Source organism: Salvia hispanica, chromosome 1 (assembly GCF_023119035.1).
Source record: "Salvia hispanica cultivar TCC Black 2014 chromosome 1, UniMelb_Shisp_WGS_1.0, whole genome shotgun sequence".
Classification (NCBI taxonomy): domain Eukaryota; kingdom Viridiplantae; phylum Streptophyta; class Magnoliopsida; order Lamiales; family Lamiaceae; genus Salvia; species Salvia hispanica.
In genome coordinates, this window is record NC_062965.1 from 17,435,737 (window position 1) to 17,502,518 (window position 66,782).

The 66,782-nt window shown below is 35.5% G+C and overlaps 12 protein-coding genes across 15 annotated transcripts; 6 read left to right on the forward strand and 6 right to left on the reverse strand.

The window, feature by feature from the left end:
* The first annotated feature begins 759 nt into the window (after positions 1-759).
* Positions 760-4,547, forward strand: LOC125194247 (pentatricopeptide repeat-containing protein At1g30610, chloroplastic-like). 2 transcript variants are annotated; one of them, XM_048093193.1, is made up of 9 exons: positions 760-1,512; positions 1,914-2,105; positions 2,302-2,383; positions 2,469-2,660; positions 2,770-2,883; positions 3,048-3,138; positions 3,215-3,372; positions 3,457-3,888; positions 4,043-4,547. In XM_048093193.1, the coding sequence occupies exons 1-9, from the start codon at positions 875-877 to the stop codon at positions 4,430-4,432; spliced, it is 2,289 nt and encodes a 762-aa protein (XP_047949150.1). In that variant the 5' UTR covers positions 760-874; the 3' UTR covers positions 4,433-4,547. The 2 variants fall into 2 exon arrangements, with proteins under 2 accessions (XP_047949150.1, XP_047948701.1); XM_048092744.1 differs by having other exon boundaries at positions 3,215-3,888.
* An 8,695-nt stretch (positions 4,548-13,242) lies between these two features.
* On the reverse strand, positions 13,243-14,706 carry LOC125212861 (probable protein phosphatase 2C 18). The gene is made up of 5 exons (XM_048113142.1): positions 14,664-14,706; positions 14,205-14,419; positions 13,797-14,045; positions 13,543-13,673; positions 13,243-13,466 (listed from the first exon to the last, which is right to left on the reverse strand). Exons 2-4 carry the CDS (start codon positions 14,412-14,414, stop codon positions 13,554-13,556), a joined length of 579 nt encoding a protein of 192 aa, XP_047969099.1. The 5' UTR covers positions 14,415-14,419; positions 14,664-14,706; the 3' UTR covers positions 13,243-13,466; positions 13,543-13,553.
* Positions 14,707-16,856: 2,150 nt separating this feature from the next.
* On the forward strand, positions 16,857-20,139 carry LOC125204092 (UDP-arabinose 4-epimerase 1-like). 2 transcript variants are annotated; one of them, XM_048102648.1, is made up of 11 exons: positions 16,857-17,004; positions 17,742-17,899; positions 17,970-18,094; positions 18,189-18,302; positions 18,399-18,506; positions 18,592-18,683; positions 18,819-18,960; positions 19,053-19,147; positions 19,230-19,359; positions 19,435-19,579; positions 19,658-20,139. In XM_048102648.1, the coding sequence occupies exons 2-11, from the start codon at positions 17,839-17,841 to the stop codon at positions 19,888-19,890; spliced, it is 1,245 nt and encodes a 414-aa protein (XP_047958605.1). In that variant the 5' UTR covers positions 16,857-17,004; positions 17,742-17,838; the 3' UTR covers positions 19,891-20,139. The 2 variants fall into 2 exon arrangements, with proteins under 2 accessions (XP_047958605.1, XP_047958612.1); XM_048102655.1 differs by lacking the exon at positions 16,857-17,004 and having other exon boundaries at positions 17,970-18,011.
* A 948-nt stretch (positions 20,140-21,087) lies between these two features.
* LOC125194061 (coatomer subunit epsilon-1-like) lies at positions 21,088-23,690 on the reverse strand. The gene is made up of 7 exons (XM_048092095.1): positions 23,388-23,690; positions 23,136-23,225; positions 22,572-22,723; positions 22,226-22,361; positions 21,991-22,146; positions 21,628-21,707; positions 21,088-21,360 (listed from the first exon to the last, which is right to left on the reverse strand). The coding sequence occupies exons 1-7, from the start codon at positions 23,556-23,558 to the stop codon at positions 21,267-21,269; spliced, it is 879 nt and encodes a 292-aa protein (XP_047948052.1). The 5' UTR covers positions 23,559-23,690; the 3' UTR covers positions 21,088-21,266.
* A 4,119-nt stretch (positions 23,691-27,809) lies between these two features.
* LOC125200669 (subtilisin-like protease SBT2.3) lies at positions 27,810-31,946 on the forward strand. The gene is made up of 10 exons (XM_048098384.1): positions 27,810-28,444; positions 28,835-28,988; positions 29,070-29,467; positions 29,539-29,634; positions 29,715-29,787; positions 29,884-30,166; positions 30,252-30,583; positions 30,660-30,930; positions 31,042-31,323; positions 31,404-31,946. Exons 1-10 carry the CDS (start codon positions 28,215-28,217, stop codon positions 31,823-31,825), a joined length of 2,541 nt encoding a protein of 846 aa, XP_047954341.1. The 5' UTR covers positions 27,810-28,214; the 3' UTR covers positions 31,826-31,946.
* Positions 31,947-32,295: 349 nt separating this feature from the next.
* LOC125200670 (gamma-soluble NSF attachment protein) lies at positions 32,296-34,815 on the reverse strand. Its single transcript, XM_048098385.1, has 9 exons — positions 34,711-34,815; positions 34,527-34,594; positions 34,320-34,404; positions 34,037-34,195; positions 33,637-33,774; positions 33,233-33,311; positions 32,918-32,997; positions 32,711-32,840; positions 32,296-32,560 (listed from the first exon to the last, which is right to left on the reverse strand). Exons 1-9 carry the CDS (start codon positions 34,752-34,754, stop codon positions 32,459-32,461), a joined length of 885 nt encoding a protein of 294 aa, XP_047954342.1. The 5' UTR covers positions 34,755-34,815; the 3' UTR covers positions 32,296-32,458.
* Positions 34,816-35,034: 219 nt separating this feature from the next.
* LOC125211963 (protein LSD1-like) lies at positions 35,035-38,172 on the forward strand. Its single transcript, XM_048111942.1, has 7 exons — positions 35,035-35,236; positions 35,612-35,725; positions 36,494-36,604; positions 36,733-36,875; positions 37,504-37,584; positions 37,664-37,735; positions 37,821-38,172. The coding sequence occupies exons 2-7, from the start codon at positions 35,614-35,616 to the stop codon at positions 37,851-37,853; spliced, it is 552 nt and encodes a 183-aa protein (XP_047967899.1). The 5' UTR covers positions 35,035-35,236; positions 35,612-35,613; the 3' UTR covers positions 37,854-38,172.
* Positions 38,173-39,000: 828 nt separating this feature from the next.
* On the reverse strand, positions 39,001-39,768 carry LOC125188670. Its single transcript, XM_048085669.1, has one exon. It carries the CDS (start codon positions 39,766-39,768, stop codon positions 39,001-39,003), a length of 768 nt encoding a protein of 255 aa, XP_047941626.1.
* A 946-nt stretch (positions 39,769-40,714) lies between these two features.
* On the reverse strand, positions 40,715-43,758 carry LOC125214444 (probable choline kinase 2). Of its 2 annotated transcripts, none has more exons than XM_048115485.1 (7): positions 43,212-43,758; positions 42,610-42,731; positions 42,289-42,481; positions 41,573-41,690; positions 41,430-41,477; positions 41,140-41,240; positions 40,715-41,034 (listed from the first exon to the last, which is right to left on the reverse strand). In XM_048115485.1, exons 1-7 carry the CDS (start codon positions 43,749-43,751, stop codon positions 40,939-40,941), a joined length of 1,218 nt encoding a protein of 405 aa, XP_047971442.1. In that variant the 5' UTR covers positions 43,752-43,758; the 3' UTR covers positions 40,715-40,938. The 2 variants fall into 2 exon arrangements, with proteins under 2 accessions (XP_047971442.1, XP_047971434.1); XM_048115477.1 differs by having other exon boundaries at positions 41,140-41,258.
* A 1,073-nt stretch (positions 43,759-44,831) lies between these two features.
* Positions 44,832-49,409, reverse strand: LOC125202184 (exopolyphosphatase PRUNE1-like). Its single transcript, XM_048100545.1, has 14 exons — positions 49,382-49,409; positions 49,020-49,083; positions 47,712-48,342; positions 47,052-47,236; positions 46,872-46,952; positions 46,749-46,790; positions 46,630-46,671; positions 46,449-46,535; positions 46,100-46,226; positions 45,919-45,999; positions 45,646-45,768; positions 45,431-45,495; positions 45,216-45,321; positions 44,832-45,125 (listed from the first exon to the last, which is right to left on the reverse strand). Exons 2-14 carry the CDS (start codon positions 49,062-49,064, stop codon positions 45,028-45,030), a joined length of 1,713 nt encoding a protein of 570 aa, XP_047956502.1. The 5' UTR covers positions 49,065-49,083; positions 49,382-49,409; the 3' UTR covers positions 44,832-45,027.
* A 7,626-nt stretch (positions 49,410-57,035) lies between these two features.
* Positions 57,036-58,655, forward strand: LOC125202307 (probable WRKY transcription factor 35). The gene is made up of 3 exons (XM_048100685.1): positions 57,036-57,591; positions 57,994-58,134; positions 58,224-58,655. The coding sequence occupies exons 1-3, from the start codon at positions 57,197-57,199 to the stop codon at positions 58,633-58,635; spliced, it is 948 nt and encodes a 315-aa protein (XP_047956642.1). The 5' UTR covers positions 57,036-57,196; the 3' UTR covers positions 58,636-58,655.
* Positions 58,656-61,617: 2,962 nt separating this feature from the next.
* LOC125188680 (leucine-rich repeat receptor-like serine/threonine-protein kinase RGI4) lies at positions 61,618-63,545 on the forward strand. Its single transcript, XM_048085681.1, has 2 exons — positions 61,618-62,914; positions 62,982-63,545. The coding sequence occupies exons 1-2, from the start codon at positions 61,618-61,620 to the stop codon at positions 63,302-63,304; spliced, it is 1,620 nt and encodes a 539-aa protein (XP_047941638.1). The 3' UTR covers positions 63,305-63,545.
* The last annotated feature ends 3,237 nt before the right edge of the window (positions 63,546-66,782 follow it).

Consider the following 66,782-nt stretch of genomic DNA (forward strand, 5'->3'; position numbering starts at 1 on the left):
TTTTTAAAATAAATAAATTTATGACGTCATAATTCCGACGCCCACTCGCGGGCCGGCGAGTGGGAGTCACGCCATCGCTTAGCGCGCGCCACGTGGCCGCAACGCTGTCTCGATGCCGTCTCGTCTCGTCGATACGAGACCGAGACCGCAACGAGGCAGCGTTGCGGATGCTCTCAAGATCTAAGTTCACAATGCGCGATGCGCGGCTCTCAGCCTTGGTGAGGCGGCGGCGGCGCGCACATGTGGGGTCTACCGTCCATCTTAGTCCACGATAATTATTACACGTAATAATCATCTTATTAAATACCGTTTTAACAAGGTTATCATCCCCAACATGGGATAGTTAACTCAATTAATTAATCATTAGGCTTTCCTCACAGCTTTTTTTAGCTTTATTGTGACCATCATTAATCCATTATTTCTCACTTAACGAGAATCGGATTTGAGAAAAAGAATATACTAATGTCATCTATCCGAACATAGATTGTCGCTATTAATCACATTTATTATTTCTTTTTTCTTTGTTTTATCTCCTCGTATTTCTCTTTGAAAACATGTGTGTTTGTGGTGAGGATTGTTCTTCGCAAAGATAAGTCTTAATCACTAACCTCACTTACTAATCAACGAAACAAGTCAAATCACATGTTTCTCTAAAAACGTCAAAATATAATAGCAACTCTTATTCCAAAGCGCGATTATAACCGATTGAAACTGATTTACCTATTTTTACATAAACCGCGAAAATGTTCATCAAAAACCTCTTCATTTCATCCATTAAAAATCAAAATTATCTTCTCCTCCAAACCAAATTGAACAAAATCAATCGTCTCAATTAGCTCAGAATCTCGATTTTCATGTCGAATTGAAGGCAATCATGATGCTCGGTGGTTTCTCCGCGTCCGAATCTGCCGCGGAATTTCTCTTATTGAGCCGGAATTCGCTTCCCCCTTGTGGATTTCCGATTTTGCGGAGGCATTTTTCTGTTTCCGCGCCGAGGAGGGAGAAGCAGAGAATAGCTGCGGCGAGAAGCGCTTTGAATGACGGCGTTGTTTTTGATAAGGAGTTTGAATTCACGCCGTCGTTCAGTGAGTACTTGAAGGCGATGGAGTTTCTGAAGAATGAGAAGTACCAAACCCTAAAAAGTAGCGACGGTGGAGATGCTAGTAGTAGTAATAGACCGAGGGGAAGGAAGGTTGTGAAGAAAATTGAGGAGAAGAGCGGTGATGAGATGAGTGCAGCTGAAGAGAATTCGAGAAAGGGGAAGAGAGGGGCGTCGTATAGAGGAGTTCCGAGAGAGGGCGATTTTCGCGATTCGGAGATGGCTGGGAGGAGGCAGGGTAGAGATAGAGATTTGGGGATTCGGAATAGAAAGACCACGGATGGCGGTGAGAGTGAGTCCTTAAGTGTGGAACGAGATGCGTTTAAGCCGTTGGAAAACAGTGAGGGTGTTGTTGGAGGGCCAAGGGTGACAAGGGTAGACATGGAGGAGAGAATACAGAAGCTTGCTAAATGGTGAGTAGTGAGTTTGATCAACTGTGTCTGTTGCTTTGGTCGAGCTAGACGAAAATGTAGTGGCATTGCATAATGAGACTCTGTAGAGTGTCACTAGTCTGATAATTTTGTTGTGGTTATTGGTTTTCCTATTTAGAGTGGTGATTTGTTTGAATATCTTAGTTTATTCTAGATATGTAGTGAATGGCACCTTATGGATTAAGCATGTGTGTGATGTATGTTTAGGAAATTAGTGTCGCGTAGTTCATTTTGTGCTTGGCATGCTATGCTGGTTTTGTTTCCCTGTGACTTGCCTTACTGTAAGACATCATTTTGCAATCGGTGTGTGTTCTCTTGGATGTGCCAAATTGTGTAGTGTGCATCTGTTTATCCGCTCATAATAAAGTAGTTTACTTTTACAGTCTGAATGGTGCAGACATTGACATCCCTGAGTGGAAGTTCTCAGAAATTATGCGGAGTGCTCAGATTAGATTCTCAGATCATTCTATTTTGAGGGTAGTTCAGATATTGGGTAAGTTGGGAAACTGGAAGCGGGTGCTCCAACTCATTGAATGGCTCCAGTCCCGCGACCGCTTCAAATGTCACAGGCCAAGGTACGTCATCCATGATCACGATTTATTACACATTAAATCCCATTGTGAATCGTATTCATATAGATTTGACTAGTGTGAGGCTTTGATTAATGGTGTAATATTAATAGGAAATGCAACAGTGAAGAAGAAATTCGTTCTTAGTGTTTTCCTGGATCTGTTGCTGTTTTGATGCTTCTAATTTGTTCTTATATTCTAGATATATTTGTACTGCTGCACTGGATGCTCTTGGAAAAGCTAGGAGACCAGTAGAGGCTCTCAATCTCTTCTATCGGATGCAGGTATAAAAGTTGCACTATGCATGCTCGTATCAGTACCTAATAAGTACGGATCGTCATCTGATTTCTATCTGATCACTTCATGTAGGGACAAATGGCTACCTATCCGGATATAGCAGCATATCATTGTATTGCTGTCACGCTTGGACAAGCAGGGTATATGAAGGAACTATTTGATGTGATTGATACCATGAGGTCCCATCCCAAAAAGAAGTTCAAAACTGAATTGCTTGCAAAGTGGGATCCACGACTGGAACCGGATGTTATTGTCTATAATGCTGTAAGTGGCATCTAAGAACCATGCATCTTTATGTTCTCTCGACATTTTTTTTTTCTTTTATCTACACGATTTTTGTTTAATTTGTAGCAGGTGCTATATTGCTATATAGGTCCTTAATGCTTGTGTTCGGCGTCAGAAATGGGAAGGGGCTTTCTGGGTTCTGCAGCAACTAAGCGAACAGAACCAACAACCTTCAAGCACAACGTATGGACTAGTTATGGAGGTAAGCTGTTCGTGTTTCTGATATTACATGTCAGCAGAATTACCGTTGCCCTCGGATATAGTTCTTTTTTAACATTACACATTCTAAATAACCGTGTAAAAAAGAAATGTGACGTTTCAAATGGGACAGAGAGAGTATAATCTAATAAATATGCATTGGAGTAGGTCATGTTGGTATGCAGCAAGTATAACTTGGTTTATGATTTCTTCAAGAAGGTGCAGAAATCGTACATACCAAATGCTTTAATATATAAAGGTAACTTTTTGAAATATCCTTACAGCCTACTGCATCATCGGTCTCAGCTCGTAAACCGTTTTCTTGTTGTCTGTAGTTCTCATAAATGCTCTTTGGAAGGAAGGCAAAGTCGATGAGGCCATAATGGCGGTTGATGAAATGGAGAGAAGAGGGATAGTTGGTACTGCCGGTCTATATTATGACCTTGCTCGCTGCCTTTGTAGTGCAGGGCGATGCAGTGAAGCACTAAAACAAGTACGTACTTTTCATACATGTCGTAAACTTTGGTTTACAACTATGTTTCTTAGTTTCGTTTCATTTCCATTTCCTATTTTGCAGATTGATAAGATCTGCAGAGTTGCAAATAAACCACTTGTGATAACTTACACTGGTTTGATGCAAGCATGTGTGGATTCTGGCGACGTTGAAAACGCGGCATATATCTTCGATCATATGCAGAAGTTTTGTTCGCCAAATCTCGTCACTTGTAATATAATGCTCAAAGCTTTTCTTGATCATGGGAAGTTCGAAGATGCCAAACAGTTGTTTCTAACTCTGTTGGATAACGGAAATAATATTCGTCGCGAAGAAGATTACAGAGTTAGGGTTATTCCCGATATCTACACGTTCAACACAATGCTAGACGCATGTGCCGCAGAGAAAAGATGGGAAGATCTTGAGTTTGCCTATGCGCAGATGCTGAGATACGGTCACCACTTCAATGCAAAACGCCATCTTCAGCTAATATTGGAAGCACAGCGTGCTGGAAAGGTATTCATCACATCAGTGTTTCATTTAGTGCATCTGTGAGTCGGGCTCGTAGCCTTGCAGTGGCACGTTCTCATGTATATGAACTGCTTAAACTTTCATTACTTATTCGATCATGAGACGTGTCACTAAGACTCGAAGCTGTTTGCTCTTTCAGGAATCGATTCTGGAGATGACGTGGAAGCGCCTGGTGGAGACCAAACGGCCTCCTCCTCCTCTGCTCGTCACGGAAATGTTCTGCACGAGAGTGTCGCAGGGAGACTATTCCGCTGCGCTCTCGTATGTGGTTAACTTCGCCTTCGTCGAATCACATGTTTTCTCCAGAAAGTCCTGGTTGAAAGTCTTGACCGAGAACGCCCACCGGTTCCCGGACCGCGCTCTCGACGAGCTCGTACACGGCGGGAACATCCTTCTTCGCCGTTGCGAAAACGCTGCTCTTGAACATCTGTTAGATTCTTGCAAAGATTATTCAAGGAAGCAAGCATTATTAGATGTGAGGGAAATAGTAAGAACTGGGTTTCAAAATAATGCTGCTTTAGTATGCTAAAATCTGAAATATTATATTATTTGTTAATGTTATTATGTCGAATTTCTTTAATACTATCTAGATCGAACCACTTAAAATCGGCATATATAAAGTGGCATGTAATTATTTTTGTGTATTTAGTTGCATACCAATTTTATAATAAAGTATCGAACTATTAATTATTCTGATTTTATAAATAATCAAGATTTTAGCAGTGCTGACATGACTTGGTGACTTATTTGCGTGCAATATCAAACGCCAACATAAACAACATTTTTCGGTTTCTTGTTCCTCATTTTTTATTTTATCTCTTCTACCTCTTTATTTCTTAATATAAATTATAAATTATAAACCAATAAGTTTGAATTATTTCATTCAGTATAATACGATGTTGTTTCGAAGCTTACGATTTGACGTCGCCTATCTATGTACTTTGGTGATAATTTTTTATTTTGATAATGTAATAAATAAATGTGTTAGGTAACTTAGGTTAGGAGAATGTCCTATTCTTATAAGAAACAATTACAGTGACAATTGCCAATTTATTTACTATATTTGTAGTATAAACTATCGTGTTGGTTTAGCTGACATAATTGAACTTTGCTTGTCATTGTGACTGCAATTTTATTTAATTTATCTATTGTTTTCTATATTAAAAGTTTTCCTTTTTCCTACTGTCTTCTGAATATATATTACACCTTCACATGTTGCAAGCTTGTTTATTTTCAAACATATTTAATAGATAAGTATTTCTTAAAATACGTCAATATCTTCGAAAGCAGGAATAACTCACGATATATATGGAGTCAAACATTAAATTTTAAATTAATTTTTTTTTTTTTGAAGTTTGTATAATTTTGTTTTTCATGGATATATAGGTGAGATGTGGGTCAACAAATTTGAAAAACAAAAGTATATGAAAATAGAGAAAATGTTATTTCTTGACAGTAAGACATTTCGTCCTATCTATATGACTTGTTGCGTTGATATTTGATATTTTTAATATTTTCTTAATTGGCTTCAAAATGTTACACCTAATATTTGGCATATTCTAAGTAGGTGAATAGCATATTTAACGTGAATTATGTCACTCAAATTAATGAAACGAACAATTAAATCCGCGTAGAGACTGCAATAATTAAAAGAAGTAATAACAATATATAATAATATAGTAAAAGATTATCATGGCTGTAATTTAATAAAATTAATTAGTTGTACTGTACCTTGTTTTTTCTATATAAATTCATTATTTTTATTAAAACCATTCAAGAAACTTTTATGTTTCTAAACGATTTCTTTTAAATATTATTAGTAGATATTATTTCGTTTTCAAATAAGTTGTTTGATGATCAAAATCTGTATATTGATTAAGAAAGTGAATGATTATACATTTTTCTCATCCATTATTAATTATAGCGTGAATATTTTGAAAAATAAAGAGTTATCATGATAGTAAATGACACTTATCTATAGCAAAATGAATATTCATTATTACGAACACATTTTTATTGGGATTGAGATAATTCACATCAGTGAGTGAGTAGTTTTCCCAATTTATTTGAATTGAAGTCTAGTCTTTGTAGTAATTAATTTATTATTATTGGGGTGTTACGAAATTGCTTTGTTAATTAATATATGATCATCTCATAACTTGATATGCATATTACTAGTATTTATAATAAAAAGATAACACCATTTAATTAAAGGCTCGTTGGCGAATAAAGGCCCTTAATTCACACTAATATGGCTACAACTTTATTATTCCAAATTATGGCTATTATAAATTTGAGTAAAGATAAATTAACAAAAATAGTATATACAAAATGCCCTCAATGCTTTTACAACTTTTAGTACTAATATTATTTGTGTAGTTGAAATAGAAGATGACTATGTTCATCATCTTTATTTGATTTTAATCTATCCAATTGACGCTTAATCAATGTTATACTCATTTCGATTACTTCTGGTTTGGCTTTACATGCTTTTCCTTTTTGATAATATCATTGTGAATGTGAACAAAGGATTCTTGTTAATTTTTGGTTTTAGGATTCTTTTTTTAATTTTTTTTATTGGATGGAATATATATTGACAATATTCTTTGATTTGGTTTATAGAGGATAATGTATTACTGGAGTTTGGGACTGCAGATTATTTTTTTATATTGTGAAGGGTTTAGGTGGTTTTTTATTCTTTTTTGTGTGTAATGTCGTTTCTTGGTAATTAATATTAATCTCGTCCTGGAATTATTTTGAAATAGGAGAGGTTGGTGATGGTAGAAAACTAAGGAAAAATCTAGATATTTTCTTAAATAATATTATAATTTAGAGAATTCTCCTAAAATGTCTAGATATTTTAATACCTACTAATATCTAGAGAATTATGGATAATATATCTAAATATTTGTATAATATCTAGATATTTCCATTACAAAACCAAGTTTATTATTAATATTCTAACCGATTGAAGGGTTGCGTGGATCTGTAGTTTTTGGCTAAAGTTAGCCCTTCTTGTCATAGTGCTATGGTATTTCTAACCATATAGTGTTTTTGTTTGAATAAGAAGGAAATTGGTGTTCAAATATCATATGAACCATGTTACCATATAGTGTTGTTGTTTGAATAGGAAGGAAATTGTTGTTTGCAAATATCCTTTAAACAATGTTGCCCAGTTTTCTCATGCCAGTTTGTAGATATGGATAGTGTAGAGTTTCTTAAAATGGAACTCAGTAAACATCAAGGCGGTGAGTCCTCTATGACAGCGATGAGAGTCAATCCCGTGGCTAGAAGACCATATCGATTGGCTTGGATCCGGCCAACCCTAATGGTATCACGTTGCAAGCAGAGGCCGACCTCCATGGTGTCATGGGGTTCTTTGGAACCCCACCAATTTGTGTTATCACTATATATAATAAAAATATGCAACGATATATAATATAATTAGCTAGCTCAGTTGGCCAGCGCAGCGACTTGCAATCAGGAGATCTGGGTTCGACTCTCATTATATGTGCCTCTCGCAACTCCGCAATGTGTCAGGTTGTTTCTGGACGCCGACACTAAAAATATGCAATAATCGTTAATTATAATTTGGACCCCCACTATAAAAATCATGCGTCCGCTTGCAAGTGTACGTTCTAAGGCGGCCTTAGGATTGGCTAGGCCAAAAGTGCACGTTGAAGCCATTCAGTTATCGGTTGAGCACTGTGCAAATCTGGATTCTGCCCGACAGTAGATAATGGAGCGACTTGTGCCAATGACTGACTTATGTCTGACTACTGACTTCTTTGAATACGCAGACTCCGTTTGGCGTGTCAACGATATTACCTGGGTGAGAAGTTCAACCTTACTCTTACTCTCCACTAGTTCAAAGATTAAACACCTTATTATTCATATTTGACTCTTCAAAAATTTAGTTTACACATGACTCTCACTTAGGGTTATGAATGGCATTGGTCTAAACCAAGCAGGTTGTTACTTTTGTCGGATCGATGGTACCAATGGCGGACACACGTTTTTTCTTATGAATTCATGATTTTTATAGTAAAGCTCATTCAAGAAAGTTTTATTGATATTCAGTCGAGCAAAAATTCATCACTACCTAATTTTTCCAAAACATAAAACACAACTACGGAGGGAGTACCATTTATTGAATTTTATTTTGATAAAGTGGTAAGTTATTGAATGTGTGTTTATTTGGTATATTAAATTTATTGATATTTAAAAATTTAATTTTATAAAATTAAATCTAATATTGAAATAAAGAAACAAAGTGAATGATGACAAAAGGGAAGAAGAATGATAACTTTAAAATAATATTAGATTTAGTACCTAACAAATAATATCAGATTTAAAAAGTTCAAAGTGTAAAAAAACCAAATTGCCCAGCATCCCATTTTTAAAATCCAGGAACTATGGGCACACGGTGGTCCATAAGTAAAATTATGACAAAAATCAAATAAAATCTCAGCCCTTGGATCCTTAGATGGGATGATTGTGATAATAATATCTGAGCTACATTATTACACTTAAAACGTTATATTATTATCCGAGCTACATTATTAGACTAAAACGGGTTACATTATTAGCCAAGCTACAATATTAGACTACACAATCTACATTATTAAATGACACGTGACATTAATCTAACGGTTACATCACAAGATCCAACGGATGAGATTCACTTGAATTTTTGACAGAATTTCACTTATTGATATGAATACATCCTTAGGTTTGTGTTAAAATGACAACCCCTCTTAAAGTGACACCGTGACACCACTTATGCAGCAATATTATAAACGCTAGACATCAATCTATAGATTGTTGTATAGCGTGTTGGATATTGTTGGCCAAGAAAAATTGTTGTATAGTGTACAAAATATTGTTGGCCGTCTTTTTCAGAAATTTCTTCTTTTTTTGCCACGTGGCAGCTTATTATTCGTCCACCTGTACAAATGATTGGGTAGGAATGGTGGTACGATGTTATTTTAAAAGGTGGTGGTACTCTAACACTCTCCTACATCCTTATATATATATATATATATATAGGGTCTTGTTAGGTTGAGATTTATCAACCTAATTGAGAATTGAGATGCAATCTCAGCCACTCATCCAGAATATTTGTGAAATGTCAACAGCATGTAGTTTATGTCAACAGAGGGGCATAATTGTAATTTTATTAATTTTTTTATTTATTTATTTTTAATTTTTTTTAAAAAAAATTATTTTTTTTTATTTTTTTAAAATTTTTTTTTGTTTTTTTTATTATTTTTAAATTTTTAAATTTTTTTTTTCAACTACATATACAATTCATGTCAACTACACATCAAATGTCAACAACTTTATTCAATAAATACCATTTGACATGAATTGTACATGTAGTTGACATTATATTGTGTAGTTAACATGAATTGTATATATAGTTGACATGGATTGTACACATAGTTGACATTATATGTGTGTAGTTGACATGAATTGTGTGTGTGGTTGACATGGGTTGTACACGTAGTTGACATTATATGTGTGTAGTTGACATGAATTGTATATGTAGTTGAAAAATAAAAATTAAAAAATTAAAAAATTAAAAAAATTAAAAATTAAAAAAAAATTAAAAAAATTAAAAAAATAATAAAAAATAATTTAAATTTTTTTAAAAAAATATTAATAAAAAATTAAAATTAAAAATTAAAAAAATTATTTATTGAATAAAATTTACCATGATATTACTATTCTGCCCTTTCATAATCAATTAATCTAAAGATATTTTCCATGTGGAAAAATCTGGACCACTCATTTAATAAAAATGAGTGGCTGATATTGCATCTCATATATATATATATATATATATATATATATATATATATATATATATATATATTTTGTTTTTTTTTTTTAACCACATATGTACCAAACCCTTTTAATTATACACAATCGGTAACATATTACTCCTATGATTCTAATTGTTTTTATGTAGCATGATTCATGAAGACCCTACAGCATCAAGGTCTAATTATTGTGTCATAGTATCATATTAACTGAATGGTCAACGTTTCTAAATATTTTTTTTTCTTTTAAATATTAGCAGATATTATTTCGCTTTCAAATAAGTTATTCAATTATCAAAATCTGTAAGAAAGTGCATGATTATACATTTATCTCATCCATTATTAATTATAGTGTGAATATTTTGAAAAACAATTAAAGAGTTTATCATGATAGTGAATGACACTTATTCTGTAGCATAATGAATATTCATTATTATTAACACATTTGATTTGGATTAAGACAATGTGTGAGTAGTTTTACCAATTTATTTGAATTGAAGTCTAGTCTTTGTAGTAATTTATTATTATTGGGGTGTTACGGAATTGCTTTGTTAATTAATATATGATCATCTCATAACTTGATATGCATATTAGTATTTATAATAAAAAGATAATACCATATAAATTAGTAGCAAATAATGTTAATTAAAGGCTCGTTGACAAATAAAGGCCCTTAATTCACACTAATATGGCTACAGCTTTATTATAGTACCAAATTATGGTTATTATAAATTTATCGTCATTCAAATCGAAAATCACATTATTCTACATAACATGATAAAAAAAACTTCATAAATTATGCCACTACAACATAGGAAAATAATATTCGCAATAATAGTACGAGGTAATCAAACTCAATAAATAAATTAAAAAATTTTAATACTCCTATACCGTCGGTTACTCTTGGTGTGCATTATTAAAAAAATCATTTTCACAAATAAATAAATGCAGATTTTATAGGTGAATTAGTGGGGACGTGTTTGGCATTGGGGTTTGGAAAAGTTGAAAAATATAGCTGCCAAGTATTTAACCACACGTGGCTCTCTGTGGGTTGTGAATGAATGCTCTACAAATGCATGTGCAGGTTGTACCGTACAACACCTCCATTGAGATACGAATTCAAATTTATATTTCAAGTCGAACGAGACAACCATCGGCGGATCCAGGTGGGGTCGGGCGGGTCGGCCGACCCCACCACAGGCCCCGGAGTGCCGCCGGGAAGCTCCTTTCATCAGCCTCCGATCCTACGGCATTCGCTTCTCCGACCCCACCTCACTCAGTGTGAGATGATGAGACTGAACAGAGAAAAAGGAAGAAAATGAGGGAGGATGCCGTAAAACGGAAGCCGATAGTCGAGAAAGAAGAGGAAGTAAATTCAGAAGAGCCTTTTCTCTTTTCTTCGAAGAGAGAGAAATTGAAATGGGTTAGTGGCGCATTGGGCGAAGAGAGAGAACTAAATTTTATCTTCCCTATATTTACTTGTAAACTAAAATTAAATAAATAAAAAGACATCAAGAAAGATGACACGTGACTGCGTAATTTATCTTAGATTAAATTGAATTATCTAATTGTAGAATGGGCATTGAACTTTTCTTTCTTTCTTAATTTGTATTAATTCTCGAAAATCATTTAAATATATATTCAAATCTAAAAAATCAATTAATTTTAATTACGAGTACTAGTATTTATATATCTAAAAATCAACTTATTTATAACAAACACATAATACTTCAATAAATATAATATAAAATAAATATTTCTTAATTTCATCTAATTTTAGTTTATACTCTCTTCGTCCCACAAGAATATGCGCTCTTTCTTTTAGTCTGTCCCATAATAATATGCACTTTCCAGTTTTGAAATTTTTTTCCTAGACTCATTCTCCACTAATTATACTTTAATTACTTTTTCTCTTTATTCTCTTATTTTAATTTTGCATTAAAACTCATGCCGAACTCAAAGTATATATTCTTTTAGGACGGAAGGAGTAATTAAATTTTCAACCATATTATTCATATTAAAATTAGCTTTGAAATTTCAAATTTGGGGATGTTACGAAAAAAATTATACACGTTAGTCCCATTAACACTTTTGGGATGAAATGAGATTTTTAATGCACATTTAGTAAAATAAAAGAGATATAGAAATAAAAAAGTGATTTATATAGTGTTTGTGGAAAATAAGGTCTACCTCAAAAAAGAGAAAAATAGTTAAAAAAAAAATAGAAGTGTCTATTGAGCAGACTCAGGCAAAATAGTCTATTTTTATGCAATAGGGTGAATATTTAGTTTAGAATACCGATACTAGTATGAGTTATAGTATTTAAATTAAAATATATATATGAATAATTATACTATTAAATATTTATTATATGGTTCGACCCCACGATATTTAGTTCCTGGATCCGCCATTGGAGACAACTATCCAAGGATTTACGATTGTTCAATATCAAAAGATAAGGATTGAATTTTTTTACTACGTATTGAATTAAGAATAGACGAGTTTAATTTTACTCAGCTATAATCTTTTAATTATAAATGTAAATATATTATTTGACAATAGACGGTATTTGAATCTCATTCTATCTTACAATGGCGATATTATAATATTTGTAGTGATTAGTAAAATGTGAATTCAAATTCATATTTTAATGGCATATATTTGTGGTTGCAAGCATAAGCATAACATTTGATGTGATCATGATTCAGAATTTGACTCGTCTCACATATTTTGTGGTTACAAGCATAACATTTGACATGACTATGAATTCAGAATTTGACTCGTCTCATGGTGTGAGGATTGTGCATAAAATTATAAAATTCGTCAGTTATAAGATCGACTCTAATGTTACACACCATAAAATAATTAAAAGTAATTTATAGAGGTACTGCATAGTTTTCACTTAATTGTAATGCTAAAATTATGTCTTTATGTGAATGGAATGGTATATACTACATAAAACTATTTAATTTTAATTAATTTATAATACATAGTTCTCACATTAATTATAGGGCGAAATTGATAAGTTGGTGTGAATGGAAATGGTATATTGTATAGACAACTATTTTGAAGAGAAGTTATTGTGTGAAGGGTTTGAGTTGAGATTTTAGTGAGCTAATAAACTAACATATGATAAGCATATTACCAAAAAAAAAACATATGATAAGCAACCTTAATTTATCCCAAAGATAATACTCCCTCCGTCCACGATTAAGAGTCTCATTTCTAGATGGCGCGGGTTTTAAGAAATATTAAGAAAAGTAGGTGGAAGAAAGTTAGTGGAATATGGGTCCCACTTGTATATATTAGTTTTAAATGATATGTGAGTGGAATGAGTTAGTGGAATGTAGGGTCTCTTTACCATTTATGGTAATTATGAACCGGGACTCTTATTCGTGGACGGACCAAAATGGAAAAACGAGACTCTTATTCGTGGACGGAGGAAGTAGTTTGCAAAGTAGAAAAAACAAAGCGAGCTAGCTAGCTACATCTTTATAGCCACAGTCGCTCGACAAATTGCTCGGGACGAGAACAAACATGAAGTATTCTCTTCCTCTCTCGAGGCTCGTTGAGGAAGAGGCAAACCACTGGACAATCAACAGCATCATCCTTTGATAACCTATACTTACTCATCCATTTACCAACTACTACATTCACTAATGCTCGAGCTGCACACAAGCGTGTAGGGGAATCGGCCACCATAGATACCACTTCCTCATTCGACAGGATGTCCCAAACCTGCAAACAATGTACTCATAAAAAATTATGCTACAATGTAATGAGTATGAATAAAGTCTGAATAAAGTCTACGTACACCGGCTGTTGTTAACAGTACAAACGCGTCTTCACCACACTCAACTGTACTGGAACGAATAAACTATTCGCATATCTCATCCCTAGTACAACTCTCGACTCCCCACTATTTCCGATCGTTAGATCTTTACCCTATAAATAAAAAATTAAGGTTGTTGATATATATATATATATATAGAGAGAGATGTGACCAGATATAACTAGTAGTATCTAACAACTAATTTCAATTTTGTATGTTAAAAATATGTTAGTTACCTTTGTCACTAGGGTGACCGAGGTAGTTCCACATACGCATTTCTGATTCGGCTCAAAATTGCATGTGTTTTTCTTAAGAATCTTGACTTCCCATTGCTCACTCAGCTTCAAAGGGAGAAAATCCCGGACACGCTTAGCGACCATATGGCCTTGAGGGCCTTGGCCGTCAAGGAAGGCCGTGTATTCTGTTCTCGAACCAAACTCGTTCAATTCATTCTTACTACTATTTTCTGTGGTTGAACCAAACTTCTGCAATGCAATTCATTATTACAAAGGTGGTGAAAGAAAGAGCAATTAAGCTAAAAGAAAAAAAAAATTAAAATTAAAAAAAAAAAAAAACAATTAAGCTAAAAGGAGTAATGTATGAGCATGAGCATGAGACATGTAACTATTTAAGTAAGTGGTAACCTCCAAAGCAAGCATGGCTTTCTTGCCTTGCTCTGAAAAGAGGGAGGCGACCTCAGTCGGCCGATTCAAGGAGAAGTGACGGTGGCCGTGGTGCAACCCTTTATCCTCATTATTCTTCTGCTCAAACGATGTGATTGTCGAAAACTTCCACTTCTTAGCCACCGTGGGAGAACTGGTCCACCTACTTTCGCACGATAAGCACAATCCCATCCGATCTATAGAGACTCAAAATTCAGCAAATATCCACAAAACTACAATTAACTCATGCTTTTTTCTAAAATGTAAAATTCCTAAGAGTTGTATGTTGTAACACTAAAATCTATGAACTATATATTATGATTGCTTGCAGATAATCAACAACCCATACAAAACAAATACTATGTAACATATTATATGCATATCAATGTTATAATTTAATTTGCAAAAACAAATATATATTTGTGTGTAGAGTAATCGAACCTTTATTGAAGAATTAAAGAAATTAGAATGATTTTGGTGGAGAATCTTGGTTTGGAAGATGCAATTACACTCCACTCATTACATATATACTCAAAAACAAATCAATTCTGATACGAATTTGTTGTAGTGGTTAATTACGAGTGAAATTAGGATCTAAATCACAACTTATATCCATTTTTTGCGATTCGCTAATCTAACAAATTTAATAGGATTAGTAATTTTACATTATAGTATTATGTTTTATGTAAAGAGTTACTAATGACATTTTTGACGATACTAAATATAGATAAGACAATGTATTAAATTAAAAAACTTTTTATATTATATGCCATGAAACAGTATAGATTAATCATTTTTTTGTACTAATAATATAGTTACTTCCTATTGTGAATCATTGTATTATTTAACCATGATTATTTATTATTATAGATGATTAAAAGAAATTGGTCCTCCTCCTAATGAATGTGATCAACTCTATGTCAGTTGGGACATAGAGTTGAGTTGACAATTAAAGGCCCTTAATTCACACTAATATGGCTACAACTTCATTACCCCAAATTATGGTTATTATAAATTTATAATCATTCAAATCGCAAAATCACATTATTCAACATAACAAACTTCATTAAATTATACCACTACAACATAGGAAATAATATTAGCAATAATAGTACGAGGTAATCAAACTCAATGAATAAATTAAAAAAATTTTATAGTCCTATATCGTCGGTCGGTTACTTTTGTGTGAATTATAAAAAAATCATTTTCACGAATCAATAAATTCAAAGCACAGATTTTATAGGTGAATTAGTGGGGACGTGTTTGGCATTGGGGTTTGGAAAAGTTGAAAAACATTTGCCAAGTATTTATCCACACGTGGCGCTCTGTGGGTTGTAATTGAATGCTCTACACGTACAACACCATTGATATACGAATTCAAATTTATACTCCCCTCTATTTTAAAATATAATAGAAAATAAGTTCGAAAAAATTAATGGAATATGAGTCACACTTTTATACTCCTTCCGCTCCATAAAAATATGTACACTTTTTATTTTCGTCCATCTTATAAAAATATGTGTATATAATGTAGGTCTCACTACCCACTAACAATACTCTATTTTTCACATTTCTCTTACTTTACAATAACATTCTTCTTATCTATCTTACTTTATCAATTTTGTCTTAATTCTCGTGACATATTTTTAGGACGGAGGGAGTATTAGCTCCGTCCACAAGAATATGCACTCTTTCTTTTTTAGTCCGTCCCATAAAAATATGCACTTTCCAAATTTAGAATCTTTTTTTCTCTAATGAGGTGAGACTCATTCTCCGCTAACAATATTTTAATTACTTTCTCTCTACATCTCTTTTACTTTACCAATTTTACATTAAAATTCGTGTTCAACTAAAAGTGTATATTTTCTTAGGACGGAGGAGTAATAAAATATGAGTAAGTATAAATTAGGGGAATATGATCCATCAGTAGTAAAAAGTGAAATGTCATGAGTTTTATGGAACGAGCTAAAATAAAAAAAAAAATATAACAAACTTTCTAAAGTGAAGAGAGTACTACGTGTAATATATTATTATTGATATTTTTCAAACACACGATATTGTCTCCTTTATATGAATAAACAACATTATATGATTTATAATTGATAACGTTTTAAGTGATTTTTCTTCTATCATATCGTACAATCCCATTAAAATATGCAAATAAATCCAAATTTTATGATTTAACTGCTTATTCTAAATTGACTCACATATCAAAATTTGACAAATTTATTTGATTTTTATCGCAATTTGCCCCAAAATGAACAACATACTCCTTTCGACGTCACTGCCACAAATTATAACGTCATTTTTTAAAATTTTACAAAAATATATTCAAAAGAGGTTGATGTTTGGTTAGTAGAAAATGAAACATGAGATAACGAAACTTACTAAATATGATCCCTCACCGGGAAGGTGTTCATGAAAAAAAAAATTACTAAATATAAAAGAAAATTAATTTTTGGGATTAGGTTATTAAGTTGGGATATTTCCTACCTTTTCCGTATCTTCCTATTTTCCCATCAGTACTTAACACAAATCGCGCTTAATCGATCTTGGTTAATGTTTATCTTAATTTGGTGAAATTAATTAATTATTGTTTTACTAATACAAATAGTATAATATGATTCCTTGCTCTGCTGTAACTATTTGCCGCAAATTCAAAACCGCAAAAGCTCAGTGACCAGAACTGGAACATCGCCACCTGCTTTCTCTCTCCTCTACATTCTTTTCAAAAAAAAAAAAATTCTGGGTTTATTCACAATCAGTGATATTCGTCGAGGGTGTGAGTCAAAATTTGATCTTGTTCACGTTTATTGAGGGATTTTTCCAATTTCTCGTGATTGAATGCGTATATGAGTAATGAGTCATCGTTGTTTGTCTTTTTGCTATGTGGGAAGGCGGCCTTCTCTTTTTCTGTTCATCGATTTTGTTGAATTTTTTCAGATCTTGTGATCACTCAGATACATGCATACATGTGTTGTGATTTGTATGGTGAAGTCTTTGCTCTTATCACTGCGGTTTGAATGCCGAATTGGCTCTTCACTTGCGTCCAAAATTAGTTTGGGGATTCATATTTTGAGGTTTTGTTATTTATTTATGTATTGTTTATTCGTTTGTCTGAATTGGGAATTCAAGAATGCCCTGCTTGGTTGATTGGCTGTGAAAAATTGAAGGTTTTTTGAGTGAGTTGAAGTTGGGATTTTGATTGTGAAAAGGGGGATCTTGAGAGATTTGTTTTCAGTTTTTGTGTTTGATTCCAGAATGCATGTTACTTTCATCTTATTTTGTTTTTATGTTTCTGATAATATTTTGCAGTTCTTGTGTTGTATCACTGTCATTAGCTGCTGGAAATTGCCTGATTTAGATAGGTTTACGCAGTTTTTGTTTTCGATTTGTTGGTTGAATTGTCCCTATTTATGATTGTTCATCTCTTTGAATTAGTTTCTGTTCCTACTTTTTTTGTATCAAAACAAGCTCTTTGATCAACACTGAGTATCCATTGTTTGAATTTTGATGCAGGAAATTCGAGGATACGGGTGGATTGTTTGGTGTTGATGTGAATATTTGAATGTACAAAGAATTACTTTATAGTACAAATTAAAGAAAGGATTTTTCAATGTTGAGTTTCAATAGGATCAGAGCTCAGCCGAGGGGCAATCGATCTATGTCTTTAGGAGGTGGATTTCTCTATCTTTGAAGCTTTGTTGTTTGTCTTCGGCTGTGATCTTATCCCTTCGTTTTATGCAGGCATGGAATATGCGGATCCGAAGAAGAAGAACAATTTTTGTGGTAAAATCTTGATGGTTTCCACTCTTACAGCATTCTGCATTCTTATGCTCAGACATTCCCCAAATTTCAACACCCCGACCCAAGTAATATCATTAGATTTTCAGTCCGTCATTGCTTCATTTGCTTGTTTACGAGTCTCGTAGGATTGAATGAGCAAACTTTTTGTGAATCATACAGTTCTCTAGTCATGAACCTGGTGTGACTCATGTATTGGTAACGGGAGGTGCTGGATTCATCGGTTCACATGCTGCGTTACGGCTTCTTAAGGATTTTTATCGTGTGACTATAGTGGTATCTATCTGATGACTGATACTCATGGTATTTTGTAATTCTACGTTGCCTTGATTAGTTTCTAGAATCGACCTGATGTGTGTTTTCAATTGATAGGATAATCTCTCGCGGGGAAACCTTGGTGCCATTCGTGTCCTGCAACAGTTATTCCCTGAGCCGGGGAGGCTTCAGTTTATTTATGCCGATCTTGGGGATGCTAAATCGGTATCCTCGCTGTTCTATTCATTTTCTGATTCTTTGAATGAGTTCATAAAGTTGTTTACCTTTGTTTTTTCTTTTGTTAACACAGGTCCGGAAAATTTTCTCCGAGAATGCATTTGATGCAGTGATGCATTTTGCCGCTGTAGCATATGTCGGAGAGAGTACTCTCGATCCACTCAAGTGAGTCTTTTGATGTAGCTACTCATCGTGTGTTTTGTTCGATTATATGATGTATTAGTGCTCTTTTCGATTAAGAACAACGAAATGTAGCAATGTGTTAGTGAAATTCTTTCCCTAACTGTGTGTGCAAAGCAGGTATTATCACAATATTACATCGAACACTCTCGTTGTATTAGAAGCGATGGCGGCTCACAGAGTGAAGACATTAATTTATTCGAGCACATGTGCAACGTACGGGGAACCTGACAAGATGCCGATTACAGAAGAAACCCCACAGGTGACGAGGGCTTATGAAGTTTACACTCCGAGCCTAGTGCTTTTGCTTTGATAGGCGAGATCTGTCGACTAATTTTCTTCGGTATTTTGCAGGTTCCCATAAATCCATATGGAAAAGCCAAGAAAATGGCAGAGGATATCATTCTTGATTTTCATAAGAATTCTGAGATGGCTGTCATGATTCTTAGGTATAGTGTTTTATTATCTCGATTTTCGATGAAATCCTGCAGCTTAGTCGAACGAGCTACTGAAACTTCGTTAATCTATCAGATACTTCAATGTGATTGGTTCTGATCCTGAGGGAAGGCTCGGTGAAGCTCCCCGGCCAGAACTACGTGAACATGGACGGATATCTGGCGCTTGCTTCGACGCTGCTCGCGGAATCATCCCAGGTCTCAAGGTCCGTGTGCTGCTGCTGCTCGACTTAGCCTAATCGAAACTTCTCCTTAATAAAAATCGAATCTTTCAAGTGCAGGTTCGTGGAACAGATTACAAGACTTCCGATGGCACCTGCATCCGTGACTACATTGACGTGACCGATCTCGTGGACGCTCACGTCAAAGCCCTCGAGAAAGCCAAACCCGGGCACGTAGGCATCTACAACGTTGGTACGGGAAAAGGTAAAAATAAAAGTAAAACCCCGTTTTAACGTTCAAACAGCGTGGGACTGACACTGACATGGTTCCACCACGTCTCAGGAAGTTCAGTGAACGAGTTTGTGGCAGCGTGCAAGAAGGCGACGGGGGTGCCTATAAAGGTCGACTTCCTTCCCCGGAGGCCTGGGGACTACGCAGAGGTGTACAGCGACCCGTCGAAGATCAGGAACGAGCTGAACTGGACAGCAAGGCACACCAACCTCGAAGAGAGCTTGCAGGTCGCGTGGAGATGGCAGAAGGCGCACCAGAACGGGTACGGGTCGATGTCTGCGTAAATAGAGCTCGTATTTCGTAACGGAGGACTAACATGAACGAACCCCCGACCGGACCGGATCGGAGCCTCAATTTTGGGTAGTGTTGGTAGTGTTATAGGGAGGAGAGGAGTTGAGGAGAGGGGTGTGATGTATTCTTTTTACATCTCTATTGAGATACGTTTGTTTGATAGTAGAATGGTAGGGATCGATTCTATAATGATTTATGCGTTTGAATAATAGTTTATGAGAGGCATAGCTTATTCTTATTCATATATATTTCTCAATTATTGTAGCAATTCTTGAGTTGAAAAATCCTCACTTTTACTTTTAAGTCTATGCTGTTTGAAGTATTATTGTTATTTCATTTTTTAATGAAAAAAGCCTTAAAAAGAGAAAAAATGGAGATGCGGGGTATCGATCCCCGTACCTCTCGCATGCTAAGCGAGCGTTCTACCATGTGAGCTACGTCCCCTACACGTTTATGTTTTACCAAATAAAATATAAATTTGAAAACTCTGTTGATGCAATAGCATAGGGCTCTGAATGGAGATATTGCACCCAACTTTCCTCAAGGGCCAACTGCGTCCTATATTCTCCAGAATCTCAGGGTGAGCATTCGGATTACATATACGATTTTTGCCCGATCCTATCCGAAAATCCAAAATTTTTTGAGAAATGAATTCGATTTTATCTCAAATTGTCCAAAAATCCAAAATCCGAGCGATGAATTCTGATTCAATCCAAATTGCATAAAAATATAAAAATTCGAAAATCCAATACCAAAATCCAAAAAATCACATACAAATAAAATTGGAATTGTTCAACACAATGGTTCTATATATTGGTTAGGTTTGTAATTAAAAATCACTACTATATTTTTATTATTTATATAATAAATATATTTCGGATGTCGGATTACTACGGATTTTAAATTATTCGATCTGATTCAAAAAATATGATCCAAGACAAAATTCCAAAAAATCTTAACTGAACTTTAAATTTTAGTTTGGTTCGAATCAGATTTTCGAATTTGAAATATTTTGGTCACCCCTGATCTTGTCCATGTATATGATCAGTGATTTCAAATCTAGAGACAACTTTACGTAAGATAGAGTTTGATTGTTTGTAATAATTCATCATTGTTTGAGAATTCAAGTTCATAACAAGACTTTGCTAACAGATATAGATTCTACAATTGTACTAAGCCGTATGCAACTCTTGAGGCTCAAATATATCAGTCTTGATATCCAATATAGTGTGTACTCTCAGCTGAACATCAAATAGTGTCATTCAACAGAATACAACATCCACACAAATGTGTCTTTGCAAGTCGTTACACCAAAAATATACTTTCATTGACAGACGAGAAGCAATCACGTTGCAGCTACTCCACTGCTTCACCCGACAGTTTGGACTGCTCTGTCAAATGCTTCCTCCGCTGCAGATGCACGTACGACGAGAGTATGTTCCGGGTGAGAAAGTTTCAATTGGCTGCAAATACACAATTATCAGAAATTCCACCATCAGAAGATCTACATAACGAGGCTTTCCCTCTCTCATAAAGGTCGTACGAACTAAATTCAGTAAACAAGCACATTTCGGCAATAGGGGAAAACAAAATCGTTACAAGCCAAGGAAGAGAAAAATGGATATAGAATAGTTTCACGGAAATTCGATGTACCCAGACTATAAAGCAGCTTGCATTCAGTTAAGGAACCCTTATGAAAGTTATAAAACAGATTACGGTATGAATCCTACCTGAGGTAGCGCGATGATGGTTTACCGAGGTGAAGACTACAAACAACCAGATTGGCAAGGGTCTCTGGATCCTTAGCATCCTGTGCAAACCAGAAATTTACATGTTAGTATGCTAAATAGGGAAGCAATTATAGCATTATACTCGAATTTAGCACACAAAAGGAGAGGAAAAGTAAGTATGAAGCAAAAGGAGCTCAAACAGGTCTGGTATGAAGGCAATGCTAGTGGGAAAGCAGCTGTGGATGATTTGGCAGCCAATGGGCGTAGATAAAACTAAAATTGTTCGAAGCTTCAGCATTATCATACAAGAGAAAAGTATTGCGGACATTAGAAAAAAAGAAATGACTAGCAAATGAAACTCACTCTGTTAAGGGCCTCAAGCAGAAGGGTCTCTGCCTCGTCAAATTCCCCCTTGTGCATGCAGCAAACAGCCTTGCCATTCAGGACCAAGCTAGTCATTTGGTACCTCTCTGAGAAATCTTGGAAAATAAGATATGCCTCCTGGATCTTTGAACCACCCTGTTTCAGGTAGCAATATGTGAGTCTCCAGACCCACGATTTGGATATTACTGTATATATCTCGTGAAACAACCCTTACCACAGCCAAGTTGAGCCATGCGTTAGCAAGTTGAGTTAGTGCGTGGTCTTCATCTACTGCTTGCATGACTCTCAATTGTTTCTCGGCATAATCTGAACGGTGCATCTTAAGAAAAATTTGGACATTTAAAGCGTGCCTGCAGAAGCATAATATCATTAAGATTAAAGTAGATGTGTGCACTTTACTACACACACACACACAAAAAGTATGGGAAAACCAGCTTAGTAAAATATGACAGATCAATCAAGTTGCTATCAACACATGGACAAAAAGTGCCATGGAGTCAATTAATGGGATTATCAACAGGAAATGTCTATAGTACTTAGCACAAACTAAGGGGACTTACAACTCCATTGTTCCACCAGCATTTGTATGCTTCAAAGCTTCATTATAGTCCTGTTCATGCATGAATATGGTCCCGGCAATGAGACGTAAGATGGGGTTGCTTCCAACTGCAGGATCCGCCAACCACTCGTGGAGACTTGAAATTACTGTTTCCTACACAAGTAATGAACAGGAATTAGTTTGGACAAGCATTTGGCATAGACAATCATGAAAAGAAATTACAAATACTCCAGCATTGTTCGCAAACGAATTTTTGGCACAAATTTGCTTGCCATCAATCCAATTAACCCCACAGTAAAATTCCTTCAGGTACAAACAACCCTAACTAATACCTTCATTTAAGTTGGGAGAAATGCAGATCCACAACAAGAAACAATATTTTCTCCCTCATGAAACTTAGACACGACCCAACTAATTGAAAAATACCGGTAAAATTACAAACACAATGACACATCGATTGCAATCGAAGGAACAAAATTAAACACTTTGTTCTTAGAGATGCAGATATAAGGAGCCAATTCACATTGTTCTTAGGGCTGGAGATACATGAAGCAAAAAAACTCACCTTGTTGTTAGGGCTGGAGAGATATAGAGCCAATAATTTCACCGCCTGAAGCGGCGTCGCCGCAGATGAATCAATCTCACTTATCACGAGCTACACATCACAAATCAAGCGCAGAAACAGAAATCAATAATCATTCTCAATACAATACAATCACCAACAACAAATTAGAATCCGATCAATTCCTAATTCCAGCTCAACAATTGCTGAAAATTCAAAGCAGATCTCCAACGCGAATGCGCAATCCAACCGTACCTGATAGCTGCCGAGAGCAATGTAAGAGCGGTAGACGAGGCAGTCCCTCTCAACGGCGTCGTCGGGCGAGAGATTAGGGATTTCGCTGCTGTTGATTGCGCCCTGGTACGCCCCCACGTAAAAATTGTTCCTCAATCCGAACAACGGATCGGGTCCTACAACCGCCGCCATTTCTGATTCGCTGAAGCTTAAATCTGGGGTGATGAAGATCGGATCTTGGGAAGGAAGCGAATTTCGAGAGCGATCGAATGAAACGCGCAAGATCAGATGCGAATGATTTTACACAGTTGAGAGGAAAGAGAAGCGGGTGTTTGTTGTCAACGTTTTTAGATGAAGTCGCTATTTCTTAGTATGATCTGAATTATAGTGGGCTCAAATTTGGGGCGGCGCGTATTCCATGAAAAGGCCCTAATGTTTCTGGTTTCGTGGCCCATTTGTTATGATGAAATAGGCCTGATAATTTTTTACGCCACGAAGCACAAAATTAATTAACTTTTGGCAAGTCTTTTGGTTTCGTATCCTTATCAGAATGACCTGCTAGGAACTTGATATTTAAGGTTGGATCCGAGTAATCCTTTAAAAAAATATATTACTGTAATTGTTTTTATTCTTTTGAAAAAAAACTATACGTTAGTTTTATTCTTCAAGTTCATGAAATCAGGTATAAATCGTGTAAATCAAGTTTTTATTATGTAAATTATGCTTTAAATCATATTTAATCGTGCAATATGAAGTCGTAATTGTGTAAACCATGTGAATCGGGTTCAAGTCGTTATCTTATTTTTATAATGTTGTTTCAATCCATATTAGTACTATATTGTATTGTGTGCGGGTTTGAATGTAGCAGGTCGGGTTCGTTGTATGGGTTGAGAATTTTCTTAATAGGTTGGGTTCGGATTAGACCTTTGGGTTAGATTGTTATCAGATTAATCCGATAACGGCCTAACCCATACAATTTACCACCCTTAAGTGCAAACATATACATGGAGATGTTCAAATCAAAACCCTTCTTTGTCGCAAGAAAGTGATACCTCAAATCGTGAAAATCTGCAATGGATTCTTCTTTTTGATGGATGACGAAGAACTATGAAATCATTACACAACGCAAAGTTAAAAGGATAATAGTCATATAAATCACAATTTTTGGTTGATTTTGAGTTATTCTTATAATTATTAAAATTATAACATAAAATTTATTATTTTTAAAATTTTTGCACTTGTATCACTATGGTCAAAAATGAAATTGAGGTGGCAAAAAAACCATGCAGTTTTTGATAAATTAGTGTTGTTTTATCTAACACTGAAAACTAAATGATCATGTTGTCAAAATAACATCATTTTGTTGTCCCATATATTTGATTTTATCGGATTAGTTTTGATTTTGATCATTGTATATAATTGTAAAAAAATTAAAACTAATGAATTTATATTTCCTTTAAGTTACGAGATTAGCATAAGTGAATAAAAATTTATAAATAAATAACAATTATTTCGAATTAAAATCCAAAAAAAGAAACAATGTTTATATAGATAATAGGCTAAGGCCACAAACCCTCATAAATTAGCCCATTCACAAATTGGCCACTAACTACTAATTATATGCAAAATATGAAATAAAACATATGACGTTAGTCCAAAACCAACACAAAAGAAAAAGGGAGCAAGAAAATTATGACTATAAAGAAGCGAATAGAAGCGAAATTGATCATTGTAATAATCGGATTTTCTTTTTTAATCTTGCAACTTTACAAAATCAGCATCTCTCGTAAAATTTGGCTTTTTATACTTTAGATAAATTTCGAAATAATTAATAATCAATATGGGCCTTTTATAGTGGGGAGGCATGGAAGGATGGAATCATTATAATCCACTTACTTTTTGAACAATGATAATATTCATTACTCCAAATGCATGATTTTATTTGTTACCTACTATAATACATGATTAGTTAATGGGTTTTATTTCTTTAATTAAGAGGATCAATAAAGATTTTTCATATAGTCACATGCTGATTCGATTATTCGAATCCTGACCTATTAGTTAAAGAAAAAACATCTTATCTATTACGATGTGCTTAATCGTTCACAATTAATGAGTTATTTGTCTTTAAACACAATTAACCGGTTATTTGTCTCTAAATATGTCAAGTACTAATAGAGTACTTTTTTTTTTAGATCAAGAATTCGTTCATTGATTTAATTATTTTGAATTATACACGTGTTGCGGTATTGTTGAATACCTCCAAAAGTGTAGAATTATTGCTATTATTATTGTTACTTACGTGCATATACAATGGTATCCTACTCATCCATTATAACTTATAGACCTTCTTTTTTTTTCTTTTTTTTTTCTTCTTTCTGATATTCGTATTATATCTTTCCCAATTCGATTGCTTTGTTCGTTTGTTTATTTTTTAATTCTACATGCGTTATTAATTTTATTAGAATGTTAATCACGTAAATGTCTCCTGTTTATCTTATAAATATATGAGTAGTACACCAAAGGGTGTGTTAAAGTGACAACACTCTTAAAATGACAATGTGACACCACGCTAGACTGTAATATTATATATGCTAGACTGCAATATTATAAACGCTAGACTGCAATCTATAGATTGCAGTCTAGCGTATTGGATATTGCAGTCGGGAAAAATTGCAGTCTAGTGTATTGGATATTGCAGTCCGTGAAAATTTACCTTTGAGCAATTTTTATGATTGCCACATGGCATCTTATTATTCGTCCACATGTACAAATGATTTGCTAGAAATGGTGGTATGGTGTTACTTTAAGAGGTGTTGTCATTTTAACACAATCCGTACACCAAATTATTATTTAATAGATAAAATAACTTTTTATTCGCAAAATCAAAAGAAGAGGAACACATGGAAGTGTCATAAATAAAAATAATTCAATTTTTCCATTATTTATGACAAATTCCCTTTGGCCACAAGTAGTAGTTAGGAGAGTTGGATAGGTTGTAATTAACATCCAATGTTTAATGTACCAATTTATGTTAGATAATAATCAACTATATTAGATAAAAATCATGATCGAGCTAAGTTTTTGGATTTTTAATTTTTTTCATATTAATATTATTAATTCAGACGTCAAAGTAACAAAAGTCAATACTCGTAGCAATACAAATTTAAGTACTGTATTTCTTATTTATCTAGCTCGACAACTTATATGTTAAAATTTGTTTGTATATACAATTATGAAGTGAGACATTTATCCGAAGACAAATCTTTACAATTGTAACATTTTATTCGAGAATGGAGAGTAGTCAATTTTTAGTCCCAGAAATTCACATAGATAGAGACGTGTATATATACACATGTATGTATATACAATGTGTCACGGGTCTACACAAATAAAGAGGGAGAACATGTATCACAAGTCACAAGATCCACTTTATACTAAAGTTTCAATCTTTATACCAACAAAAAATAAATTCGAACGTTGGAATTGCCAATGGCCTACCACAATCCAAAAAGGCCAAACTCATCATTTACTTCCTCCACAATTCTTCATGTGATTTAACAACATATCCAACCAATAAATTACAACTACAAGATTTCACCTATTAAGATAGATTGCATTTATGAATAAATGGCATTCATTCATTCAATACATTCTTGATTGAAACTACAAAAATTACATTTAGTCCAAAATTTGAAAAAAAGGAAAATAGTTTTAAAAAACCCACAAAATTTAATCAAATTTTGGTCAATACCATAGCTTTAAAAATGACCGATTAAATCATAATTTTGACAATTTTTTAAATTGTCCTATGAAGTTAAATTTGGGGAGAATTGAGCATATGACGTGGATGTAATACATCAATATTTCAAAATTTCAAAAAGCATGCTCAGTTCCGGCATCCACGTCATTTTCAATTCTTTCCAAAAATTCAACTTCATGGGACAATTCATAAAATTATCAAAAATATGATTTAATTGACTATTTTTTAAAGTAGCAGATATAACCAAAAATTGACCAAACTCTGTAGATTGTTTTGGCTATTTGCCCTTCAAAATATTACAAATATACTATACATATAGCATATTTGTTCACTTAATACTTTAAAGTCAATATTCTTACTAATTTAAGCTGTTGTGTCTTTAAGATAAGAATTTAGGAAAAAAATAATTCTTTCGAAATGATAGGGAAATAATGAAGTAAATATAAAACACCAAACCACAAACAGTTGGAAAAGAAACGAATAACGGCAAAAGAAAAAGATCCAATTTTTATTTCCGTTGATAATTTTGTTTAGTTATAAACAAAACGTTCATCTGCACATTCCCCAAGAAAAGGTTGCCGATTCACTCCTGTCCTTTTCTTGCTTGAATACATATGACCCTCAAATTCTATATTCACATCAAAGAATTGCATTTTTGTCAAAGAAGATAAGCAAGTAGTACAAAATGCTTACATTAGTTTTTTTTTTATTTATGCACAGACAGACTGACAGAGGTCCATAGACACAAGTGCTTATCATATGTGCTTGTCTACTATAATTACAAGTATTATTTTAGTAATAAATGTGGAGAGTTTATTGATTTAGTTTCTTTCTTCTGGATTTGCTCTCTTTACAGGTGAGTGGAGTTAGTGGGAAGAGTTTTTTTTTTTTTCATTTCTTCATAAAAAGGAAGAGGGTTGTCAGTTTGTACATCTTGGAACAAGGGGTGTACCTCTGCATTTCAAGAAAGTGGTAAAGATTGAATCTTGGGGAGATGGGAGGTTGTACTTCTTGAAGAAAGCGTAGTACCTTCTCATTCTTTGTGATTTTGGGTGTTTGTTGAGAAAGGGAAGCTTTTTTTTGCAATGCAAATGGAGGGAAGGTGGGGGGTTGGGTTTTGGGGTGTAATGGTGTGTTTGGGTGTGTTTGTGGGGTGCAGTTTTGCTCAGGGTGATGAAGGTAATGTGACTGCTGTGTATATTGTCACTCTCAAACAAGCCCCAGCTTCTCATTACTATGATGAGCTTAGAGTTGTGAAAGGGCATCATGTTAGAGGCAATGGGTCTGAGGGAATGAGTAGATTTGATAAAGCAAGGTACAATTTTTATTCAATTGGTTGTTTTCATGTGAATTGTTTTCAAGATTGGATTTTTTTTCCTGTTTCATCCTCTAAAAGTTCAGCATTTGATGTTCTGTTTCTTGTTTTGGTTTTTCTTGAATCAAATTTTGGTGTTTTTTAGTGTGGGAGTTTGACTTTTGGAGATTTTATTGTACTTGAAATACATATGATTCTGTTATTTAGGGAAAGGATTAGGTTATTCATGTGTATAAAAGTTATTGAATTAGCCTATTTCTAAGAAAATGAGGTTATGCATTTGGTTTTGAATGTGGAATTGTGATTTACAATATGGATTTCCTCTTTATTGATTGTGTTCTTGATGATGAAATCATGGTAGTTAATGTGTTTGCACTGTGGTGAAATTAGGAATACAGCAAAGACGAATAGACGCCACAAGCCGTACATAGACCGCGTGCACGATTCTCTGTTAAAACGGGCCTTAAAGGGCGAAACGTATCTCAAGCTCTACAGCTACCGTTACTTGATCAACGGATTTGCTGTGCTAGTCACTGAACAGCAGGTTCGTCTTCATGATCCCGACTTTTGTCACTGTCTTGTTGCCTAAGTGTGTGTCTTATGCTCACTGGTAATGTTTTTGAAGGCTTACAAGCTGTCAATCAGGAGGGAGGTGTCGAATGTGGTATTGGATTTCTCGGTCAGGACTGCGACTACTCATACACCCCAGTTTTTAGGTCTTCCCGATGGAGCGTGGGCGCAAGAAGGTGGATTTGATACAGCGGGAGAAGGGATCGTTATTGGATTCATCGACACTGGGATTGATCCCACACACCCTAGCTTCTCTGATGACACGCCCGAGAAGCCATACCCTGTCCCACAGCATTTCTCCGGGATCTGTGAGGTCACACGCGACTTCCCATCTGGATCCTGCAACAGAAAGCTCGTTGGGGCTCGACATTTTGCTGCCTCCGCGATCACTAGAGGGATTTTCAACGCCACACAGGACTATGCTTCACCATTCGATGGCGATGGCCATGGGACGTAAGCATCCTCTCTATTACATAGCTGTATCCATTTTATTCGCACGTATCGTTATACGCAAATTATTGCAGGCACACAGCTGCTATTGCAGCAGGAAACCATGGAATTCCAGTTGTAGTAGCTGGACATACCTTTGGAAATGCCAGTGGAATGGCTCCTCGTTCGCAGTAAGAATCTTGCTTCGACTTTTTACTCGTTGTTCGTATGCTGCGTTATGCATTGACCTGATTCTGATATGTTATAACAGTGTTGCCGTTTATAAGGCCTTGTACAAAAGCTTCGGGGGCTTCGCTGCTGATGTGGTTGCTGCCATAGATCAAGTAAGAATCTCAAATAAATGTAGCCATTCTTCATAAAAACCGACTCTTGGTTTGATATCGTATTCAATTTCTGTTTTTGTGCGTTTGCGTTCGTAGGCTGCACAGGACGGAGTGGACATAATAAGCTTGTCGATAACTCCAAACAGGCGGCCTCCCGGCATTGCCACTTTCTTTAATCCCATCGACATGGCTTTGCTGTCGGCTGTCAAGGCCGGGATTTTCGTCGTGCAGGCAGCAGGAAACACGGGGCCGTCTCCCAAGAGCATCTCCTCCTTTAGCCCTTGGATCTTCAGCGTTGGCGCTGCAACTCATGACCGGAGCTATAGTAACTCTATAGTCCTCGGCAACAACATCACAATCCCGGGAGTTGGACTTGCTCGTAAGCCTCAAATATTCGAATTGTTGATCGACTACTAATCATTGATCAAGTCTAAAAGATTCTGTTTGTATCTGCTTTTCTCCAGCTGGAACGGAAGGAGACACAATGTACACGTTGGTTTCGGCCATCCACGCCTTGAACACGACAACAGCAACCGCGAACGACTTGTATGTTAGCGAATGCCAAGATGCCGGGAACTTCAACCAGAGTGTTGTTGAAGGGAATCTTCTGATCTGCAGCTACTCCATCCGGTTCGTTCTCGGCCTCTCCACCATCAAACAAGCTCTAGAAACCGCGGATAGCCTCAATGCAGCTGGCGTCGTGTTCTACATGGATCCATACGTCATCGGCTTCCAGCTCAACCCGATCCCAATGAAGATCCCCGGCATTATAATCCCATCACCCGACGATTCAAAAGTGAGTGTGCTTACTTACGACTTCCTAGTACGGAAATGTTCGTTCCATAACACGCATACGTTACATATTATCGCAGATCTTGCTACATTATTACAATTCTTCGTTGGAGAGAGATGATAGTTTGAAGAAAATTGTTAAGTTTGGAGGACTAGCAAGTGTTTCTGGTGGAAATAAAGCAAATTTCAGCCACAATGCTCCTAAGGTTATGTATTATTCGGCTAGAGGGCCGGATCCGGAAGACAATTTTCTTGATGACGCCGACGTGCTAAAACCAAACGTCGTTGCTCCCGGGAACTTCATATGGTCCGCTTGGAGCTCGGGTGGCATGGACTCGGTCGAGTTTCTAGGTACATTAAAAATTGTTCAATAGTGGTTTTGGTGTATCCCGTGACTCGAACCTGTGACCTATTAAGTTGTGTTTCGTCGTTGAACTCTCACCATTTTCTTGACTTGTGAAGGTGAAAGCTTTGCAATGATGTCTGGAACAAGCATGGCAGCTCCTCACATTGCTGGACTTGCAGCCTTGATCAAGCAAAGGTTCCCCACTTTCTCGCCGTCCGCGATCGGATCCGCCCTCTCGACAACGGCTTCCCTCAACGACAACAACGGCGGGCCGATCATGGCGCAGCGCGCCTACACCAACCCCGACGTGAACCAGTCCCCGGCCACTCCCTTCGACATGGGGAGCGGATTCGTCAATGCCACCAGAGCGTTGGATCCCGGCCTCATTCTCGACTCCGGTAACGCCCCTCGTCTGCCCTACATCCGTTAAATTACTAAACTACCCTTGTAAACTATAACAAACGTCGGCATCACGCAGGCTACAGCGATTACGTGTCGTTCCTGTGCGGCATCAACGGCTCGTCCCCGGTGGTCCTGAACTACACGGGAGCGAGCTGCGGGGTTCCGACCCTGAATGCCACCGACCTCAACCTGCCCTCGATCACTGTCTCGAAGCTGTACCAGTCCATCACTGTGCAGCGGGTCGTGACCAATGTGGCCGGCAACGAGACGTACAGCGTCGGGTGGAGCGCGCCTTACGGGGCCTCGGTGAAGGTGACGCCGACGCACTTCTCGATCGGCGGAGGAGAGAAGCAGGTGTTGAGTGTGTTGATTAATGCTACCATGAACAGCTCAGTGGCTAGCTTTGGGAGGATAGGGTTGTTTGGGAATCAAGGCCATGTGGTTAATATTCCTCTTTCTGTTATTCTCAAGATTTCATACAATAATACTGCTGGCTGATTTTTTTTTCCACTATGGGTAATGATATTCCATGTAATTTTCAAAACATTTTGATTTTTTGATTGGTTACTATGTAAATTCTTTGAGGTGCATAAATAGTTGAATGTTGTTCGTTTGGGTATAGGCTATGCTACTTAATCTTAGGATAATGTCATCTAGAATTAATCATAACACATTAAGTCTTCACCATCTCCCTATGAAAAAATTAATCTGGAGTCAATTCAATCCCAAGACAAGTTAATCTTGAGAAAACGAACAACCAAGAATGTGGATAGATTCACTCATGTTATCCTCAAGGAACCCGATGGGCTGTTTAGGTCAAAATCAGCCAGAATCGAACCGGATCAACCGATCAAGATGAAACGTTCGATTGAGTTTGAAGCAACCTGTTTCACTATTGTTTTGCCCCACAGTGAAACATTACTAGATTAGAAATATTACAAAACCACAGTAGTAAATTCACACGGAAATAAATGGAAATAAGCTCTGATGTGTTTAAAATGGAAATAAATATATTCACACGGCAAACTCTCCAGCGAAAATCACAATGACATGAAATGGGGGATGTAAACTGTGGGTACATCTATTAGAGATATGAGTAGCAAATTCGTTTTCGTTTCAGTAGCATGATTTTTAAGTGAGATCGTCTTCATCCAACGGATCTTCCGTTTCTATAGCACCCCTCTTGAACCCAGAGACATCTCCGGTGGGCAGTTTCCTTGCAATCTTGATGATCTGCAACAAGATTGTCATCTTGCATCATCTTGGACACAGTATATTTTGGAATGCGGTGTTAAAGGAAGGAAAAGGTGAGAAGAGAATCCGTGATGATATGATGAAGCAACAACATTAGGCTGAGACTTGAGAATGGATCAACAGACTTACTACATTATCAAGGTTGGAAACAATATTTGACTGAGCTGCTTTTTTGATTTCCTCAACATCTCCATCAGTATATGCAGACATAAGTCGAGATGCAGCACGATTCTGATCACTGTTCATGAATGCATCAACTCTGCCAAAGAAGCCATATTTTTCATACAAGCACAAACATGACCAATAAAAGATGGAGGCAAAGGCTATCCAACTTACTGGCAACAATCATTGTAGCATTTCTCTGCTTGCTCGAAGTCATGTGCGTATAGATACACAATAATTGCACTAAGATAAGCCTACAAATCACAACAGGTTATATCAGTACAGAGCATGTAAATTTCAGTTTGGCACTACAGAGAATTAGTTTTCAAACTCATTGTAAAAACCACAACACTGAGGCAGGCAATAGGAGCCACTGACAGAGAATGTCCAATATGTTTCACGCAGTTATAGTAAGTTCTTGTCTCCTGAAGTCCATGTTTCCTTTTTTTACAGAGGGATGAAACAGTAAATGGTGGGAGATTACTGCACCTTGCACTGGCTATGTGTAGCATTGCATTTGTCAGCTGCTAGGGCTAATCTTAGAAGAAAAGTTGCAGCGTCCGTGTACCTATTCACAAGAAAATCAGAAAAATCATTTCATGATCTGTGAAAGGGCAACATCTGGAAAAAGAGTTTCATTTTTCATGGACTAACATACACAATGAACTAAGAATAAACAGAATCATTTTTACTAGATGAAATGATGAATAACCTCATAGTCTCAGACTCTCATACTAATATTTATGATGCATATTTCGAGTAAGCTGGCTGTTAAGACACTAATTCCCAACGAAGCAACTAAAGATTTGATAGAGCACTAGTTTATACATTGCACACTCAAACAACTAATAAGTTCTAAGTCATCCATGATCAATAAAGGGAAGCGAGCTTACTTCTCAAGTTTGATATAAACATTTGTAGCAGCACGATAGAGATCAAACGCCATTTGCTCCTTCCCATCCTCTTCAAGAACAGTACAAGCATCAGTGTAAAGCTGGATAGCTCCCTCAGGCATCGCATCTTCTAAAGCACTTTAAGTGAACACAGCATGTTCATGAAACCATCAGGATATCATTGAGGTAATGGAAAGACAATTCATCGAAAAACGTGACAGAATTACCATAAAAGAAAAAAAAGTTAATTTCGATTATTTCAAGCACTTAATCACCAAACCAGACCTCAATCCTTCTGTATCCAATTTATAACTTCCTAAACAGATCACAAAAACCATCTATGCAATGAGGTCTACCAATAATGAATTTAAATGAATCACAAATACAAAACAAATCATACCGAGCCCCTTTTGCAAGCGCATCAGACGCAGGTTGTGCCCTTCCACACTCCATGTACAGCTCAGACGCGCGTCTATAGAAGTCAGACACTTCGTTCCAGTTTCCTACGTCCTTTGCAAGAGCTCCAGCAGTCTCCATATGTCTCGCAGCATCCCAAGGCCTGGTTCATCCATCAAGACCACCTCAATCATTAGCATCTAACAAAACCGATCAAATTCCAAATCTACTTCGCATAATCAAACAGTGCATCCGCAGAAAAATAGATCGAAATCGAATAAACATACGAAGCTTGCATCTCGTGCCCCTTCGAAGCCTTTTCAAACGCTTCCTTAGCTTGCTCAAACTTTCTAGCAATCCTGTAAGCATTTCCTGCCATAGTATAACTAAACACCATTAATTCATCAATTCCGATCCAAAAACATGGATAATTTTACTTCAAGCATCACTTCTTAGCTGATTTTTTATTTAAACAAAATTGAGAATAATCGTACCAGCCTGTTCATACAGAGCTGTTGCATTCCTCCAATCAGCATTCCATCTCGTCAAACTGAGTTTTGTCCTGCAAATTGGCAAAAATTTCCACCAAAAAACCGCAATTTTTGAGATCACTCATAACTAGATGAACAGATTTAACAAATTAACAATGAGATAAATAATAGCGATGGCGAATTTCACATTTTATCTGCTTTGGCCATCAATTTGTCTGGATCGGAAGCCATCGCTGATCGAAATTTGGAGCTCCCGAAGTCGGCTATGGTGGATCGAGCTATTCGGGTTATCTGTCTTTATATTTATCCCGACCCGGGAATCTCCTTTTCATTTCGGATCCGGGTCCTGTACTGTGCTGTTCTCTCCAATTCGCTACAGTTCCAACCAAAATCACTGTCGTGGATATTAATATTATTTTAATACATTGATTTATTAGAAAATAACCATAATATTAATAATAAAAATAAAAATAAATCCGAGAAAATAATATTTTTATAGTCTTCTTCTTCCTTTGGAATTCATCAGAAAGTCAGCTTCCCTTGTTGTAAAGTTTTCAACGGAGATTGGAGAAGAACAAAATTGTGTGTAATCCAATCCAATCTCATAAGATCTAGCTGCATTCGTTTGTTTATTTGATTTCTACAGTCAGATTCTCACCGATTCCGCGTAATCATATCTCTATTGTGATAGAAATTCATCCAATTCTTCGCTGGTAAGATTCGTCGATCTTCTGTTTTTTTGTTCAATTTTCGTATTATCAAATTGTTCACGATTTCGCGATTCCGAGATCTGGCTCCTGTTCCTTTAATTTGAGGTTATTTTATGTTTGAGTCAAATTGATTAACGATATGTGGTAATGTAGCTTGATTTTGTTTCAAATTTGTTGTTTCGTGGATTTCAACCGACAAAGTATGATTTTTCTCAGTCTGTTTTGTGTTAGCTTATTGTGATTTTCGATGAATGTTACAACTCTAAATTAAATTGTGCTGTTTAGCTGAAATTGAATCGATTAACCTGTATCTGAAACTCTAGATAAGCTTGGAAGTTGAGTATTTAACAGTTTCCCTTTGTAATTTGGATTTTGTAGATATGCAGAGCCAGATAGTTTGCACCGGGTGTAGAACGGTGCTTCTTTACCCCAGAGGAGCTACTAATGTTTGTTGTGCAATATGTAATGTGATCACTGCTGTGCCTCCTGCTGGTAAATCTTTTAAAACTCACCATTCTTGCACTCTACTGCTCGAATTTCGTTGCGATCTCCTCCACGTGCTCAATATTTTTCAGCTGAAGTTTCCAGTGGTAGTTTGCTTATTCCTCTTGAGCTTCAAGAGTGGGTCTAATTCTAATACTATCAATTAGAATTTTTTTTGGTTTATCGATGACTGCATTGCCCAATATACGAGCATTATCACTTTGCAAATGGTATAGAACCCAATTAGGGCCAACATTGCTAATGTTTTGGTTGTTTAGGTAATTATTTCCTATAGCTACTGGATTCTTCCTGTATACCTTCTCAGTTTTGTAGGTCTTTTTTTTTTGTTGATGGCATGCCACTTCCTTCCACATTGTCTTATTCTTCCGTGGTAGTTGACAATGTCATTAGATGAGTATCTTTGACTGAGAAAAGCAGTATATAGAAGGATTTGCAATTGAAGATTAGAAAATATTCCCGTCTCCAGTCAAAAGGCTATTTTATCCTGCCTGAATGCTTATAACCAGGCGAGGTTTTCATATTCTTACCTTAATCGAGTGCACACGCTAGTAACTATCGTAAACGCCTCTATCATTTTTGCAGTACAAAATCCTGTCCGGATACAATATCCAACATCTCCTAGGTGATGTAAAATTTACTTTTTTAGAGTGAATATAGGAATTGTGGCAGTAATTTCCTGTCACTTAGAGAGAAGGCACATATTATGTCTCTATGCCATTTATTACAATTTCACTAATGTTTTATTTCTATATGCAGGGATGGAAATGGCTCAACTGATATGTGGAGGATGCCGTACGTTACTTATGCATGCTCGAGGGGCTGCCAGTGTTAGATGCTCTTGCTGCCACACGGTGAACCTCGTACCTGGTATGAATTTGATGGATCATGACTGTATATGGTGCTTGCCATTTTCAGTAGTGCTTCTTATTTGGATCCTTGGCATTTATTCTTCATCTTCATCTTCATCTAATTGTTGCTCAATGATCAATTTGCAGCGCCAGCAGCACCACAGGCACCTCCACCAGCTGCTAATAATATTGCTCATGTCAACTGTGGAAACTGCCATACCATGCTCATGTATCCAGCTGGAGCTCCATCAGTTAAATGTGCAGTTTGCCATTTCATAACAAATGTTAATGTCAGTACTGTGCTTTCACTCTTGAGTTTACTCTCACTTACACGCATCTTTGAATTTAAAAAATATTGCAAATAAGAGTAAGGACTGATTTTTTCTGCTAGGAGCCTTTGCCGAAGTTAGCTTGACAGGAGGAAATATGCTATCTCTCTGATCTTTAGATACACGCTGGCTTGTTTTATTAATTACAAGCTTAACTACTGTGCAATCTAGGAAAACATACAAGAAATGTTAGAATACTGAACCCCATAGGTTTGTTACTATCTGGTAGTGGTTATGACTTATGATTGGATCTTGCAAAATGTTTTACGATTATTTATTAGACATTCACTGAAAGAATCAATGCAAAGAAAGTGGGAAGGAATATACTGGGTAACGACCCAGGAGCCCCTTCTTTCCCCATCTTCTGTAAGTGTGTATGCTTTGAGGAAATGCCGATGAGGAAAGTGATTAGGATATATCATTAGGGAATGTCATTCTTTTCCCCGGTGTGTATGAGTTTCTTATGCGTATAACACGTTACCATACCCGCTTGCAATGGTTCACAACTATGATACTGCAAATAATAAGGTGGTCTTGAATCATGCCACAAAATGTATGTTAATATAATGATATATCTCTTCACATGTAGAATGGCGACACAAGGGTCCCTGTTCCTGTTCATAGAAATGGAGGGATCGCAACATCTGCATCACCACCACCTACTTACTTGGTTAGTTAGTTTCTCCTCGCACTCCCCCGGTAAGAAAATCATATTTTCCGCACGCCAATAATTACTTCTTCTGTTGCAGGCACCATCCCAGTCTCATAATCAAACAGTGGTGGTGCATAATCCCATGACTGTTGATGAAAGCGGCAAGCTGGTGAGTTTCTCGACACTAGCCACTCCTTCGATTCGTCTTGATCGCAATGGATAGACACTGATTCAATTTATCATCATCATCACAGGTGAACAATGTGGTTGTTGGTGTGACAACTTAGGAATGCAACGGAAATGGGCAGATTCACAACCTGTCCTGTTCTTCTGTTGTGAATGGCTATTTCTGATCCTTGTCTGCTTCAAGGATAGAGATATGATGTGCATATTTTCTGGCTGTAGTGACATATGCATTATCTAGCATTGTTTGTATAGGACTAAGAGGAGCTTGGCTTTTTATTTTTTTTCATTTTTTGTCATTTTGTAAAAGTTTTGTTTGTCATTTTGTTTCTCTTGTTGCTGTTATGCTACCCAAGATATGTAATCTACCGTAACTTAATGTCATGAAATATAGTTGAAAAGACAAAGTTAGTTTATGTGTAATGCTATGGCTTCCATTTATGAATTGGTTTTGCCATTGAAACCTCATCAGCATGGTATTGGCACACACACACACACACACACATGCATATATAATACATAGGGAAAGGTTCGAATGAGAACGAATATTCAAAGAAAGTACGAAGAATCAATTTAAACTCTTCGATACGAAGATCACTGGTAGATGTGGTCTGAAATCTCGTTGATGAACAAATGTAGCACTAGAGTTTGAATTCCACGAGAACCGAACATTTCGTTGAATTATATTTTTTCAAGTGCCTGCAAATTTTTGGGTAGGTTTTGATATTTTTTGGTCAAAGTGAACTGCAAATTTGATATTTGGTGAATATTTGCAATACCTCATAAAAATAAATTGCATTATTAGGTTTAATGTATTTGAAATACTTTTACACTTTTGGAAACTATGTTTTTTTTTTTCATTTTGTCACTTACAATATCAATGGCGAATTTGATCATTTGTACGTAGTACTAGTTATTTTCACTTCTCTCTCTCTAATGCAAGTAATGTATCAATTTTTCCATTGCTGCAAAATGTGTTTTTTATATAAATTAGATAACGTTTATTTTTGGGCCTAACTATTGTAAAAATTGCATATCTTTGACAATATATAAAAAAAAACATAACAATTCAAGAAAATTGTGAAATTGTTCGATCCAATTCATTGAGCTAAAGAAAATGAGAAATTGCTGATCTTGAAAAGATATCACATCAACAAAATCAAGAAAATGTGAAATGTGGCGATCAAATTCATTCAAATCAGAGTAAAACTTACAAAACCAAGATCACCAAAAAAACACATTGAAAAAATCTCAAAGAAACAACACACAAAAAACAAGAAAATGAATCCCACCGCAAGATCTCCCCGCGCCGGCGCCGGACCCTACCGCGGCAGCAGCCGGCGGCACTCCCAGCGGCCTCAGCCGCTTCCTCCTAAAGAGACTCGCACCCTCGCCCTCGGGCTGGAGGGGGCCCGAGCCCCCTCCACCGAAGACCGAGTAATTGAGCACCCTATCCACCCCGTGCACCGCGAAGGCCGGGTTGAGGAAGATATCCCCCTGAGTAATCTCCGATCCGTCGACGGCGAGAGTCGCCGGAGAATTGTCGGTGACGACGATGAAATTGGAGGGGAGGAGGGTGGGGAGGCGGGTCTGGCTGGGGAGGTCCTGGAGGTCGGAGAAGGTGAGGCGCTGGGGGACGATGTGGTACGGGACGAGGAGGGGGTCGAGGCGGGCCGGGGAGGAGGCGAGGAGGCCCGAGATGGCGGCGTTGGAGGGGACGAAGAGGGTGGCCGTGATGGGGAGGGAGGCGGGGTTGGCGGAGGAGAGGAGGCTGGCCCACCCGCCGTAGTCGCCCGTCCCCACGAGCGCGTCGAGGATGTTTTTCAGGTGGCCGTCTTGGTTCTCCGGCGCCGGAGCTGGCGGCGGCGATGGGGGATTTGCGGCGGCGGCGGCGGTGGTGGTGGGCGGTGGGGAGGGGGGTTGGGATGGGGAGAGGGCGGTGAGGTGGAGGGTGGCGGCGGCGGTGGCGGCGGCGAGAGCGGCCAAGAGGAGGAGAGAGAGGGAGAGGGAAATTGCCATTTCGGGTATGATTTTTCAAGAATTTGAGTAAGAGAGAGAGGAGAAGAGAGGGGTTGATTTATAGAATTATAGTTATGTTTTAACTAACTTACAAACTAGTAACTGACACTCCCGCTAAATATCAAATCGGATTTCAAGTAAAAGAATTCGTATTAATTTAAGGGATATTTTACCCTTTTTTTAATTTGATCAAAATTGAAAACCCAACATGGCAAAAAACGAAGTCATTTTGAAGAAAGTATGGTAGTAATTTATACACGAACTTTTGAGATATTCTTGAATTTTTCTAGAATTTTAAATTTTTCTGGTTTTTAAACTCACGTATGAGTATTACAAGCATATGTACTCTATGACAAACACATGTGACTTAATAGAGAGATGAGTTTTAGATTAAGCTGTATTCAAATATTGTTAGAAGACTTATGTGATTGTATATTTAATCTGTGTATGAGCACACAAATCGCAATTCTTTTACCATGGATAGGAAATGCAAAGACTCATATGCAATTTGAAAGGAAAAAAAATCACAAATATCATATAATCATTTCATTGAAGACATTAGACATAAACTAGTGTAATTTACAAAAGACTTGTTATCGATAAAACATTAAATCATTACAACTTAGAAAAGAGATAAACTAAAATATAAAATGTTCACGTATTTATTTATACACAAGTTAGGCAATCAATCTGTTTTTGCCATGTAAATGATAATATGTCATGTGCAATCCACAGACTTTAATTTGATCAAAATCATTGTCTACAATTGTATATAGCTTGTAAATGATAATATAATTTTTGCCGTGTAAATGATAGTATGGGGCAAAGCTAGAAAATATCAAAAGTTCGTGTATTTACAAGTAAATAAACTCCTAATTTAATTGCACCTTAGGAAACGAAATGACTCCATATAGGAGTATATAGCTTATAACATATTAATACAGAATTAGGAAATACACAAATTCATTGGAATGAAAATTTAGGTGAAATCACTGTACAGAAAGAAGAAACAAATATCTTTACAAAAAGCCAAATATCAATTTAAATTAGACTAACTACTACTAAATGCAAATTCACAGTTCTAAAGCATTTAAAAAATTTACTAAAACAATACATAGACAACTATGGTACATCCTTGTATTAGAAATCTAACAATTTTCTTTCCAATTATCAAGCTTTAAGCACTTCAGATTTCTTTGCCCAGTAAGCTCTAAATCTTTGCCTTGCATACTCTACATAATCAAAATCGATATCGTTGACATGCTCCTGTGATCGTAACCCAAAAAACACGAACAGTGAGAACGCTGGTATCGTGAGTTGTTCTACCTCGTGAATACTAGAGAAAGACAATACGAGGTTGGTGAAAATTACCGAGATTAATCCCCACAACGCCCAAACAAGATGGCTAGCGAGAGTGTACTTCTCCACTTCCTGCGCTAATTGCTTCACCTCCGTGTCGCCAGGTTTTTTTCCTGAGGAAAGTTCTGGCACTTCAACGACATGCAAAAACAAACGAATAATATTCTATAGACGGAAACCAAAGGAAGAAGTGGAAGTAATATAATTATCCGCAGTCACGCCTTTCCTCAACTCGTCTTACAGAAGTTGAGACTCCTAAAGAACTAACAGAAAATATTATGGAAATTAAATAAAGTAACAACCTGAAGTAGCCAGATAGACATGCAAGAATCTTTCACGCTCCTGCACACCTGGGTAAGAAAACGAATAGAATTTTAGTTTACGTTTTACTAAAGGAGGATGAGAAGGAAGAAACGTTATTCGAAGCGAAGAGCACATCCACTACCTGGGTATTTACTGTAGTCCAAGACGTGAGGGGTTTCGGTATGATAGTTAGCAGCCATCTCACAAAAATGATTGGCAATGTCAAAGGCGATAGGGTTGTAGCTTGCATATTCGTAATCCTGTGGACCAACAAAAGATAACCGTGATCAGAAGAAAGTACCTGCGAAATCAAATGACCATTGAGCTGATCACAAAGTCATATGTTCATCTCACCCCTCCATTTTAGTAGGTGATAAAACATAGAAACAAGCTAGAAATCCGATCCAATATCCGCCTACTGTAAATAGATGTACTAATGCAGCTAGGGTCGGTCGAGCTACCAGGGAATGTAGTTAAGGATCATGCTGCCTCTAGTTAGTAACCGTGCAGGTGGTGAAATAACAGATGTAGAGCTACGCCAGAACTGCTGGATCAAATAAAACAGATAGCTACCTAAGATCAGTTTTTACTGGATGAAAATCTTAGTCGAGCAAAGTCCACTACAGTTCTGTCAGCCCATCACTGTCGTATAAGTCACTCAACGAAAATAGTCATGTATAGAAAAGATCAGAAGGGCACAAGCGTCAACGAACCCACAGCTAATTAAAAGCTTAATCTAGTTATCCTACAAGGTCCTGAACAACAATATCTTCCTATACATTATGGAATTTACATAGTTACAGTAAGGAATTTAAGCATTCAACTAATCGCCCATAAAGATCACAGCTTAAAACTCACAATTATGGTTATTGACTTGGTTTCTTCATCCACCATTATGTTACCATATTGCAAATCATTGTGGCAGAACCCTATGCCATTATTGGTATGAAGTTTCTTCTCTAGAGCCAATATTTCAGCTTCCACATCTTCTAAGCGAAACTCCTTGGCTTCTTGAGGCGAAGAAACACGTTTGGCTTCCTTAACCCATTTTCTGAAACATTATGGCACAAAACCTCAAGTAAGAACATAGCATCACAATCAGAAAATGCGAGTTTCCATGAAATATCACTCTCTACAGTCTACACATAGAACGAAATTATCGGAGAGAAAAGGACGCACCGCATTCTGTCCCAGAGCACAACATTCTTAGAACCAGGCATATTTAGGCCATGAAATTCTTTCATTTTAGAAGCTATTATACCAGATATTTCAGGATCACGCAAATCAGGGGCAGAAAGTGTCTGAAAATCCGGCAATCAAACACAATATGTTAAAATATTTCCTAGTGAAATTATATATAAAAAGGATTAGTCATTTGTTTTGGCAATTCAATCAATAACCAGATACTAAATTCATCATACGGCATGAAAACATGACAAGTTTGATCAGCTTCTTCAGCATAAACACATACTAAATTCAAATTCAAATTGATGTACTAATTTATCATCAAGCTTGATCAGCCTCTCCAGATTTCAAACATTTATTTGCTTTGGAAATTCGATCAATTAAACTACAGATACCAAATTCAAATTTCTGAGTGAAATTAAACCCCCAAAGTGATCATTCATTTGCTTTCCTAATTCGATTAATTAACAACATCTACTAAATTCATTGAAACAGCACGAAGGCTCATCAAATTCGATCATCCTCTCCAGCATAAACAGCTACCAAAATCTAAACATCTTCAATTACAGAAACAAAAATCAGTTGCGATCAATTACCCGAGCGTGAATGAACTCCTCAACACGGCCATTCGCGAACCGTCCGAGCAGCCTCGGCCCGTGCCCCTGCTTGGAAACAAACTCAAACGTGCGAATCTCACTATCGCGATCAAAAAACACATCCACTCCTTGACCGTAGATCCTCACCAACACCTTCTTCGACCTCGGCGGCGGCATCTCGGGGCTGGAGGCGCTCCGGATCCACTTGATCTGGTAGACCTCGTTGGTCATGGCTCCCTGGAGCGGGTGCACCTGCAGCGCCTGCGGATCGACGATGTTGCTCCACTCCGCCGCCATGCGGACGAGGATCTTCCTGGCGTCATCGGGAATGCGAGCGGATCTGTCGGGGGTCCCCATGGGAGGTTGAATCGGAGGAGAAATGGAGGGAGGCGGGGGGATTTGAAAAGCGGAGGGGAATCGAGAATTTCGCGGAGAGGAGAGGCAGAGCTTCGGAATCGGGGTTACCGGGAAACGGTTGGGCCACGTGGACGGCACGTGATGAGGAGGCCATCTCAATTTCGCCATTAGCACTCTCTTCATTGGATTATAGGTGTCACAAATTAAATAATTTCGCTTGCTATGAATTAAAAATGTATAAATCGACCTACCTATACTACTAATTTATTATACTTGATCTGTTTGTGAGTCAAGATTTTGTTTAATACTTAATTTGATTTCTTAACTTTGAAATTCTTGTATTTTTAAGGAAAGTAATCAGAATGCAATTCTATTGGATTTTTATTCTCCCATTTTTGGCATATATTCTTTTTCCAATTTTTATATTCTATACTATTTTTTTTTACACAATTATAACATAGAGGAATGATATGCTACATACCTTAGGTGAACTCCTTAGGTGATTCTACTATACAAAAAAATGTTTTTGAAAATTTTAATTTCACAAACTTCATAAAAATTAAAGTATGATTTGTTATTTATTAGTTTATTTTGATATTATACAGAATACGAGCAAATCGAGCTTTGATTTTTATGAATTTTGTGAAATTAAAATTTTCAATAACATTTTTCAATGTATTAGAATTAAACTAAATATATAAATCGAAACGAACAACGCTAAACATGCATCAAACGAGCGTGGTGCTTACATAAACATATCATTCCTCATACAATATAATGATTATTATTTATTATTATTAGTATGCTATAAATTAATAACCAATTAAGAAAGTCTTAATATCATTTTAAAATTATAAATCGACTTAATTATAATACTAATAATATATTATAATATAATTTCTTCTTCTTCTTATTATTATGTAACGTACTTAGATAATTATAGTATAATTATTAAAATTTTGAATCTTAATGATAATGACTATTAGTATAAATCAATAATTAATTAAGAAAATAATTTTAAAATTATGAATCATTCATAATTGTAAAAATATTAAAAAATAAAGCAATAATAAGTACTATTATGTTGATATTTATTATTGTCATTTTTGTGTTATCAACCTACTAAGAAAATCTTAATAAAATAATTAAAATTCTAAATGACACTAGTACTATTATTATTATTATTATTATTATTATTATTTTGATTAATAATTTGCTAAACAAATCTGAATCTTAGTGTAATTTTAAAAACAATAATCAAGATGATGTAAAGGTAAATTTCTCCCACTTCCATTTTCAACAGTCTCACGATCTCACCACTAAAACTCACTCAATCAGAAACTCGAGAATTCAAGTTTCACATCATTATTTCAAGCTGGTAAACTACAAATGTGATAAAGATGCACACATATGCATACATTTCAAATTTTAATTAGGAAAGACTGTGAAATGGACTCTGTTAAGGAGAGGTGGACGCAAAATCTTCCAGGAGGCGTTCGATGGTCCTCCTCGAGGTAACTTTGTTGATCTCAAACACTCTCATCTCGCCTCGTAGACCTGCATGTACGAACAATCTAGCTCGATATCCTTGCAGAAGCTACAACAGCATAGTTCATGGGACTCAAATGTTAGGAACAACTAACTGACCTGATTGGTTTAGAGGTCTGAGTGGAAGCTGGGCTTCGCTTGAATTCAAGAACATGAGCAGATTCTTCATGAGCTCGGAAGATTCAGCAGAAACCAGAATTTCCCTCTAATGTTAGCATGATCAAGAAAATTTTTAGATTTGATGTGGTGTTGAAGGTCTTCATACGTATACGTATACGTATTTATAATTATGAACCACGTATGATTGTTCTAACCTTGAATCTCTTCTGTGGATCATAGTAGCCAGAGACTACCATTAGTATGCTGAGCTTCTCCAATTCTGCGTTTCAGAATAAGAGTGTCAGCAGTGAAGAGTAATGCAGCATGCAGTGATGCAGGGACGATGAATTGGAGCAAAAAACTAAAGAACAACATTTCCATGTAAAAGATTTTATGAATCAAGATTCAAGTAAATAGATGTCATAATTACTTTGAAAATGTATGATTTCCTGAACTGAAGCTGAATCATGAGACAGCAGTTGGGCAACTGACATCCCGATTGAACTCATCCCGATATTGGGTCCCAGCCTCGAACTTATAGTATCCGGTTTACCTGTTTCAACAGATTGCAATACCAATGCAAATTGGTGATTTTAGAAACAAATGAATCGGGCTTTCCAATTTCGATTTTTTTGAAAGAAAAAAGCTACACAGATGAATAGGTAGAATTGAAATCAGCAATCAAAAAGACAGCATGCAAAACCTGATATGGTCCATTTCTTGAATTCCTTCTGTAATATATCCCCCAATTTAAGATCATACGAACCGTGAGTTGTGTGTTTCACTGAAACAGGGCATAAAAACAAAGTTGAGTCCATAATAATAAACTGATTCAAAATACAAGAATTAGAGTCCCGAGAATGTTATCTGTCAATCTGTCTCACGTAATTGGTAAAGCCCGTTGAATCCAAATCGGCCCGCTCCATTAATCAACAAGGTCGCCATGTATTTATCTTTCGAGGTACAATATGGGCTTGATAAATTTTCAGTGTCCATAAGGATTCCTGCTAACTGCAAATTGGAGAAGATAAATTACATGTACATATTTATGAAAAAGTGCCATTGTGTATCTTGTTTTCTTAAATGAACTGTCTCTACAAATATATTTATGAAAAGGAAAGGAAAATAAGAGGCATATTGTCCCAAGTTCTGGATAATAATGCCAGCATGATAACTGCAGCGTCATGAAAATCTAACATGGAACTGTGCAACATATAATTTGTGAATTTGTACCAGAAGTCTACTGAATCCTTGCCCGCTCAGTATCTCAGGGGAAGTCGTTGCAAAATTTTCAGCAATTCCAGTACAGCATGATACATCCTGAAATGAAAGTAAAAAAAGGATGATTGTAACCATTTTCTTATATATTAGAGGAATGGAAGCAAAAGGCAAATCTAGTTTGTATTGTGCATACCTCTCGCTCAGTGACCGTATGAACCCAAGAAAATGCATCAGACTGCATAGAAGGTTGAATAATGTCAAATAAATTTGTAGCTAGATGTTAAGTGTATTAAGATGGAACCATCGCAGTACCTTTTCACAGTGGAACACTTCAACTATTGAATCTCTCAGTGCCTGTTCCAATTTAGCAAGAAAATATCTTCATTTGATGAGGTTAGTAGCAAAACAAGCAACTAGGAATAAAAAACTCTTTACCTCTTGTTCAGACGGGAGCTTATCACAACTGACCAAAACCAGTTTGAGACTCCCATATAGATCGTAATAGGCCAGGTCAATCTGTACAATTTCATATAGAAGGAAACCAGTAGGATTACGACATCATGGAGACCAGAAATGAGCTAGTTTCTAGGTTTGGAATACTGAAATGGTAAGTACCTCATCAATGAAAATTAAAAATGACAGATCAATATGGCATGAGTTAAGAAGCCACCGAACATTAACATGTGTGTCTAAGTCAGCCCTCTTCATATTAATTACAGGAACAGTGAAAAAGTGCTTGCTTTTGATAGTCTCATCAACATGAAAAGCATACATGATGGTCGAAGCCACCGATCCCACATCTGACAAAATGCACCTTATTAGTATAGATAGATAAAATAGTACTCCCTCCGTCCCGCTTTAGCAGTCCCATTGACTTTTCTGCCATCTTTTTGTAAAAATGATGAAAAATAGTTAAAGAGGAGAAATGGTAAATTAAGAGAGAGAATAATATAGAGAAGAGTCTTATCTACATTATTGTCTCTTTTACTTTACCATTTCTCTACTTTAACTATTTTTTATCATTTTTACAAAAAGAAGACAGAAAAGTCAATGGGACTGCTAAAGCGGGACGGAGGGAGTATAAGCTAATCCCTTGTTTACTTTGAAGGATTGAGATATCCCAAGGCCTTTGATAACTCCTATCATTCGAGCTAATTTGGTTTGATTTATATCCCATTGAAAAAGGGGGATTGGAGAAACTCAATCCTCTATCTTATCAATCTGAAAAGTGAATCACCCACTCAAGATTTTTCTAGCAAATATAACTGAAATTACCTGTACCATCTGGCCCAATCACAGCATGTAGGAACATCCCAGGAACACCAGCATTGACAACATCTCTCTTAGCCTTCAGGTACGCGTTTAGCTTGTGAATACTTGCACATGGTACAGTAACTCCCCTTAGTAGCGAAGGCCCTTGATAAAACAATGCTGCAGATGGAGGAAGAGGAACATTGGAAATATCTGTTTGCCACTTTGTCACTTGATATGATGTTTCGACCAAAGGCCTTGTGGAGCTAACTTGAATGGCCAACTCCTTTCCTTCTGTGGAATCTGGACTAGAAATTGCTAATGGTTCGTTAAGTTCATCGAGGTTGATATTCACATCTGACTGAGCAACTACTAGCGGCGAGGAAGTCTTTGACCACCTCCCGGACGATGTCCTGCCAATAGGTTCTAGAACTATGTCCATAGGTGAGTTTTTAGGACTATCATAAGGTTCTTCAGTTATAGCATCAATAATATTTCTCGATTTATGATCTCCAACATCTGAGGCTGGTCTATAACTGATCTTCGTTGCTAAATTTCCTTGAAAGTCAATTGCACTGCCCTTCCTGACTAGTGCTGCTTCACCTCTTCGCATCCCATGAAAGAATGGGTCATCACGACCACGATAATATGCTTCCTGCAGTGTTGAGGGAGAATGCTTCATCAATACCAACAATGGCCAAAATAATCATATTAAACTCTTAATTCATTCCTAACTTAACATTACGCTCCAAATCACAGAGGCCACTCGTTATTAATTACAGCATAATGACTTTCCTATGTGTGAAATAGCCATAATTTCATACCATTGCAATGTAAATATGACTATAAAGCAGAGTAACACGTATTTAAGGCACCGATCTTTTCATACAGGTAATACCATCACTGTATAGGAAAAGAATCCAAATTAGATCAGTTGAAAAGGCATCATCGAAATCCTGGCTTTATTCGCTTCACTACAGCTGAAAATAAGCATCTTCACCTATAATTTCAGTAGCTACATCAACCACATACATCATCACATATTAGGCACTTTCCGTTATTCACATACCATACGAAAACTACACTACTACGCAACATTAAGGTCTGTAATTTGTCAGCATCCCTCGAATCCATTGATCTCATCCCCACGCCACCCATAAACATACTTTCCATCACACTTTCCATCACGCATTCATTCAATTTTCACACCAGAAGCATTCATAATCATTGCCTAAACAAACATCATTCAATACTTATATAACCATACAATAACTCAATCAATAAATCCACAGCCACAAGCTAAAACTAAATGGAAGCTGAGAGATGGTTTACCCTCTGATTTGAGTCCACTGCATTAGAAGCGGCGGAGGTCTTCATGTTTGCAGCAGGAATCACCCTCCAATTTCGTGATTGAGTGTGTGAAAAAAGGATACGGATGATTTGAGAAAGACAAAGACCGAAGCCTTGTATAGCACAACATTGTGAAATCCGCCATTGTTGGACTTAGTGAAGGATCATTCGGCAGAAGAATTCAATTGACCAAAAAAAACAGGTAATCAAATTACAAACAAAAAAAAACCCTATTCCCAAAGTTCATATCGGAAAATTACTCCACAAACAATGCTTACTGTCAACTTTACCAAACTTTAAATACGATAGATAACTCAACGGGAAAAAAGAGGCGTGAAGGAAACCTGTATCGGAGCTCCTCCGTCGCGCGGAGATTTTGACGGCGGAGCATCACCGCCGGTGGAGGAAACAATGGTAAGTTTTCAGTTTTTTAAATTTCTCGCGGTTTTTTTGGTAAAGGGAATTTCTCTTTATTTTTAATTAAGATAAATAATTATATGAGAAAAGAAAATTAATTATTTTTAACAATTTCTAATTAGGAGTAAATAGTTTACGCGTTCAAAATTGATGAAATTTCATAACGTGTTTGAATTTAATATTGGATCTTTTATTATTTGATTAATATTTTTTTTTCATTTGAAGGACCTCGTGACGATTATTAGTTTATTAATTTAAATGGAGGATCGAATATTGGAATTTTGACACGTCTCTCTAATTTCTATAAACGAATTTATATCTCTTAACTGGAGTAAGATTTATTAAATGATTGGGAATTCAGGTCGAGTTGGGGGTGATCAATTCCATCGCCTCTTCTTTACGTCATGGACAACTTTCTTTTTCATTTGATTCGATCCTATATATTCCATTTTTTAGATGTGTCGTTGTTTTTTCTATAAATATGTAATAATCTTTTATTTGGACTTTAGTTTTATTTTTTTAAGTGCATATAAGTATATTAGTATTTCAGTACAATTGAATTTATGATAATATACACTTTATAATCCATTTTAAAGATTAAACGCCAAAATCGAATTTTAAGTGCATATAAGTATATTAGTATTTCAGTACAATTGAATTTATGATAATGTACACTTTGTAATCCAACTTAAAGATTAAACGCTAAAATCGAATTTTGTCCTCATAAAATATTATGATGACATATTTACAAAGTCTTCATTCCAATCCCACTGCAATTAAGAGGAATCTCTCTTTAATTTAATTAAAATGAATAGTTATATGAGTCTGGGAAAAATCTATTAAAAATAGTTTTTTTTTAAAATTTCTATTTAGGAGTAATTAAATAGTTGTTCATGTGTTAAAAGTTGATGGAAATTTAACAATTTGGTGTTTGAATTTAATACTGGACCTTCTACTGTTTGCAAATATTTGAGAAAGATAACTATTGAATTAATATTTTATTTTATTTGAATGATCTTTTGTGCTTATAATTACTAGTTTATTAATTTAAATGGAGGATTGAATGTTGAGATTTTGACACCATCGCTTTAATTTCTATAAATTAATTTATATCACTCAACTGCAGTATAAGATTAATAAAATAATTGCGAATTCAGGTGGAGTTGGGGCTCGAGGCCGATTATTCCATCGCTATCGCCTTATGTCATAGACAACGGTCTTTTTCATTTGATCCGATCGCACGTGTTTTAATTTTTAGATCTATCGCCTGTTTTTTCTTATAAATATATAGATAATAATCTTTTATTAGGACTTTGGTTTTATTTTTTAAGTGCGTATAAGCATAGGAGTAGTAATTAAGTAGAATTGAATTTATGATAAATGTACACTTTATAATCCAATTTAAAGCGTAAACGCCAAAATCGAATTTTGTCCTCATAAAATGTTATGATTACATATTTACAAAGTCTTCTTTCCAATCCCACTGCAATTAAGGGAAATTTTTCTTTATTTATATTAAGATAAATAATACGAGTCAGGGAAAAATCTATGAAAATTAATATTTTAAAAAAATTACTGTATTATTTAGGAGTGAATAGTTTATTTGTTCAAAATTGATGAAAGTTTAATAAGTTGGTGTTTGAATTTAATTTTGGACGTTGTTGGTAAATATTTGAGAAAGATAACTACTACACCAGTATTTGAATAATATTTCATTTGAAGGACTTTCGCATTTATGATTATTAGCTTATTAGTAATTTAAATGGAAGATCGAATGTTGAGATTTTGACACGTCTGTCTAAATTTATAAACGAATTTATGCCACTTATCTGGGGTATAAAATTTATTTAATGATTGCGAATTCAGGTAGAGTCGGGGCTGTTCAATTTCATCCCTTCTTCCTTACGTCATTGACAACAGTCTTTTTCATTTGATTCGATCGCACGTGTTCCATTTTTTTAGATCTCGTCGTTGTTTTTTCCTTATAAATATATAGATAATAATCTTTTATTAGGACTTTAGTTTTGTTTTTTAAGTGCATATAAGTATAGTAGTATTTCAGGAGAATTGAATTTATGATAAATGTACACTTTATTTCGTAAAATATTATGAGGGCATATTTAAAAAGTCTTCGTTCCAATCCCTAAAATTAATGCGATTCAATCTTGTAAGAATATTATAAATTATTACAATCCTATTTTAGTAGTACTCCTATTTTTGACAATGATATATGTGCATACATTCATATATTTCAGAGAATCTTCTAGATTTTAATTTATATATTGAATGATTTTGAATTTATCATATTTTTATTATACTATTAATTTATTTTAAATTGTTTTAGAGCTAGGATTTAGAAGTATTAAAGCAAGGTAATCAATAATCATGAGCAATATAATGAGTGATGGTTAATTACAATATTCAATATATATTCTATATGTGAAGATAAATTTTTTAGACCATATTATTTGCATCAAATGAGTTAATTATATATATACTGCTATATAACAAAATGGGAAATTAGAAAATATAAACTGGTAAAATGCATTTAATTATGGGGATTTTAATTAATTTGTTTGATTCTCTATAATAATTACAGGTAAGTACGAAATATCTATATAAACCACCTTCCCCTCTACATCATTTCATCATTCTCAATAACATAGAGATAGTACATTCTATTCTTTTGTAGTTTCACGTATATACACACACTACTATTTTCAAATTTATAGTTAGCTCTTATGTTAGCTTATAAGCATTTGATGGTAGTAGAATTAACTTTTCTATGTTGGGGCACCCACACTCCACATACAGAAGGTGAGATTAGAATGATGAGACATGTCTGACTCCCTGCATGGCATCGACAACACTAACCCACTTGATGGACCAGTCAAGTTGAGTGGAGTGCAAGGAGCCAAACATGTTAAAAACTTTTTTTTTTTTTTTATTGTTATTATTGTTGTCATTTTTTGAATTTATAATTGTGTATGATTAGAGTACATATTTATAACTTTGAAAAATGAATACATATGTAGTGAAGGTGGCCTAAAATGATGTCTCTTTAATTTCTTGGAATTTGATCGAATGGGTGATTTTATTTAGTTTGTACTGGAAAGACAAGAAACATTTTATATATAAATGAACTGAATTGTAGTATATTGTTATTAGATTCAGTTGCTACTTTAGATAAGCAGTCGTTTTTATGTTATTACTCCACAAATTCAATGGGTTCTTGAAGTTATTTTTTAAATCTTGGGCATGATTAGTACCTGTATTTCAACTTTATTCTATAATAATTGTTTATTTGAAATTGAAATTTGAGATTCATGTGAATGTATGTAACAGTGTATTTATTGTATCTAAAAAGTTACCTTATGAATTATAATTTAAATGGATTAATTGATTCAAAAACCCACTTTTCTTCTAAACCCTAATGTCATCCTTCTACTTACAAAACCCAATTATATTTGTTCACAAGCCATCTCAGATTCTAAGAATATTAAGGGGTCCAAATCAGGATACTGGAATTTACAAATGAGTTAAAAAATGAAGACATACTCATGTAAAGTTTTCTATTTATTTATTTATTTAAATTTAAACTACAAAACATTTAGGTCATGTTCTCCTATCGTAACTAATTAACTCGGTATTAATTAGTTTCTTTGTATTCTATTATCATTCCGATTAGATATGACCTTTGCTTTCTTCATTTTAAACTACATAAAGGGGCTTTGGATCTCGAATGAATCCCTAAAATAATGGCAAAAATTCATTCTTTTTTAATTGACAATGGAAGTAAAGTTGCTATATCATAGTAGTGTTTGTTAATTCATACGCATCGTCACAGAATCCTAGGGACTATATGAGTACTAGTAAATACTTTTATTTAAAAATTACTCCGTATTAACTTTGCATTAATTGAAGTTTTCTAAAAATATTATGGGATGATAAACATATTCAATTGAATAGTTGATAATTGGTCTCGTACAACTAATTCACTTAATTGCAATAAAAGGCGATTCCGTCGTATTGGCGGTCCTCACACTTCAATCTGACACCATGTGAGGGAGGTTCAATCAGGGTACGCAGTAGCTCGTGGGGAGACAATGGTAACTAATTTATTTTCTCTACCACCATCATCGATTAGATCATTCATTAAATATTTTGATTAACTAATTTTATTTTCTCATGAAATTTAGATTTTTAATGTCATTTTAATCTCTTTATTTATACTTAATTGTCGGTCCTTATCTTTTCGAATTTTACCAACATGCTCTGACTTTACTTCAACAACCTCCAAAAATAATTTTTTAACCTTCGTTTGCATGGAAATTAATCACAATTAAAAAGTCATGTATTAAATTAAATTTCTAGTTGAACTATTAAATTAATAAATGCAACTGCTCTATTCATGCTTAACTGGAATGAGATGGTAGATATAATTTGTCGAACAATTATTGTAGAGTCACAACCATGTATAGTTGTTTATTATTTGTTGTTATAATTTAATTATTGTTATTATAATCAATGTTTTAGGATTGAAGAAATGGGGAAGTATGATTCAGCTAAATTTGAGGTTAAAAAAATGGTGATTGCCAAATCCATTCAATTCAGAATTACTTAAAATTTTTCATCTGTCTTCCAATCAATCAACACACTAATTGTTAGTGCTAATATCTTTCAAAATGTTACTCCTATGTCCCAACTCCTATCAATTTAATTTCTCATAAGAAAATATATCTAATCTTCTTTTGATGGTACCATTTATCTACTTTATCCTTATTTATTGAGGAGTCATTAATAATTAATTAAATGTGACTTTTTAACAATCTAATTTAATCGGATTATATATAATAGTGTAATAATCATTTGTAAGCATCGAGGGTAGAATTTGTCACTATTAGGTTAAAATTAATTGTTTAACTTCTGGTCTAGAAAAATAAGTACGATTGATTAACTAGGGATTAAATAATGACTACGGATCACATGGAAGGATGCTTCTATTTTGGCTTTAATATAATTAGGTTTCGAAAAAATAAAAATAAAATATTTTAGGGGACAAATTCTGTGGCAGAGAATCCCAGTCTTAAAATTGTTTTTTGGTGGGTATTTCGTTTCATGCACAAACATGGGTTAGGTGCTGTCTCTACCCAAAATTATACAATGATTCAAAATCACTAGAAAATGTAAGTGGCACGAGGGTTTTTGGGGATGGACCACCACAAATCTTTCAAATAAATAACCTATTTATAATTAGTTTCAGATGAATTATTTGAAAAAATGTACTAGTACATATGTCTTTACTTAGTTCTATTTGAAATTACCCATAAATCTATAGGATTTCTATTACTATAAATTAATTAGTGATATGATAAATGGTCAATGAAAATTACTACTCCTACATTTTTTTTCATTGTCAACACCTTCCCTCAAACCAATCAAGGTAAACTTTGAAGAAGTTGGACTGTTTTTAGATCGTGCCGAACAAACTATCTATCGAACTGACACAAATTTTAAGCTCAAATATTCTGCTTTGAGTCAATTATTTCACAGTTTCAGTTCAGATACACTGCTAAATCAGTTAATTTTTAGCCCACGGGCCGTGACCCGATTTCATGATATAAATCCGAAAGAGACTTATATAGTACTCCCTCCGTCCACAAACAATAGATCACTTTTGCCATTTTGGGACATCCAAAAAAAATAGATCACTTTCTTAAAATGGAAAGTTTATCTCTCATACTTTTCCCACTTTTTCTTCCCTCTCTCATACTTTACTCACTTTTTCTCTTCATCTCTCTTACTTTACCTACTTTTTCTCCTCCTCTCTTTTACTTTACCAATTCTACATTAAAACTCGTGTCATACACAAAGTTATCTATTTTTTATGGATGGATGGAGTAATTCCAATATCTCTTTTTACATCCATATAAAGTATTGTTATATATAGTTTTTTTTTTTTTGTTTCATTACTTTTTATTTATTATTGTTATTATATAATTTCTTGGGACTTAAATTGTCACGAGATGTAAATCTACTTACTCTCATATTTAATTAACACTAACGGATTAAAAATACAATTTACCCACCAATTGCATCATTCCTAAATTCCCCACTCCATGTGCCGAAAATTAAATTGTTGCAGAACTCGGTAGCAAATCTTCACTACCACATGACCTTGTCATGTAATAATAATTCACCATTAATTAAAGAACTAAACAATCGAATATACTTAATTAATTGGGATTATATAATTCAATTTTTATCTAACCATTATATGTGAGAAAGTGAATTACAAAAAATAAAGAGGTATGCTACTTTTATAAACTTCACACTGTATATTGTCACACACACTTACACGCACACATATAAATACTATACACGTTTGTGTGTACATTTGTGCTGTATGATGTAAGTGTATACGTACACATTTTAAAAAAATCAATTTAATTCGTGGGACATTTCTGGAAAATTGATGGGAGCAAAAAACTACTAAAAATGTGAATGTCAGGTAATTAATCACTACAATAATGCACATTTAATTAAGTCCCTATAAAATCAATGGTTTTTTTCTGAAATAAGCACAAGTCAATCGAAATGTTTTTCAGAAACAAAAAATAAATAGTTTTTCTTAATTAAAAATAATGAATAATAGTTTTTTATTTATAGCATTTATTCCAATATAGTAATCCAAATCCTGGAATTATTTATTGAAGATGAAATATATTTTAAATCGCATTTCATTATCGAAATGTTTATTTAATTAGCTACCAACGTTTTTTGAATGGTTCTCCGACAATTGCGGCTACCTGCCGCCTCCATATTTCAATTACAACTATATATAGATATATTCTATAAAAATGGCCTTTTCCACAACTCTTTAAATTAATCGAATAATTGTGCTAACGTTTTACACTCTGCAAAACAACCAATTCAGTGATAGTAGTAATTAACTAGATAGATAGAGATTGACAAGGATTTAGCTACAAAATGAGTAATTTTTATATTAACAATAGTTGCACTATTTGACCCTTTGCCCTTTTTATATCTTCATTTACACTAATTTAATACTCAAAAGTCAAATCCATCCTAAAACCCTCTAATTAGAAGAATATTAGTACTACTAAAACAAATACTACAAATAAGCATAAACGATATGAACATATAAATTGTTTAACTAGCTCAATATGACGTTTAATTGCATATGGAGCTATAACAATCAAGCTAATGAGTTCACTATATAATTTTCGAACGATGACATGAGATATATTTGACGTATAGCGAGTAAAAATGAACCCTAATTTTCGAACGATGACATGAGATACATTTGATGTACAACGGGTAAAAATGAACCCTAATTATCACATTTAAAGGTGCTCGACCTCCCGACCCCCAAACCAACTCACCGGCAAGTCAGATCACCGTGATCTTGGATTTATTCACTTCCTTTCATGCTCCATACTCAAACAGGGTCTCAACAATTATATCATCAACTTGCTCACACCTCTCCCACTCTCTCTTTGTTTTATAAATTAAATCACAAGTCAGCGATTTCCTCTCTCTCTCACCATTTTATTCTATCGTAATCTCTTATGAACTAGGTTTTCATTTCTTCAACAACAGCAACACTAAATCAACACAGAAAAAGATCAAAAGCTGAATTCTCTTCAATTCTGTGAATTCGATGCAATCAAATCGAAGTTAACTGATACAGCAGCTCTGCCGCCGTCCATTAAATAGGAATGGAGAATTACAATCAAGGCGATCTAATCGACATAATCAGAGCCACCGCCGCCGCATCCAATCCAGCAGCTGAAACCCCTACCGCCGCCGCCGCGGCGGAGTGGCAATTTCCGAGCAATCCGATCGCCTTCTCCACCGACGAATTCGGCGATCCGTTCGCGCACCTCCGAGATCCGCTGATCGACGAAATCGCCGCCTCGCCGCCGCAGCCAGGATTAATCGGAAATGGAAATCTAGGTCAAATGATTAATCTCGACGATGAGATGAATAGACCTCCGAATCTCTTCTCGAGGATGCTCCAGATCTCGCCGGAGAAGCTGCCACAGCCGCTGAATTGCTTGATTGAGAGCAATCTGCAGATCTCATCACCGCGAAATACGGGAATTAGAAGAAGGTGGGAATATAATTATCGATTATTCTTTTCCTTGCGATGATGGCTGTTAATATCCTAATCCATAATTAAGGAGTGATTAATTACGTAATTAATGAGAACTGCATAACACCATTGAAATCGGTAAGACTTGTGATTAATTAAGTGTTTCTATTAATTCTTAACTCTGACTATCACATGTTTAGAATTAGAATCTCAAAACTACCTTTCCTTTTAAAAAAAAATGAATTCACAAACACAATTTTTTGTGTGTCAAGTCTTTCAAATTCTCCACCACTTTAGGCTTTTTAATAAAGAAGAGATTCATATTACTAAATCACTCACTAGCGATGTACATATAGCAATTTATTTATTTTTATAATTTCATCTGATTTTTGTTAATTTCCATGCAATGAAAATGATCAGAAAAAGCCAAGCAAAGAAGGTGGTTTGCATACCAGCTCCGGCGCCAGCAAATAGCCGGCAAAGCGGCGAAATCGTGCCCTCGGATCTTTGGGCGTGGCGAAAATACGGGCAGAAACCGATCAAGGGTTCTCCCTATCCAAGGTAACATTATGTGTACATATGATTAATTTGACTTTTTATATAATTATCAACTGAGTTGCGCTTCTTTTTTTTCTGAAAAAAAAAATTAGGGGCTACTACAGATGTAGTAGCTCGAAGGGATGTTCGGCGAGGAAGCAAGTGGAGCGGAGCCGAACAGACCCGAACATGCTGGTGATCACATACACGTCGGAGCACAACCACCCGTGGCCCACGCAGAGAAACGCCCTCGCCGGCTCCACCCGAGCCCAGCCGTCCAAAACCGCCGCCGCGAAAACCTCCCCCAAATCCGCGGAGACCAGCACGGAGGTCGCCACCGTGAAAACGGAGGTGGAACAAGCGGAAGAAGCGGAATTCGACGACGGATTGAGCTACAAGCCGGCGTTGCCGGAATCCAACCAATCGGAAGACAGCTTCTTCGACTCTTTGGACTTGCTTTTCACGCAAGGGTTTGACAGCAAGGGTTTGGAACCCTTTGGATTCTATGATTCAATACGTGATTGAGTGTGATGTTTTCTTTTTCACATCTTGTTTTTAAAAATTTACTGTATTTTGTTTTGTTTACATTAGTCTTTTTTTTAACCTAGATGAATGGTGAAATTTATTGTAAATAATTGAGGAATGGGAGAGTGCTGGATAAATGGGAGCAGTTTTTGGATGGGACAAAAAGGTGAGGAACAGAAGGTTTGAACAGTGGAAAAAAGTGCATTCATATAAGACATGAAAGGATAGATCAATAAAAGGATTATGATGTGGGATGGGACTCCAATATAATTTTACAAGTGGGATTCATAAATTGATTAATATTCCAAATACAACAAATTTAGGTGACTAAATTTTGTACGATCAAAAATTAATTTATTTGAAAAAAAATAGATTTATTTACACATTTAATTAAAATATATGAATGCATATATAGTACATGGAAAATGCATAATATTGTGATCATATATTTATGATTTGTGTATAATTTTTTTATTCTTTTGTAACCATAAATATAATTAGTGCATACTTTAGTTTAAATTTTAAAAACAATAGAAAAGAAATTCAAATATAAAAATAAAAAATGAGATTAAAGGCTAATAAGTCTTTTTAACTTGTCAACTAACTATATTTATTATTTTAACATATAATTAATATATCAAATTATTAATATAACTTTATTTTGGTTGTAAAAATTTGGTTGTTTATTAAAATTAATATAGTATGTTAGTGGAACTTTATAACACTCCTATGTAATATATATGGAGTATATTCCAAATATATATATGTATAATAATATTGCAAAATTTGTGTGAATTTCAAATCACCAAATTGAACTTTTTTGGGTATTTAAAATAATATTGGGTCAATTGAGATTTAGAAAACAAATCTTGCTCTAATTTTATCTTTTACACATAGGTTGTTATTTTAACTAAATACTCCTATTTTTCAACAATAACTCCCCAAATAGTGTTTACACAATTAGTGAGGTGTCAAATCCATCCATCAATTAATTGGTGATGAGATGATTTTGTACCCCACTGCAACTCATGTCGTTTCATACAATGGAAAAGTAATGAAAAATGCCCTAAAGTTCTTGCAATTTGGTTTGATTGGGGTCGCGAAGTGCTTGAGGTGTGATTATTTTGATGGGATATCTCACTATAGTATTTCATACTAGCAAACTAAATTTTGTACAACCAAAATAAAGTTATATTAGTAATTTGATGTATTAATTATATATTAAAATTATAAATATAGTAAGTGGATAAGTTAAAAAGACTTATTAGCCTTTAACTTCATCTTTTATATTTATATTTGAATTTTCTTTTTATTATTTTTAAAAGAATTAAAATATGCACTAGTTACCTATATAATTCTAAAAAAATAAAAAAATTATAAAAAATCATAAATATATAACCACAATATTATGCACTTTCCATGTACTATATATGTATCTAATATTTTAATTAAATTCATAAATAAACCTATTTTTTTGTCAAATAAACAAGAATTTAGTTGTACAAAATTTGGTCACTTAGATTTATTAATTTCATACTACCATGCAATAATTTTACTTAAAAGTCGTGCTTATTAATCATCTACTGAGTAATTCAACATTCGTAAATTATTAGCTTTTCACTTTATTTGAATAACTAAATAAGGAAAAACTATGTTGTGACTTGTGTGCGTTGAGTAATTGGCTAAACGTACTATTTTTTTTTTCATTTTTGTTGACAGAGGGAGGGAGTATGAAGTATTTTCTTGAAATCTTTGTCAATCAAATAACCCCAAATATATAATTATACAAAAATATCATTAATAATAATAAACATATTACTATTAATTGTGAATCTAATAGAAAAAATATGTATACTATAGAAGCAAAAATTTTATAGTAGTTATTTTATAGTAGTAGACAACATTTTAAATACAATTTTAATTTTCATCGAGAATATATATTGTTTTACCAAGATGCTCCTAGTAAGAGCATCTCCAATGCTAAATAGGCCAGCAATAGGTCAGCCATTCTCTCTCCCTGCCACGTCAGCAGCACTAAAAATACACCTGCCACATTAGATTTAGGCCAGCCGCAATAAAAATAATTCAAAATATATTGCATTTACGGAATTAAAATTACGATCAAATTACGGAATTAAATTTACGACACATATACGGGAAAATTAATCCATTCCATTAAAAAAAAGTACAAAGATTTTAAAAAAAAGTACATGATTTTTTTTTTAAAGTTAGAGAGAGAGAAAACTCGTTAAAGCAAGTGGTGCAAATGAAAATGAAACTAAAGTCGCGTTTATATAGGTGTAAAAAAAAATAAAAAATAAAATAAAATAAGGCGCTGGCCGATCGGGCCGCCACAATGGCGGCTAGCGCATCGGCCAGCGCCGAGCGATCGGCCAGCCCACGCCGACCCGCTGGCCGCTTCCAATGGTTCGGCTAGCCGATCGGCCAGCGCTAAAAATCGGCTAGCCGGTCGCTAGCCGACCATTGGAGATGCTCTAATTTAAGTTCCAGAAGGTTCACACAAAATCATTCAGTTCATGCAATTACGTGATTCTTCAATTTCCATTTTCACATGAATTTGCATGATAATGTGAAATCATTCAATTCACGAAATTGTGTGAGCATTAGGTTTTCGCGCGACCGCCACTTTTTTACAATCTTGTTAATTTTATTAAATAGTCTTTTTGCACACAAAATTAGTTGTAATTCATATCATTTTCAACTCTAGCTGCTATAGTATATTTATTCATTAACTATGCAAAAATGATCATTTTCGTTTTTCACCATTAATGCTAAAAATCGTTTAATCTTATTATTCTACCGAAAAAATAGATCATATCCATAAAATAAAATAAAAAAGGGACAATAAAAGAGATTAACTACCGTTTTCAACTTCACCAACCGCCAAAAAACCTAACTTTTAACCGTTTATTCAATTTGAATAAATCCAAATTCCTCTTTTCACTCTCCAAATATCCAACCATGGCAAAAAACCTCATCCTCTTCAAAATCCTAATCACAATCTCAATTGCAATCCCAATCCCCACCGCTTCCCCCGCAACGGTGGTGGAAGACCTCAACAACCTCCTCCCGCCGCCGGATTTCAACGCCACCATCACAAACAACTGCCGCCGCAACCCATCCCTCCGCTACTGCAACTCCTCCGCCCCCCTCCTCCTCATCTTCAAGTCCACCATCGTCGCCGCCCATCTCTGCAACCTCTCCAACAACCCCAATTGCGTCGAATCCTTCCCTAAAATCGACCTCCGCGCCCGCCCCCGCCTCGCCCCTCTCTACCTCTCCTTCGATTTCTTCTGGAGATTCTGCCCCTTGTCGATCCAATCCGTCGATTTATCCAACAATTCGTTGATCGGAAGCTTTCCGGAAGATGTTTTGGGGTGCGCGCAGATCCGGTCGCTTGATTTGAGCCTCAATCGCCTCTCCGGCGAGTTTCCGGTGGAGAAGGTCTCGTCGTCCCTCCCGAATTTGACTTCTCTCAATTTATCGTATAATGGCTTCTCCGAGTGTAGGGTCTCGGAGGTGCAGTTTTTTAGCCGTTTTAATTCGTCGGGTTTTGTGAATTCCGGCGTGATTCCGGATCACCGGGAGCTGAGGATCAGGACGGTGGCGTTTCTGGTCGGTTTCCCGGTTGCGGTGGTCGCCGCCGTCCTGTTTTTCATGTGGCTCTGTTTTTGGCGGGAAAATTGCGGGAGGGGGGAATTTGAATTCGAGGCGAGGGCGGTGGAGGAGGCGATTGGGGGATTGTTGAGGCGGGATTTGGCGGGAAAATCGGATTCGGATTTGGGTAGGGTTTATAGGGGTGTTTTGAGGGATGGGAGGGTGGTGGGGGTTGGGGTTGTTTATTCGGAGGAGAAGGCGGCGGCGAGGGAGGTGAGGAGGAAGTTCGTGGAGAGGTGCGGGGTGATAGTGCGGCTGAGGCACCGGAACGTTGTGCGGGTGTTGGGGTGGTGCGATAGCCGGAGATTTGTGGCGGTGGTGATGGAGTGGATTGATGGCGGTGGGGGCGGGAGGAGGAGGAATTTGGGGGCGTGGATTAGGGATTGCGTACCGCCGTGGAAGCAGAGGGTACAAGCAATCGCAGGGATCGCTGGCGCGGTTCGTTATTTGAGTGGGGAATGCCCTCAAATTGGGTATAGTCTTAGGGCGGGAGATGTGGTGGTGTCGAAAAACGGAGATCCGGTTATAACTAGATTTGAATTCGACGATGATGATGATGACGACGGTGACGATAGTGATGGTGATCGAAGCTGTGCAAAGAGTGAGTTTAAATAAAGTTGTTACTTTTTTTTAAAACTTTTTAAAAACTAATTGTTGTTGTTTTGTAGGAATGTGTGAGTTTGGGGTGTTGGTGTTTGAGATACTAATGAATAGGTGGGATTTAGGGAGGAGAGAGAGGGAGAGTGGGATTGTTGAATGGGTGAAGGTGAATTGCGCGGGAAATGTTGAGGATTTGATCGATGAGAGGGTGGAGAGGACGGCTGAGATGGTGGTCGAGGCGGCAGAGATGGTGGAATTAGGGCTGATTTGCGTGGATTTGTCGAGGAGGAGGCGGCCGAGTTGGGAGAAATTCCGGCAAGTGCTTTTGACGATCTCTCGTCACGCACATAGAGGAGGAGGGCACGGGCATGTTCTTCATAGACAACATTAGTAGATTGAATAGCGATCTAGATGAGGTCGGTGTCGATAGATTCTAATACTCATCAGATAACTTTATTATTTGGACTTTGGAGGTGCTGCCGATTTTGCGGTGAGGCAGCTAATTAACATCGAAGGTTGGAGTTCATTTCTATCTTGGTCCATCATGCATTTTCCCGCTATAGACATAACAATGATATTCTTTTATGTGTTTGACTTTACGAATTTCATTTTCTAAATCTGTGATTACATGGTTTGATACTTGTTTGGATTTATATGTATTATGTAACATGAGATGTAATTTGACGCCAATCTGATTGTTTTCACACAATTAATCACATGACCATATGGCTTGTGAACAAATATAATTGGGTTTTGTAAGTAGAAGGATGACATTAGGGTTTAGAAGAAAAGTGGGTTTTTGAATCAATTAATCCATTTAATTTATACTCCTTCATAAGGGAACTTTTTAGATACAATAAATGAATAAATACGCTGTTACATACATTTACACGAATCTCAAATTTCAATGAATCAAATAAACAATTATTACAGAATAAAGTTGAAATACAGATACTAATCATGCCCAAGATTTAAAAAATAACTTCAAGAACTGAATTGTGGAGTAATAACATAAAAATGACTGCTTATCTAAAGTAGCAACTGAATCTAATAAAAATATAAAATTCAGTTCATTTATATATAAAATGTTTCTTCAATTTATTTGATATATTACTATATGTCTTTCCAGTACAAACTAAATAAAAACACTCATTCGATCAAATTCTAAGAAATTAAAGAGACATCATTTTAGGACGTGCTTGACTCCCGTTACGCTACTCAATTCAACAAATTTGTCTATCGAATTAGTGCTACCAAGTGGCATATAGGGAGCCAGACACATCCAATTACTCTCTTGACATACATCATTTCAAGACGTGCTTGACTCCCGTTACGCCACTCGATTCAACAAATTCGTCTATCGAATTAGTGCTACCAAATGGCATACAGAGAGCCAGACACATCCAATTAATCTCTTGACAGACATCATTTCAAGACGTGCTTGACTCCCGTTACGCCACTCGATTCAACAAATTCGTCTATCGAATTAGTGCTACCAAGTGGCATACAGGGAGCCAGGCACATCCAATAACTCTCTTGACAGACATCATTTCAAGACGTGCTTGACTCCCATTATGCCACTCGATTCACCAAATTCGTCTATTGAATTAGTGCTACCAAGTGGCATACAGGGAGCCAGGCACATCAAATCACTCTCTTGACAGACATCATTTCAAGACGTGCTTGACTCCCGTTACGCCACGCGATTCACCAAATTCGTCTATCGAATTAGTGCTACCAAGTGGGCATACAGGGAGCCAGACACATCAAATACCTCTCTTGACAGACATCATTTCAAGACGTGCTTGTCTCCCGTTACGCCACTCGATTCAACAAATTCGTCTATCGAATTAGTGCTCCAAGTGGCATACAGGGAGCCAGGCACATCCAATAACTCTCTTGACAGACATAATTTCAAGACGTGCTTGACTCCCGTTACGCCACTCGATTCACCAAATTCGTCTATCGAATTAGTGCTACCAAGTGGCATACAGGGAGCTAGGCACATCAAATTACTCTCTTGATAGACATCATTTCAAGACGTGCTTGACTCCCGTTACGCCACTCGATTCAACAAATTCGTCTATCGAATTAGTGCTACCAAGTGGCATACAGGGAGCCAGGCACGTCAAACTCTCTTGACATCCACCTTCACTACATATGTATTCATTTTTCAAAGTTATAAATATGTACTCTAATCATACACACAATTACAAATCCAAACAAAGACAACAATAATAACAATAAAAAAAATGATTTTAACATGTCTGGCTCCTTGCACGCCACTCGACTTGACTGGTCCTTCAAGTGGATTAGTGTTGTCGATGCTATGCAGGGAGTCAGACATGTCTCATCGTTCTTATCTCACCATTGTACGTGGAGTGTGGATGCCCCAAAATAGTAAAGTTAATTCTACTACCATCAAATGCTTATAAGCTAACATAAGAGCTAACTATAAATTTGAAAATAGTAGTGTGTGTATATACGTGAAACTACAAAAGAATAGAATGTACTATCTCTATGTTATTGAGAATGATGAAATGATGTAGAGGGGAAGGTGGTTTATATAGATATTTCGTACTTACCTGTAATTATTATAGAGAATCAAACAAATTAATTAAAATCCCCATAATTAAATGCATTTTACCAGTTTATATTTTCTAATTTCCCATTTTGTTATATAGCAGTATATATATAATTAACTCATTTGATGCAAATAATATGGTCTAAAAAAATTATCTTCACATATAGAATATATATTGAATATTGTAATTAACCATCACTCATTATATTGCTCATGATTATTGATTACCTTGGTTTAATACTTCTAAATCCTAGCTCTAAAACAATTTAAAATAAATTAATAGTATAATAAAAATATGATAAATTCAAAATCATTCAATATATAAATTAAAATCTAGAAGATTCTCTGAAATATATGAATGTATGCACATATATCATTGTCAAAAATAGGAGTACTACTAAAATAGGATTGTAATAATTTATAATATTCTTACAAGATTGAATCGCATTAATTTTAAGGATTGGAACGAAGACTTTTTAAATATGCCCTCATAATATTTTACGAAATAAAGTGTACATTTATCATAAATTCAATTCTCCTGAAATACTACTATACTTATATGCACTTAAAAAACAAAACTAAAGTCCTAATAAAAGATTATTATCTATATATTTATAAGGAAAAAACAACGACGAGATCTAAAAAAATGGAACACGTGCGATCGAATCAAATGAAAAAGACGGTTGTCAATGACGTAAGGAAGAAGGGATGAAATTGAACAGCCCCGATTCTACCTGAATTCGCAATCATTAAATAAATCTTATACCCCAGATAAGTGGCATAAATTCGTTTATAAATTTAGAGAGACATGTCAAAATCTCAACATTCGATCTTCCATTTAAATTACTAATAAGCTAATAATCATAAATGCGAAAGTCCTTCAAATGAAATATTATTCAAATACTCCGTAGTAGTTATCTTTCTCAAATATTTACCAATAGTAGTTATCTTTCTCGAATATTTACCAACAACGTCCAAAATTAAATTCAAACACCAACTTATTAAACTTTCATCAATTTTGAACAAATAATCTATTCACTCCTAAATAATACAGTAATTTTTTTAAAATATTAATTTTCATAGATTTTTCCCTGACTCATATAATTATTTATCTTAATATAAATAAAGAAAAATTCCCCTTAATTGCAGTGGGATTGGAAAGAAGACTTTGTAAATATGTAATCATAACATTTTATAAGGACAAAATTCGATTTTGGCGTTTAAGCTTTAAATTGGATTATAAAGTGTACATTTATCATAAATTCAATTCTACTTAAATACTACT

What these genes read in the sequence shown, in the direction of transcription:
- LOC125194247 (XM_048092744.1), top strand. Translation starts at nt 875, where the DNA reads ATGATGCTCGGTGGTTTCTCCGCGTCCGAATCTGCCGCGGAATTTCTC. An exon ending in ATACAGAAGCTTGCTAAATG is followed by an intron (nt 1,513 to 1,913) that starts GTGAGTAGTGAG and finishes TTACTTTTACAG; the next exon opens with TCTGAATGGTGCAGACATTG. An exon ending in TTCAAATGTCACAGGCCAAG is followed by an intron (nt 2,106 to 2,301) that starts GTACGTCATCCA and finishes CTTATATTCTAG; the next exon opens with ATATATTTGTACTGCTGCAC.
- LOC125212861 (XM_048113142.1), bottom strand. Translation starts at nt 14,414, where the DNA reads ATGGGATTGTGCTTATCGTGCGAAAGTAGGTGGACCAGTTCTCCCACG. An exon ending in AAGCCATGCTTGCTTTGGAG is followed by an intron (nt 14,046 to 14,204) that starts GTTACCACTTAC and finishes ATTGCATTGCAG; the next exon opens with AAGTTTGGTTCAACCACAGA. An exon ending in CGGTCACCCTAGTGACAAAG is followed by an intron (nt 13,674 to 13,796) that starts GTAACTAACATA and finishes TTTTATTTATAG; the next exon opens with GGTAAAGATCTAACGATCGG.
- LOC125204092 (XM_048102648.1), top strand. Translation starts at nt 17,839, where the DNA reads ATGTTGAGTTTCAATAGGATCAGAGCTCAGCCGAGGGGCAATCGATCT. An exon ending in ATCTTGGGGATGCTAAATCG is followed by an intron (nt 18,507 to 18,591) that starts GTATCCTCGCTG and finishes TTGTTAACACAG; the next exon opens with GTCCGGAAAATTTTCTCCGA. An exon ending in GAATCATCCCAGGTCTCAAG is followed by an intron (nt 19,360 to 19,434) that starts GTCCGTGTGCTG and finishes TTTCAAGTGCAG; the next exon opens with GTTCGTGGAACAGATTACAA.
- LOC125194061 (XM_048092095.1), bottom strand. Translation starts at nt 23,558, where the DNA reads ATGGCGGCGGTTGTAGGACCCGATCCGTTGTTCGGATTGAGGAACAAT. An exon ending in TTGCTCTCGGCAGCTATCAG is followed by an intron (nt 23,226 to 23,387) that starts GTACGGTTGGAT and finishes TGTGATGTGTAG; the next exon opens with CTCGTGATAAGTGAGATTGA. An exon ending in CATGGCTCAACTTGGCTGTG is followed by an intron (nt 22,147 to 22,225) that starts GTAAGGGTTGTT and finishes TACCTGAAACAG; the next exon opens with GGTGGTTCAAAGATCCAGGA.
- LOC125200669 (XM_048098384.1), top strand. Translation starts at nt 28,215, where the DNA reads ATGCAAATGGAGGGAAGGTGGGGGGTTGGGTTTTGGGGTGTAATGGTG. An exon ending in GATGGCGATGGCCATGGGAC is followed by an intron (nt 29,468 to 29,538) that starts GTAAGCATCCTC and finishes AAATTATTGCAG; the next exon opens with GCACACAGCTGCTATTGCAG. An exon ending in GGAATGGCTCCTCGTTCGCA is followed by an intron (nt 29,635 to 29,714) that starts GTAAGAATCTTG and finishes ATGTTATAACAG; the next exon opens with TGTTGCCGTTTATAAGGCCT.
- LOC125200670 (XM_048098385.1), bottom strand. Translation starts at nt 34,754, where the DNA reads ATGGCTTCCGATCCAGACAAATTGATGGCCAAAGCAGATAAAAT. An exon ending in GCGCTTGCAAAAGGGGCTCG is followed by an intron (nt 33,775 to 34,036) that starts GTATGATTTGTT and finishes GTTCACTTAAAG; the next exon opens with TGCTTTAGAAGATGCGATGC. An exon ending in TTTCCAACCTTGATAATGTA is followed by an intron (nt 32,561 to 32,710) that starts GTAAGTCTGTTG and finishes ATCTTGTTGCAG; the next exon opens with ATCATCAAGATTGCAAGGAA.
- LOC125211963 (XM_048111942.1), top strand. Translation starts at nt 35,614, where the DNA reads ATGCAGAGCCAGATAGTTTGCACCGGGTGTAGAACGGTGCTTCTTTAC. An exon ending in CACTGCTGTGCCTCCTGCTG is followed by an intron (nt 35,726 to 36,493) that starts GTAAATCTTTTA and finishes TTCTATATGCAG; the next exon opens with GGATGGAAATGGCTCAACTG. An exon ending in ATTTCATAACAAATGTTAAT is followed by an intron (nt 36,876 to 37,503) that starts GTCAGTACTGTG and finishes CTTCACATGTAG; the next exon opens with AATGGCGACACAAGGGTCCC.
- LOC125188670 (XM_048085669.1), bottom strand. Translation starts at nt 39,768, where the DNA reads ATGGCAATTTCCCTCTCCCTCTCTCTCCTCCTCTTGGCCGCTCTCGCC.
- LOC125214444 (XM_048115477.1), bottom strand. Translation starts at nt 43,751, where the DNA reads ATGAAGAGAGTGCTAATGGCGAAATTGAGATGGCCTCCTCATCACGTG. An exon ending in GTGCTCTGGGACAGAATGCG is followed by an intron (nt 42,482 to 42,609) that starts GTGCGTCCTTTT and finishes ATAATGTTTCAG; the next exon opens with AAAATGGGTTAAGGAAGCCA. An exon ending in GGACTACAGTAAATACCCAG is followed by an intron (nt 41,478 to 41,572) that starts GTAGTGGATGTG and finishes TTTCTTACCCAG; the next exon opens with GTGTGCAGGAGCGTGAAAGA.
- LOC125202184 (XM_048100545.1), bottom strand. Translation starts at nt 49,064, where the DNA reads ATGAAGACCTCCGCCGCTTCTAATGCAGTGGACTCAAATCAGAGG. An exon ending in AGCTCCCGTCTGAACAAGAG is followed by an intron (nt 46,791 to 46,871) that starts GTAAAGAGTTTT and finishes AAATTGGAACAG; the next exon opens with GCACTGAGAGATTCAATAGT. An exon ending in CAGACCTCTAAACCAATCAG is followed by an intron (nt 45,126 to 45,215) that starts GTCAGTTAGTTG and finishes TCGTACATGCAG; the next exon opens with GTCTACGAGGCGAGATGAGA.
- LOC125202307 (XM_048100685.1), top strand. Translation starts at nt 57,197, where the DNA reads ATGGAGAATTACAATCAAGGCGATCTAATCGACATAATCAGAGCCACC. An exon ending in AATACGGGAATTAGAAGAAG is followed by an intron (nt 57,592 to 57,993) that starts GTGGGAATATAA and finishes GAAAATGATCAG; the next exon opens with AAAAAGCCAAGCAAAGAAGG. An exon ending in AAGGGTTCTCCCTATCCAAG is followed by an intron (nt 58,135 to 58,223) that starts GTAACATTATGT and finishes AAAAAAAATTAG; the next exon opens with GGGCTACTACAGATGTAGTA.
- LOC125188680 (XM_048085681.1), top strand. Translation starts at nt 61,618, where the DNA reads ATGGCAAAAAACCTCATCCTCTTCAAAATCCTAATCACAATCTCAATT. An exon ending in TGATCGAAGCTGTGCAAAGA is followed by an intron (nt 62,915 to 62,981) that starts GTGAGTTTAAAT and finishes GTTGTTTTGTAG; the next exon opens with GAATGTGTGAGTTTGGGGTG.